Source organism: Arachis ipaensis, chromosome B8 (genome assembly GCF_059453495.1).
Source record: "Arachis ipaensis isolate K30076 ecotype BB chromosome B8, ASM5945349v1, whole genome shotgun sequence".
Classification (NCBI taxonomy): Eukaryota; Viridiplantae; Streptophyta; class Magnoliopsida; order Fabales; family Fabaceae; genus Arachis; species Arachis ipaensis.
Genome location: NC_142443.1, coordinates 126,227,730 through 126,299,818, shown reverse-complemented (window position 1 = coordinate 126,299,818; position 72,089 = coordinate 126,227,730). Strand labels below are relative to the sequence as shown.

The following is a 72,089-nucleotide window of genomic DNA, read 5'->3' as shown; positions in this document are numbered from 1 at the left end:
TATTGTATATTCCAAAAAAAAATATTTTTTTTCTGAAAAGAAACATTAAATACTTCAAGTTATTATGGAACATTTTAGATGCAACTTATTATTTATAATTAAATTATTAATTTTTTACAATGAATAAACTATGTTATTGAATAAATATTTAATATTTGTTATTTTATTAAACAAAAAAGGTATGTCTGAAACGAATTTAACAAAATTGTATGATTAATTTTTTTTGAAATGATGAAGATGTGTTGAAGAAGGATGATAATTTTTTTAATATATATCATACATTCATTAATTTAAAATAAAATAAATATTAATAAATTTTTGTGTGTAAAAATTAATTTTTCAGATGATATTTATTATATAAATAAACATAATTAATTAAATTTTCTTTTTTAAGTGACATGAATTAGAAGAAACTTTATTAGCTTAGATTTCTTTTTGTATTAACTTTAGTTTAGATTTATTAGTTTAAAAAAAAAAAATTTTAATTGTTACTGTGATATGGAAAGAGAGAGAGAGTATGCATCCAAAAAAGTTCAATGATTAAAAAAAATTATACCATGCTCAATATTATCTTCAATAATTAATTAGCATAAATACAATTAACTTACTTAATCAATACATTATTTATATGTGGCATAAGACAAAGTACACTGTATTTTACCTGTAATATATAAATTTTGTCTCTTTAATTATTCTCTTTCTAAATACTTATCACACTACTCTTTTAACAACACAAATAATTTTTTTTATAATATAAAATTCACGTACAAGCAAATGCTTTTCTTTTGAAAAAAAAAAAAGATCTTTTAAAATAAAAAAATAATGACTAAATCAGGCTAAAAATTTTACTTACAAAATTTTTATTCTTGGAATAATATCCCAAAATAGAGTTTAGTGGTGATGATATAATTGGTTATGGGATTTCAGCTTTTTTTATTTTTTATTTTTTTAAAAAATCAACTCGCCAACTACGACAAGCTTCAAGAGATAACAAAAAAAAAAATATTAAGTGGTAAGAACTTAATTTTGTGGACAAAGATGTATTATTTTGCAAAAAAAAATTGTTCTTTTTTATGTGGCCATAACATGAAGAATCTAGGAAAGAAAAAATAAAGAAAAGAATTTTTTCTTTTTTAACCTAAGAAAAACTTCAAAGTCCACATTCTATGAACAAAGTATAAGCATAAATTTTAAAAAAATATAATTCAGATCTAACAGAAAAAGAAGAAATCATTACAACCCAAACTTATTAAAAAAAAACAATTTTGTTACGTTACCAACAAGAATTCTCTATCAATTTCTATCAATTCTTGTTTATGATTATGTTTAATAGAAGTGTCTTTATGGATGTGTCTAATAAAAATATTTTTTTATGGCTGTATTTAATAGAAATATTTTTATAGATGTATTTTTGGATGTGTCTCCTTATACATATATTTAAAATATAATAATTAATTATTATTGATAATAAGTTGGCAAATAATATATTAGTACCGTATACTTTTTCTATTCATAATAAATCTTTTTTTAACTGTAGTTGCTGCATGTAAAATTAAAACTAATTTCAACATAAAGATATTAGTGGATAAATATTTTCTTTTTAATTTTAAACAATTTGTAAAAGAAATACAAATTTCATAGAGAAACCATCGCTCTGGCACTCAAGTGAGTGTTAGGTATTATCATCCTCATTGAAACCGTACTCATCAACATCTATCAACGAGATAGAAACTACCATCCTCAACGTGGATTGGGGGATGAAACCATCACCATGCCTATTACATAATATTAATGATTAAACAGAATTTGATAATTGGTGTTAGAGAGAGCTATGTGATAGGTAAGGCTATCATGGGATATAGTAAGCTATAACTTGACTGATCAATGATTAAACAGAATTTGATAATTGGTGTTAGAGAGAGAACATGAAAACACAATAGACTGAAAAGGAAGTGGACGAGAAGATGGCGTTAGGGGAGAAAGCTTTCTAGCGTTAATTATCTTCATCTAAATATCTTCACATCAGGTACTATTATCTAAACCCTCAAACAATCGAATAGTACCATTCTGATCAGTTCACCAAAAGAATTTTAAAATCCACTTAAACTTTTAACTTCACACCTAAACCCTTCATCAAAGCATCCAAACCTATAAGAATTCTTAACCTTTATCAATACATCAATTTAGTTATTAAACCGATGATTTAATTAACTTGAAACCAAAGAGGTCCCAAATACTATTCCATTTAGAAACCTACTCTCAGCTTTGGACCACCCTAACATCCAACACCACCATCGCAATGATTCCAAACAACCATCACCAAGGTTCATAACAATCCCAATATATTCATCAATTTTGTCAGATCACATTCCATTCATAGATTGATCGACGTCCATGCATCACTAACATAACAATCACACCATTCATTTATCCACTAAACAATAGAATCTACTTTAAGTTAGTTAGGAATCAAGGAGTTAGAACTTAATTTCCCTAAGGATCTTAGAAAATCCTTGGCATAGTCACTCCTAAAACTTAGACATATCCACCAACCTTGGCATTTATTATTAAAAAAAAAAGAATTTGTCAAACATTGGTCACTAGCCTTTGTTAGAGGTATGCATTGTGTAATCATTCCAAAATCAACCATGTTCTTCTTCTTTCTTGGTTCATAAAGATCAAAGTACTTCTGCCCAAGCAGAAGATAAAGTAGAAATTGTAGAATACTAAAGTATCTCAAAGAATCAGTTCAAACATCTTAACCTTGACAAGTGGAGGAAAGCACTTGCTCTTCAAATACATTATAAGGTTGATCGATAAATTCATATTTTATGATGATTTTTAGATTGAAAAGAGTAGAATTTATCAACTTAATTTGTACTTATTCCTTAAAAATGTATGTTTTTATGATTTTTTTTCTAATTGTGCTTAATTGATTTAAACATACTTTTTATACTTCAAAAATTATCAAATTAATTATACCTTTATTCCATTCTATACCTTGATATATTTATTCAAGTTGTTTAAGATTTAAGAGGCAATGATGGCTTGGAAAGATAGGTGAAAACCATGTAGAAGTAAAGATTTTGCGAAAAAAACGAAGGAAGAAGGAATTTAGACTGGTACACGCGTACCACTTAACTTATGCGAACACACAAGTCTGATCGCGTGCCTCATTTAAAATGGCACGTGACTCGCGATTTAGGGGCCATTTTAGCCCATTTCAAACTACTTGGAGGCTATATTTGAAGCCATTCATGAAGGAAACACATACACTTTCATACACACTCATTTTTTTTTTATGATTTTAGGATCTTAAATTCTAGATAAAGAAATTTCAACTTTTCTTTAGAATGTAAAGATTTCTTATGAATTTTCTTTTTAGTTATAGGTTTTAGTTTTGTTAATTGTAGTTCTTAGTTTATAATTTCTTATTTTGCTATTCTACTTTGTTTAGAATCTGTTGTTAATTTCTCTAGGTTATTATTTTAGTTTATGAATATATTTAATTCTCATTTTTTTCAATGAAATTAATATTTTATATTTTATTTATGCTTATCTGAGTTGTTATCATTGATTTTTTTTATATTAGGTAATTCTAGTTTTTACTATTTTTTGTAATTTTTTATATTTTATGTTTATGTCTTCTAAGTGTTTGATAAAATATTTCACTTAATTATAAAGTAGATTTTGCATTCTTAACTTAGGTTGAAAATTGGGTGAACTTAAATCATTAATGTCTAAATTGATTGATAATTTAGAGATATTAATTAATGTTTTCACTAACATTAATCTTTTACTAATTCAATGAGTAAGTTAGTTAGAACTTATAGATTAGGATTACTTAAGTCTAATTAACTTTTCTTAATTTGTACAGATTGACAAATTGAGTTTGTTCATTGTAATTATCATGTTGTGGTTAGTAACGAAGATAGTGATTTTCAACTGTCAATCCTTGTCAAAATCTTTTAACATTTAAATTTACTTTCAATTCTTAGTTAATTGCTTTAATTGTTCTTAGTTTAATTTCTCTTGTTATTTAGATATTGTTTATTCTTTAATTTCTTGTTATTTAAATTTTCGTTAACTACGAATAAATTTCGGATTTTTTCATAGCCAATGATAATACATTCGATTGTAATTCTAAAAGAGAACAATCAGAAATTAAATTTTTTATTATTGATTTAAAATTATGATATTTTTTACTAAATTTTAGAGAGTGTTAAATTTCAATTTAAAACTACAACAAATCTTAAACTTTAAACTTGTAAATTTTTTAAACCGATTTTTAGCACTCGTAACGATCATCATCATAATTCCTGTCTTTAAAATCTTTGCAGCAAAGTAAATTATCATTTCAAATGTTCCAACAGAGTATAAACACCTTATCCTCTTTATATCACCTTTATATGGACTTTCATGACCTTGAAGGTTGCAATCTCCACCATTTTTAATTTATTTGAAAATGATATCCTCCAGAACAACAATAACCTCTTGTTTCGAGTAAGAAAGACAACAAGGAACAAAGTACCATTGTAGATAAAAAGTCCTTCTCATTTAACTCATAGTTCGGTCTATCAAGATCTTAACTCTATTCACCTCAATCATAATCCATCCAATCATAAGCCTAAACTATATATCCTCTGAATCATGAACTTGAATGTACTAACTATCATAAGAACTTCGATTGTCTAACTGATAACTCACCAATACTATGCATATAAAAATAATTAACTTAACAATGAAAAATAAAAAATAACACTACAAGGAAAACGGGAAATAGCGGCGGTTCCTGGAGTTATTTGCGGCGGTTTCAGACCGCCGCGAAACGGGATTCCAGCGGTTTGTTAAGCGTCGCCTATTAGGGGGTGGTTATATGATTTTGCGGCGGTTCTCAGGAACCGCTGGCACAACCGCCGCAAAACCCAAGATTAGCGTCGCAATGTTTAGCGGCGGTTTAAAACCGCCGCGATCTGAAAATCTGTGATCGACACGAAATGTTCGGCGGTTTGAAACCGCCGCTGTTTAATGGCCACAGTTTAAAGACTAATGCATTTACCGGCGGTTTGAAAACGTCGCGGTTTAACGGCCAATGTTTTTTGAAATGTAACTGGCGGCGCCGCTATCTTCTAACCTGAATTTTCATATTTCTAACGGCTAGTACGCAACCGCCACTATTTTCCGGTTAAATGGCCGCAAAAATACTATTTTGTACACTGGCAATCCACGCTGTTTTTTATTTCAATGTACATTTTTTTCGTTTTTTTTTAAATCGTTCTTAATATTAATAAGTTAAATTATTTAAAATCCCGAAAAATAAATTGCAGGGTAAACGACAATAGAAAAACCATTAATTTAATTAATATAATTATCCAAATATCAACAAAGTGTACTCCTTACTAAGAGTTGCATAATCAACAAAATAAAAGTGTATATCTGAAAGAAGAAAAGGTTTCACAATCCTAAGATCTACTTTCTATTCTGTCCCTCCAACGCACACATCCATGTGGCGATGTCTGATGGCAGCTTCCTACCTTGCCCTTGAAGTAGACATAACAAAGCACTCTCCATTGCCTGCATCCTGACCTTCCCAGCTGCTACTTCATCCTCCACTGCCTGTCTTTTGGTCTTCTCAGATGCTACTTCATCCTCCACTGCCTGTCTTTTGGTCTTCTCGGCTGCTACTTCATTCTCCACTGCCTTCCTTTTCAATTTCTCTGCTGCCAACTCTGCTTGTAGTTCAAGCAACACCCTTTGGGTCTCCTCCCTTTCAAAGACATTACTCGGCTGATGGGAATTCATACCGAAGACTTGACTAGAAGTCGGCCCCAACCCCATGCCACGCACCCTACCCGGGCGCTCTTTTCCGAGAGCTTGAGCAAGCAAATCATTTTGGGATAACAGTCTAGAAGATTCATCGCCTTGCTCAATAGCCTCAATTCTTTCCTACACACATAGATAAGCAATTAAGAGCATTTATTAGCTAGTCGCTAACCGCACAGACTTCCAATAAAATTTTAAAAACTAAAACATAGGATTGAACACATTACTTACTCCAATAGCGCGAGCTGCATCATGGATATAGGAGCCATTAGTTCTTTTGTGCGTTATGAGATACAACTCTCCTCTACTAACTATCCTCCCTTGTCGTTCCGACTGTACCAATAATGACGACAAAGTGAATAAGGTAGAGGAACAGATAGTTCTAAAACATTCCCAAAATTAGATTACCTCTTCTTCTCCGAGCCTTGCCAAGCTTTTCGATCCGCCGGTGTGGGTGTAAAGCTGCTTTGATCGATTCTCGGCATTTTTCTTACACTTCTCCTGTCATGCCATCAAATTAAGAATTACTAGACACTAGTTCAGACAAACTAAATGAAGCATAAATGGACTTTGTCTGTTATGAAACAAAAGTATATTACCTGTGTCTCTTCGCTATTGCGATAATCGAGAAACTTTCTCCAATGGTCCGCAGTAATTCCATCTGGGCATTTTTCAATATTTGCTGCAAGTGAAAGTTTGGGGTCATAAAAGTGATGGTATAATCTGTTCCTCGTTTCCTTCCAGGCCCTTCCTAGCATTTTGAATATTATAGACTTTATAATTCCTCTACTATCTTCTTCAAAATGGAACATTTCCTGCAACATTAAAATTAAGCTGTGAGTAGTGTTCAAAGTATGAGTTTGGAATGGTACGAAGAAATAAAAATAACATTTTACCTTTACTATTTCATTATAAGGTTAATTAACTTGAATAAAACTCAATCTGTTATAGAGGAGTACGGTTTTTGGGATGGGTTTGAGTGGATTTAGAACTTTCAATAGAGGCGAGAGCTCTTTCAATGGGAGTTGGAACTCCTGAGTGAATTGCATGAGGCGTTGAGACATGTGAAATTAATATATAACAGAGAGGACAGAGTGGTGTGGAAATATGATAGACGAGGTGTTTTTACTATTAACTCATTTGTGCAGGTGATGCATGATGAACTGATCCCAGAGGAGGTAACTAACTACAGCTTCACCAAGACTATTTAGAAGGGGCTAGTTCCGCCTAGAGTGGAGCTGTTTGTCTAGTTTGTTCTGATAGGAAGAGTGAATACAAAGGACAGGCTGAGCCGGCTTGGAATCATCAGTCAGGAAGATCTTATTTGTGTTCTTTGTAATAATGATGTGGAACATGTACATCACTTGTTTTTAGGGTGTGTATTTGCTTGGCAGGTGTGGAGTGTTTGGATTTCAGCCTTTGGCCGACGATGGTCTTATTCGAGATCGATGAAAGAGCATTTCCTTAGTTGGACAGAAGAACCGAGGAGCATGGAAGAGCGTAATCACCGGTTAAGGTGCTTCTGCGCGATTGTATGGAACCTGTTGTTGGAAAGGAATAGGCGGATTTTTTAGCACACAAGCAAAGGAGTTGAAGAAATTATCAACATGTCTTCGAATAGAGTGGTGGGATCCCTTTAGTTGTTGATGACTATGCCGGAGATGACATGGAGATCGTTTTTGTGTTGTTGTGGTTCTTGTTAAGTTTGTGTGTTTTTTATTTAGTTAATGACTCTTGGTTGCTCCATTACAATTGTGTTGAGCTGTTTGCTTTAAAAAATATCTTGAATAAAACTCTATTGGAGTTCAAACATAAATTTTGGTATTTGTAATCTCGAATGAATAAAAAAATTACTCAAACATAAAGAAAATAATTATAACCATGAAATAGAAATATAAAATAAAAATTTATATTAAGAATAAATTTGAGAAGTTGGAGAAAAACTCCATTTTAAAATCTAAATTCCTAGGTGTAAAAAATTTTAAAATCCAAGATAAGAAAAAAAGAGGAAATCATCATTTGCTAAAATCTAATTTCTTAGGATCGAAAAGCCCTTGGGTGATTCACCTAAAGAAATAAAATAGAATTTAATATTATCTGAATGTCCTAAATCAAATAAAGTTACATAGATGTCCTTATTTTGTATAAATTGAAGTTATTAAACTCAATTTAAATTATTTCATGTAAATCAAATTGAGTACATTTAATTTATGTAAATCTCTAGTAAATCAGTAAATTGAATGAATAGGCATCGAATTAGGGCAAAACCTAGTAAATTGAAGTGACTAGATTAGATTTATTAGTGGAGCCACGTTGGGGAGTTTCAATCCATGGTAAGTAAAATTTATTATTTTTTATCATTAATTAATTAGAAATATTTAAGAGCGTGGATTTAAAATGTATTATTAGATTATTAGATTAAAAAAATTAGACTAATAAATAAAAATATTAATTAAAAATAATAAAAAATTGAATTGTAAAATTACTTTTTGATCTTCTAATTTTGGAAATTGAGTTTAGAATTTAAATTAATTAAAATTCAAAATTTAAGGTTTAATATTTAAACTTTATAATAAGAATATAATTAAAAAATTGATTGGTATTTACTAAAAATTACTAATTTTTTAATTGAACTCAAAAGAATAAAAAAGTAAAAATATAACATTAATATCCCAAACTGCAATATTATATACCTTAAATTTCATACCCTAAATTGAATTAAGAGAATTCGATTTACATTAGTTCATCCTATTTAGTAAATCGAATCTATTAGACTCGTTTTATTTTGTCTTAATAATTTGAAGTAAATCGAAACAACTTCATTCGATTTATCTTGGACTAAAATTTTTCAACGTGATTTGACTAATAAATCGAATCTAATCATTTTAATTTATTAAATTTTGTTTTAATTTGATGTTTATTCATTCGATTTACTAGAAATGTATATAAATGTAATATATTTAATTTGATTTACATAAAATAACTTAAATTTAGCTTAATTGCTTCAATTTATATAAAATAAAAATATGCACATAACTTTATTTGATTTAGGATATTCAGATAATATTAAATTTTATTTCATCTTTTAGGTGAATTACCCAAAAACCTTTGTAAGTGTCTTCGATCCTTAGTCATTTGGAGCGGGATTAGGAGGCTTTTCAGTGTCAAATTGGGGCTGAAAGCAAAAAAATACTAGCCCAAACTATCAAACTCACGAAATTTAATCTAACAATAGTTTTAACCAAGTTGGGTTGGTCTAGTGGTTAGCTCACTAGTCCGCTTAAGCAAGTGTCGGGGGTTCGAATCCCGCCTTGTGCATGCAGCAACCCATTGGCCAGCGGCAAACCCTTAAATGGAGCTCAGTACCGCGACGGATTAGTCCTTGACCTGCCGGGTTAGGGGATACCGTGAAAAACCAAAAAAAAAAAAAAATCTAACAATAGTTTGATCGAGTCAATAAACTTAGTGTGTGTTTAGTTTAACTTTTGTAAATTAAAGTTGAGTTTGTTTTAACGTGATTTATATTTAGATACTTTAATTTAAAAATAATTAATAAAATATTATTTGAATAATAATGATTAAAATTATTTTTAGATGTGAAATTATCAAAAAAATAAATATTAAATTAAATTTTAAAAATAATTTTATATTACAAAATTTTAAATTATAATATATTACATAAAATATTATCTTAAATATTATATGCATATTATAATAAATTATACATAATTGATAATGTCTAATAATTATGAACTATAGCCAATGAATTATAACTCAAATGGCATAGTCTCTTCATATTTATCTAAGAGGTTACGGGTTCGAGTCTCCTATCTTTGATAAAAAAAAATAATAATTATGAACTATAATAATAAAAGACAAATAAATTTATAAAATTAAACAAAAATAAAATAAAAGAAGGTAAAATAATAATGAAGATAAAAGTTGAAAAAAAATTAGTTGAGAAATAAGATAAAGATGATTTTAAATGTAGAAAAAATGAGAAAAGTGAAGAAAGATAGGTGAAAAATAAAATAAAGATGAATCTATATGTTAAAAAGGAAGAAAGTAAAAAAGAAGAATTAAAAAAAATAAATTTTACAATCAATTCTCAACGATAAATATTAAAAATAAAAGATACAAAATATTACTTCAAACAAACACATACATTTAAAAATAAAAATCATGTTAAAAAAATCATCCAAACAAATTTAATCTAACTTCAAGCAAATGAATTTCATCCATATGCAGGTTTACACGTAAAACTTATTGAAATAAGATTTGCTCTTTTTTTTATCTCTATCCAAATAAATGATAACAAAAAAAAATCCTACTCGAATGTTAAAATAGTAAAAACAAAATTGAAAATTAATTTTGTTAAGAAAATAATCCGTTAGGATTATCTTTTTCTTTAAATGTCTATTTATATATGTATAATAATAATTTATAATCTTAATTTTATTTATCTATTGTATTTATTTTTAAAAAATTATTTCTCCATCAAAATTATAGTTATTAATTCTAAATTAGATTGACTGGTTTAATAAAAAAACTGATCAAAAACGCGGATCAAAAAGTCGTGCGGTTCGCTATAAATCGCACAGCGATTCACTATAAACATGCACAGTAACTGACGCGGAGGAGGGTTTCTGCTCCAAGATAGACATCAAAGACTTGTACATTATTTGGATCAAAAAAGTTTGAAAGAAAAGAAAATGTAGGGAAAGAAAATAAATGAAAGAATATTTTTTTGTTTAAATAAAAAAAATTGAGTGAAAAAGAAAAAATAATGTGGAATCTGCATAAAAGTCAAAGATGAAAAGAAAGTTGACGAAAAATGTGCAAAGAAAAATAAAATTATAAATTTACCCTTTATAATTATATTAATCCATTATAATTTATATAATATATAAATAAAAGTATTAATGTAATTTTATTCTATTATAATTTTTTCTTTTATTTTTTTTTCCATCCAAACAAAAAAATATTCTTCTTTTATTTTTTTTCATCTATTTTCTCTTTATCTAGATAATAATTTTTTTTACTTTTTTTTTTCTCTCATTTTTTTTTTCATTTTTCATCTTATATCCAAACATTGCATTAATCTTTGCCACCAAGCCACGTTATTTTAATTCATATATATATATATATATATATATATATATATATATATATATATATATATATATATATATTCGATTAATAGTTATTTAATATTAATTTTGGTTTTGTATTGTTTTTTTTTCAAATTATTCAATTTTTTATTATGCATAATTACTAAATAAATATTAATTTTTGTTAAATATTTACAAACTAATAAAAAGATAAAAAATACCTTTATTCGTAAATCGTAATATATTTTCTCTTTTTATGATTATATAATATTTTTTAATAAACATTTAAAATATATAATAGGTATATTTCGAGAGTTACCTGAAACTGAGTTGTTTTTGGGCCTGAACGTGAGGTTCAAGCTCTTTGAGGGGCAATGTCTGACTTGTACCGGAGTCGAGATGTCGCTGTCCGAGTTCCTCGTGAGGAAGTGGGAGGTGGTACCTGTAACACCCTCACTACTAGAATGTCACGCTTCCAGTTGCGCCACTCTGATTGCAAGAAGTATACGACTACTTTATATACTTAATATTAAAATAGGAGTCTGTGACTCGACACCGTATCGCTGATTTCTTTGAAAACCGAAAATAAATACTTTATCTTAAAAAAAAACATAAGCAGGCATAGATTCATATACAAGACTTCTTACATAATATCTTATAATATAATATACATATAAAATATACAACTCCTATCCCTCTTACAAAATTGTAATTACAAAGACGAGGGAAGAAAATAATCTAATTAATACAACAACATATAAACCAAACGCAGTATAACTCTTCATAATGTTTCTTCATCCGGTTCCTGAAAAGGTAAAGTTGTAGGGGTGAGAACCTAACCACACGGTCTTACCACGGAGTTTCAGAGTTGTCATAAGAAGATATTTAATAAGAAAACTGTTTTCAAGTTCAGTGATTATCACTGCTTATGAATCTTTTAAAAACCAATAGTTAATCATTTCAAACCTTTTCAAAGAGACAATATTCAATCTTTCAGAAATCCAAAACCTTTCTTTTTTATAAGAAAATCTTAATCAAAGACCAACCACGAAATCAATCAACACAATCATCAATTCAGCACCAAAGCTCATTCTTAAAAGTAGCACACCAGAACAAACACAGGCAAAACATATAAAGAAAGCACAGGTTTAGGTAACAGTTACAGCAAATAGTTCAGGTAGCAGTTAAGAACAGTTTAACAATTAGGCAAACCAAAACAAGTTCAAACCCAAGCAAACCATACAAATGCATATGATGCATGCCTGTCCTATGGCTAATGAGCTCATCTGTCGGTTATCCAGCCAACCCGACAAGTCCGAAAACCTTAGACTGTCCCCCGACGCAAATTCCCCATGAGTCTATGCATAGCTTTTATATATATATATATATATATATATATATATATATATATATATATATATATATATATATATATATATATATATCAAATCGCTCAATGGGGGTACCATTCCCGAAAATTTATAAGTGCCTGGTCACCCTTACGTCGTAGGGTCAACAGAGTATCGAATTTCAACCTAGTACACATGGTGACAAGCCACGGTACTTTACCTAGGGAACTCGTGTCTCAGATAATTCAAATTTATAAGCCATATGGATAATTCATTCAACATTCATCGACATCTAAGTCATTCTCAATATCATCATCATTCGTCAATCCATATCTCATTTCCAAATTCATTCGAAAATCATATTTCAAAGTCAATCATCATCATCCTTCTTCCCATTCTGTTCATCAATAATCCCAATTCAAAACACAATTCTTTCTTTGTTAAATAAATCAATCTTAAAATTCCAAATCTTTTTAGATAATACTTTAAGCGAAACTTCCAATTTTATAAAATTTTGGCAGCATCTCCTCTAAAACTCAGACACTGCCACCCTTTTTCGAGTCCCATCCAAACATTTCTCAAACCTTTTTTCAACCATTTCCAAATCTCAATCATTTTTCAAAATTCAACTATTTCCAATATCAAATTATTTTCAAATCGAACCAATTCTAATAATAAAACTCTTTTTAAAATCAAACCAACTCAAATATTAAATCATTTATAAAATCAGACTAACTCAAAAATCAAACAGCTTCGAGAATCAATTTATTTTCATATCTCAAATCATTTCCAAAATATCGACTCGTTTAAATTACCAAATAAATTCCAAAACCAAAAAAATTCACTTTTCATAATAATAAAGTAAATAACATTTCAAACCAATTTCTTATCAGCAACCATATACCACTCACACAATCAAGCAACCAATAATTCAGTCTAACAAATCATCACATCCACAAGACAAATATAATCATAGAAACATATCTTTTTGCATCAATATCTATTTATAACAACTCTGTAATATAAAATAGATTTTAAGAAAAACCCATACCATGTTCGCGATTCAACTACGCGACAAACTGCATTTCTATTCCTATCGCACAGCAACAGCATCAGTACTGACCGTCCCCGCAGTAGCCACAACCTCTAAACACAGCCTTAGCTCAATCCTAAAATATTAATGTCATGTAAAACTCAATAATCTATAACAGAACAGCAACTAAAAGAGTTTGGAACAAGGAACGACTTACTGGGCTTACGAATAATCGAGAAAACGGAGCAACAGCAGCTCCGGTGATGACGCAGCACCTTGATGCTATATGCAACAGCCATAGAACTCAGCAATCAAGACCCGTAACTCGATCCTATGACACCAAGACCTCAGATCCTCAAACAACTTAAAACAGAAATACTAATTTAAAGGTTTCGGAATGCATCGCTTACCCAAACAAGGATGAACGGCTGAATGAAATAACGGTAACTCCGATGGTGGTTCCGATGATCACCGCCACGTTCCTAGTGACCCGAACAGCGGTGGAGGAGCTCAACGGCAATGGCGCCCGCAAATCAGTGTTGGCAGTAGGGTTTCGGGTGGCAGAGGTAATGTGGAGCTTCGGCAGCGGCGGATCTGGCGGCGGCAGCTTCTCCATGACGGCAGAGACAACTGGAAGATGCGACGGCAGCAACCTACGCGACGGCGTCTTCTCCTCACCAGCGGTAAACCCTCGGTGGTGACGAGCACGGACGACAGCAAGCCAAGCTTCACAGACGGTGTGGTTCCCTCCTCCTTCGCGGCTTTCTCTCTCGCCTCAGATCTGACCCGCGACGGTGACGGTGAAGACCTCGACGGAGAGGACGGTACGGGCTGGACGCAGGCTGGGCAGCAACGGATCTTCGAAGCCTCCTCGGCGCTGCTCGCTCTCTCCTCTTCGTCGGCAACGTAGCGGTGGTGCGCGACGGTGGCGTATGCGGATAGCTCCTCCTCCCCGGCGCTCTCTTCCTCCCTTTCCTTCCTCCCCTTTCCTTCTTTCTTTTCTTCATTCTTTTGCTTCTTTCTTTCTTTCTTTTTCTTTTTCTGATGGGTTTTATTTGGAATAAAGGAAAAATGTGTGTTAATTAGGGTTAGGGTTTGTATATGGAATTGGTGATTTTGAGTTTAATTTGAGTAAAATAATTTTAATAAAATTGAAGCATAAAGTATTAATATTTGAAAAACTAATTTAATCTCTAAAGTTACTTTAAAATATTATTTGTGGTATAAAAATACTAATTGATTCTCAATAAATTACTCTAATTGAAAATTCATGGTAATATAATTAATTTTCTTTATCTTTAACTTAAAGTATTAAATGATATAAATTAAATTATCTAAAATAAAATCATATAAAATTCTTATTATTTCATAACTACCAATTTTATAATTTAAATATAGAAAATAATTCAATAATTATAAAATTAGACAAAATTCTAATTTAAATAGTCAAACCTCATTATTTCTCGAATTTCTAGAACTTTAATCATGAATAGAAAAATAATCCATAAGTATAGAGTTTGGATAAAAATCTTAATTTATTTCAAATCCAATTAATTGCCTTTAATTATTTTCACTAAAAATAATTTCTGAAATTAAAACTATAAATAAATATATAATTTGAGATTAGTTTAAAATAGGACTTTTCAAAAGTCTTAGGTCTTATAGTACCTATAAGAGACTTCGGTGCTTAAGTTAGCAAGGGTTTTGAGCAGGTTTTAGCATATTGAGATTTGAATATATTGAGGAGTGTCAATGTACTTGTAGTAGAATAGATAACTAGCTTTTTAAGTAGTTCCACCATTATTGGTGGATAACCGTTCCTTTTATCTTGGGAATTTGTTAAGGTTTTCCTTTTAGATAGAGTAGAGAAATAGTAGGAGATATTTTAGGATTTGGTTGCTTATTCAAATGAGTAGACCCAGTCTTATGTCATCGTACCTGACTTCTTATGAGGTCAGGTAGGTAGAAAGGGGACACCTTATTTAGTGGGCCTTTATTTTTATTGGACCTAACTTTATGTTTTTGAGACAGGGTATGAACAGTGTCTCTGCTTGAGTCCGAGTTTTTTCACAAAGCCGAACTCAAGTATTTGTGGTTCTAGTTTTCTTAATCGGGTACACCACCTTCAAGAGGTCGAGTACTCGACGTGTTTCAAAATTTTGAAACGCTGCCTCCCTTAATGATGTGGCATATGTTACACAACAGTTTTCTAGGGATCCATGCGTGGCCTTTAAAGAGGGATACAAAATGTCTTTTTTGTCCCTTATCTCTTATAAATGCTTCACTTTTTTTCCTCCTCTTTCTTTGGTCATCTGATCTTTTGGCTAAGTACCTGTCTAGCCGATCTTCTCTGGCCAACTTCTCTATGATCCATAAAGTTTATGGTGCTCGCAGTATTCTGTTCGACTTTCTACCTTTTTATGTTTGATAGGGCGATGAGGTGGAAGTTTCTTAGTGTGGCATATCTCCCTATATACATCTACAAGAGAAACTTGGAGTGGGATGTAGTTACGATACCTTTGAGATTTTTCCGAGTTGTACTCTTCCTTTTTCTTAGCTTCTTTCTCCTTGTCCCGAGTTGGGTAAGACAGGTTGGGCCTCAAGGGAGGCTCTCTAAGTCGGGATTTTTCTCCATGTTGATGTATTTTTCCACCTACTCTTGTACTTCGTTCAAAGAAAGTCAGGTGTCGCTTGGATATGAATTGGGAGAAGAGCCCTTCTTTAAGGCCATTAACCAACTTCATTATCATTGCTTCAGTAAGTAGGTTTTTTATTTTCAAACAGGCTTTGTTGAATCTCTTCATATAGTCTCGGAGTGTCTCTCCGACCTCTTGTTTGACCTCTAGCAGGCTTGGAGCGTGTTTCACTTTGTCTTTTCATATTGAAAATCTGGTAAGGAACTTCCTTGCTAGGTTGTCAAAGAAGCTACCAACTTGGGAGGTAAGTTATCGAACCACTTCATTGCAGCTTTGGTCAAAGTTGTCGGGAAGGCTTTACAACGAGTCGCATCAGAGGCATCGGCTAGGTACATCTGACTTTTGAAATTGTTGAGGTGATGCGTCGGATCGGTTGTTTCGTCATAGAGATCCATGTCGGAAGTTTTGAAATTTCTGGGAACCCTGACTTGCATGATCTCTTCAACAAACTGATCTTCTCCTCCCAGAGGACTTTCTTCCTGATCTGTGCGATTACTTCATCTTCGGAGTTCGGCTTCCAGTCTCAAAAGCTTTTCTTCCAACTCTTTTCACCGTTGTATTTCTTTTCGTAATTTTTGTTTTGCTTTCTGTTGGCATTTAGCTTCCAGCTTGAGTTGTTCTAATCGTCCACGGTGGCCGTGAACTAATCTTAGTATTTCTGTCGGATGGGGAGGTTCTTCCTCTTCGGGCGAGTGGATTTGTGAATGAATCCGCCACAGTTGAGAGTTTTCCAATGTTCCTTCTTCGTGGGTGGAGTTTGTTCTTTCCCTAGGCAGAGGTAATGCTAGCATCAGGTCGTCATGGTGGGGCTCTGGTTCCGATTCAGACACTGTGTGACCATTTTCGTAATGGTTGTCTGCCATACGGGGACGTAGACTTCTAGGTCTCCGGCAACAGCGTCAATGTTCCGAGTGTTACCTGAAATTGAATTACTTTTGGGTTTGGACGTGAGGTCCAAGCTCTTTGAGGAGCAGCGTCCGACTTGTACTGGAGCCAAGATGCCACTATTCGAGTTCCTCGTGAGAAGGTGGGGGTGGTACTTGCAAGAGATTTTGGTACTTAAGTTAGCAAAGGCTTTGAGCATGTTTTAGTAGATTGGGACTTGGATATACCTGAGGAGTGTCAGTGTACTTATAATAGAATAGATAACCACCTTTTTTAGTAGTTTCACCTTTATTGGTGGATAACTATTTCTTTTATCTCAGAAATTTGTTAAGATTTGCCTTCTAAATAGAGTAGAGAGATAGTAGAAAATATTGTAGGATACAATTGTTTTTTCAAATGAGTAGAACCAGTTCTATGTTGTCGTATCTGACCTCTTATGAAGTCGGACAGGTAGAAAGAGGTTACCTTAGTTGATGGGCTTTTATTTTTATTAGGTTTAACTTTATGTTTTTGAGACAGGGCATGAACAAGATATAAATTAATTAATAAATTATTAAAATTTAAAAATAATAATAAATTTAATAAAAATAAAATAAAATATTAATTATAAAAAATATAAATTTATATAATTGTTTAATTAAATTTAAATTAACTAATTTAATTAATAACTCAACAATTAAATTAATAATTCAATATTTTGATGGGATGAATTATTGGTTCGATTCAATAACTATGGTCAAAACCCGTATCAAAATACAGGGAAATAGATTCTTTTCAGTGGAAAAAAAAATTTGAGAGAATAAAGTATGATCTTTTACTTTTAATTCTCTAAATGGAACTAAAATTAAATAAAAAAATAACAATAAAAAATTATATTAAATACTGGACAGCATCTAATTTTTTTTTCATTAAAAAAGATCTACTCTCAAAATACTATCCTTTAACCCCTAATACCCCACTTGGTCAGTTCATAGCTACAAATACTGCAGTACGTACACCACCTAATCATCACACATTTTTTTAGTCAAAATATATTATCACCATCCCTATCCTCTCTCTAATTGCCTAAATCCCCGCATCAATCCCTGTCTCACTCTTGCTCTTGCCTTCCAATTTCCAAATTTATACTTTTCAGATTGAAATTGTGGTAGTTGGACAATAAGCCACTGAATATATACTAGTCGTCGAATTCATTGAGGAAAACTCAATCTCGAATCTCATCTTCAAAGTCAGATACAAGACTATTATGCGATACTTTTATAGACTAGTACGTAAAATGAAAAATTTGTCCATAACTAATTAGATCGACCTGTATAACTTATTTGCTTAAAAGATTTTTAGTATTTTTTAACATGATATTAAATTAAGTTTGTATCTCGAACTAAATATAATTTTTTTTACTTTAGTAATAATGTCAAAATAATTTACATCAAAATTATTAGTGGTAAATTTATAATAAATAAAATAAAAGAATAAATTAATCAAATAAAAAAATCTCAACAAATGAAAGAGTAAAAATTCAATAAAAACAGAATAATAACAAAAATGTAAAGAAATGAAATAAAATAAATCAAATAAACAAAAAAAATAAATTAAAAATTGACTTCTAACACTCATATACATTTATATTTCATGTTCTGTTACGTCATTGGGACTGAAAATTTTACGAATTATGTGATAATATAGTGTTCTTAATTGAAGTCCTAGAACTCTTTCGAATTCGACTCTCTTTGTACCATCTTTCTTCGACTTCATCTTACCTGTCTCTGCTTCTATAGTCGAAACTATTAGCAGTCAAAATGCTCCCTTGTCGAGAAAAATATATTTTTTGTACCAACAAATTATTACATCTTTAAAATTTGTTATTTTGTTCAAAAATACAAATTTTAATATTTCTCGTGTTGGGCACATGCAATTTTTTCAAATTTCTAAAGACAAATAAAAATTATAATTTTTAAATTTACAAAAATTAAAGTCATTAAAATTATGAATATGTAATAAACATAATCATAAACCAAATTTTTTGAAACAAAATAATAAAATTAACATTGTCTAAAACAAAATAAACATTGTCCAAAATATATAATTAAACATCTTCAAATTTATAGTCAGCCCAACTTGTGCATACGGCTAAAGTCCCTAAACAATCAAATGGGTGAGTTGCATCGAAACATACCAATATCTGCATTTGTAGTTCACCCTCCTGATAAAATCCATCTTCTCTATTTATGTAGTTGTGATCGTGGCATCTATGCCATAAAATTCATAAAAAAATGGACTGAAGATGGTCAACTAGATAAATGGGACAATGTGAACTTATCAATCCTACTAGAATTATCTTATGTTCTGTGCAATATACATTTGTTTGATGCTTCTAACCTCTTACTTGTAACCAAATTTATCATACAGGATATTTTAAAGCCATTTAGATTGGAATTGATGCTAGACATCGTTTTAGGTCCACAAAATTCATTGGTTGATTAAGTACGAAAGATGTTGGAAGATTAAGTTGAACCTCTATACCACAATTATTCAAGAAACAAGTGTAAAGAGGTGAGAACACCATTTACAGTACCAAACATGAGGACCAGCGTGATACAACAGGCTGAAGGATTACCCATGAAAAAGACTGTCAAGAGAAAAAAATAACAGTCGAAGTTGAATAGTACAATCCTCTTTAATATGTTTTAATTGTTGAATATTTGAGTTTCTTTATAAGACACAATGTGGTATTTTTCAGGCACAAACATATAGATATTTCGTTCTTTTTTGAACTCGGGTGATTCTATTGTTATAAAATTAGGCAAAATTAAGTTAAATTCAATTCAAATCAAATAAACATCCACTTTAGAATGAAAAGAATCATCCGTATATCTAGTAAAATGAACATCCAACATATTTCAGATTGACTACAAATTCTAACATACCCATTAATTTTCTCATTTGTTAGACACTTAATTTAATAGTAACATATATTTTGGAGAAAAAATCCTAAACGGCCCTTGACAATTATCTCGAAAGGCAACGACGTACTTAACAAAAAATACCCTTTTCGGCTCCTGATATTTACTTCTATAAGACTGATTAGTCCCTCTGTCAATATTTTCTCTCTATATTAACAGAATAAGCTTATATGACATGTTAAACCGTTGATTTATCCATTAAGAACTAACTAGGATTGATGAATTTTTTTTTTGTTGGAAGTCTCATTGTCTTTTAAAGATAATTGTCAAAGTCGTTAGTTTTTTATTTTTTATTACCTTTTCTAAATACAATAGCAAAATTTATTGTGTAAAACTAAAAAATATTAGTTATTTTTAAATTATTTACTTATAAAAGTTAAATGAAAAATATATTAGTAATTAACATGTCACATAAGTATGTTCTGAAGAGAGATCATTAATAGAGGGCTAACCAGTCTTACGAAATTAAATATCAAGAGCCAGAAAGAATATTTTTTATCGGGAGGCCTCGTAATTTTTCAAAAGAATTATCAGAGGCTGAGATGGGTATTTACTCTATATTTTATAATATATTAATTTATATTTCAAGTAAATGACAAACTTAAATAAGATTTAGCCTGTTAGTAAAATTTTTGTGATAATAGGCCCATGTTCACAATATTTTTTGGCAAAGTCTTCTAACTTAATTATTTATATCTAAATGGCATAATTCGAACCCAACTTAAATTCAAGAAACGTTAAACTAAATTCAATCCAAACTACATAACAAGAGAAACATGTGGAGCATGTGCATGCAGCACGAACCAAATCAAGTAAAATACTAATGGTATACCCAAATAAATATCCACATCAGAATGAAAAAAATCCATCCGCAAGCATAAGAAAATGAACATTCGACTTATTTGATAAGAAACAACTAACGAATTGGCCAAAAAACATTCTGTTTAACATAAAAATTTACATTCACCAGCACAAATGTTATGATCCTAATATTACTTACGAAATCGACTTTCTTTGCATAGGTTGCATAAAATTTCTACGCCAGTTGCAAAGAATTAAACTGCAATTCAACCCTTGGTATTTCATCTTCACGAAGACTACTGTGATTTAGAACTGTGTATGAATTCACAACAAACATTGCTCAATGCCGCAGATGATTAATATTGGATTCTAAAATCTCGTTATTGTTAAATCAACAATAAATTACAATTTGAATCTCATGGCTCAGTTCTATCTCATCATTTTTTATCTCAGTAACGTCTATATCTTCTACGACCTGCAATTGAACATAAAAAATAAAGCCAAACAAATGAACCAATTGAGATACCGTTTCACGAAGTAAATATCAATCACGAAACAAAAAAAACATGCAACCTACACATGAAATATCACATACAAGAGACATCCAATTGCATTAAATCATTCAACGACAAACATCCTACATAAATTTATATTTTTTAAACTCCGAAATATTAACATAAAATCAAAATTTTTGTTTATTTAACATGGATAATGATTTTTCAAACAAAAAAAAATATTATTTTCATCGGAATTGTTTCGATTCTCAAGTTACAATAATAAATGTAGCTCCAAAAAGTAATAGACATGCACAACAAATTCACATAAAATACAAAAGAATAATACATTTGAATTATGAAAAAACATCTCATTTGCATGAAAAATAAACATCTGCGTCCATATAAAACTTTCACTACATATCTTGTCATCAAGTTGACCCTCGTTAACGCTCAAATTCTCAATGCTGCTCTCTGATTGATTAAAATGATCACTGATGTCGGAAGTTTGAGGCATTAGAACCTTCTTCACCAATTGATGACTCCATTTTCGATAGTTGGAGGCATTAGAACCTTCTTCACCAATTGATGACTCCATTTTCGATCCTATTCACTCGCATTCAACAACAACAACATTAATTGTATCATTACAGCAGCAACGGCAATGTGCTCATTGATCACGAGACAACAGTTGCGGCAGCCATCTTTAATTTGAGTCGTAAACAGCAGTGAAGGCGGCAGTTCTAAGGTCGTAAACAACAGGAAATGTGAAAGAACAAAATCGTGAAACAACTATGACTGCGGCTGTGCAGATTTCGCACGACAGCAACACTTTTGGAAAGACAAACACCACGGATGATGGCTGCCGCGGTGAAATGTGAATGTGGACCAGTAAAGGACTGTGCAGGCTGCGTGATAAAGGTTAAAAAGGGATGGAAAGAACCGTTCGTAATATGAATGTGTTTAAGGGAGTTAATTCTAATTTTTTAAAATTTAAAATATGATAATAATTAATTAATTAAAAATATAAAATTTAAACTTAATTTTATCTTTTTTTTTTTAATTCGTTGTTTGTGTTGTTTATTATATGCCTTCTCAGCTAACCTTTTCTTTTTTGATTTAATTTGATATTTAATTCAGCTGTTGAATTTAGAATTTTCAGTGCATCGGCAAAGCAAATTGGTCCGTCTTTATCAGTACAGTTGCGTTCTTTAAATAGTTTGAGCAATGAATGTCCTAGATTGCACAAAGAGATTGTTTCTTTTTCCCTTTTTTGTCTTGCATTTTCAGAATTTCGCTCCTATTGCATTCTTTGTTCTTTAGATTGAATAATGGCTTTTGGGCTTCTAGGGTCATCATTTCCTACTACTCCCACCACCACCGGTATCTCTTCTTTCATTTTTATTATTATTATTATTATTATTATTATTATTATTTATTTTCTTTTTATTTAATTTCTTGAATTGTTGTGTTTATTTTTCTATTCTTTATCGTTTACAATAAGATAATGGAGTAAAACCTCAAATTAGATTTTAAAAATCTTAATCGACTACTTTAATTGTCAACAAAATTTTAATCACCAACTTAATCTTTAATTTTTTATTCTATTAGTTAAGTTAATCTTCATATAAGATTGTTCATTTATGTGTATGGATGAATGATTAAAATTTTTAACGATTGTTATGTTTTTATTAAATAATAATAGAGATTAATCAGGTTAGATAGTTTTTCACTTTTTTGTTTGAATAAAAAATTAAAATAAAAAGAGTCAAATCGACTCACTTGATCTGAATTCAGCCACTCAACTCATCACAAGACACAAGTTATCTAAATTGAGTAAAAACTATAAGCATCTAAGTGAGTCAACCAATCTAACTCACAATTCCAACTTGTTTTGATGGTCAAACATAAGAGAACCCTAAAGTCCTGCCACTAGTATATAACTATATAATTATATATACAAATTCCGTGGATGTTACAATATTCTTGTATTATTTAGAGTTTTAAAATGTTTTTACATTATTAATATTATAATATATTAGCGCAATATTCTAAGGGATATTATATTAATGAAACTTTTATTATATATTGATAATATCATTAAACAATTAATGTCAAAAAATTATATTTTTGTAAAAAACTTAGTATTTAAAAAATTAACACTAATTTAAAATTATACTTTTAAATAAAAAATATAAAATAATTATAAAAATTAATCTCTTATTTTTATTTATTTATTTATTAAGCAACGTTTTTTTTATTTTAGTATTTTATTAGTGTTAATTTTTTTACTGAAATAAAATAAAAAAAACTATTAAAAAAGGTATAAAAGGGGTCTGTGCCATTTGCAAACCATCCCACTCTCAATCACTAAGCTAACAAATAAGAGTTGGTTATAAAAATAAATACTGTCGATAAATTTGAAAATAATAGATTCGATAGATACTAATTTAAATGAGTTAGTTTCTAAAAGAATAATGTGTTAATTTTAAATGGATAATTTTTTAACTTTTAAATTATGTGATATGTCTAGTTAAATGTGTTAATTTAACTTTTAAATTATCAAAATCGTTTATCTTTTCTATTATTTGATTTCGTCCATCTTTTCTATTATTTAAAGCATTCTATTTTTAATAATTTGGTCTAACTTAAATTATTAATATTTTTATTATTTTTATATTTTTATTATTCTCGTTTTTTTATTTATAAACAAAATGCATTCATAATTATCTCGTTTACATTGTAAATGAGATAAATCAATGTGATGTAAATTAGTAAATATGCTACAAATTACATATTTTGGTAATTAAAATAATTAAATTATTTATTTTAAAAAAATTCCCTTGGATAACTAGTATTTTTGTAATTTTAAAATTATTTAAAAGTGTATCGTAATCTATGAAGTACGGACACTTTGTTGAGTTATCGTGTCCGTGTGTCGGACACATTTCGGACACTACACTCACCGATACTCGTCCGACATGCATGTCTGCTGTGTCCAATCGTGTCTTAATAAAAAATAAAAAATTCTTTTCCGGACACTCCTGGACACACCTAAATACAATCACGTGTCCGCGTGTCCAGTCTTATTCTTAACATATATTCTTAAAATAAATTTAGATATAGTATATGTTATTATTTATTAAAACAAAAAATATTTTAAATACTTGATATAATTAAAATAAAATATTAAAAATAATTAAAAATTTTAATTTATATTTTAATATCAATAAAATATCAAAATATCATTACAATTTATCTAAAAAATACTTTATATTTTATATATATGTGTGTCCCTATGTCATGTAAGATTTTAAAATTCGCGTATCAGCGTGTCCTGTGTCTGTGTCAGTGCATCATAGATCATAATCTTTTTAAAATTAAATTTGAATTTTAAAATTATAATTTAATTAAACAACAATACTCTTAAAAAGATATTTTTGTCTTTTCAAAATTAATCTTAAATAGTATATTTTTATTTTTTTAATATTCAGGACAAATTTTTTATTTTTAAAGCATTTAAAGACCATTAATACTAAATAGATATTTTAGACTTTTAAATTTTAATGTTACTCTTCAAATTTCAAAAAGAGTACTTTTATCTTTTTAAATTTAATATAAATTTTTTATTTTTAAAATAATTGAATAACTCTAATCTTAAAAAGAGTATTTTTGTCTTTTTAAAATTTATTACAAACTTATTTTATTCTTTTTAAAATTAAATTAAATTTTTAGTTACTTTTAAAAGATATTTTAATCTTTTAATATTAATTCTAAAACAATATTCTTGTCTTTTCATTTTTTAACTTTTTTTTTTATAATTTTATGTAATCTAATATCAATTCAAAATAAAGTAATGTAATTTAATTTGAGAATGATCCAGATTTTTTTACCGGACAAAAATATAAAAAAGTCTTGGCCCAAGTTCATTTAGTTTTAGTATACTAGTCCAATACAAAAAATAAATAATGATAATAATAATAATAAAAACAAATAAAATACAACTTGTTTTACTATTTTTTTTTTGTGTGGAATTTTGATGCTCCAAAAGTTACAAGGAGCATTTAATCGGTCCCTACAAACTCAGAGAAACATAAGTCCACCTTGTTTTGACGGTCAAATGTTTTGATATGATACAAAATGACACCTTCAGCAGCTATTATTTTATTTAATTTAGTATTTATAATTTTATATATGTAATATTTATAATAACATATTTATTATATTTAATATTATTTATTTATTTATTTTAATAATAATTAATAAATAAAAATCAAATTATTTTAGACTGTTTTATGTTATTTATTTTTATTATCTTTTAAATATTTTTGTACAAGCAAAACAAGCCAAATCAATGCATACTTACAATAAATATAATGTTTTACTATATAATTTTTTTAAATATATCTTTCAAACATTTGATTTATTATTTCATGATACTTTTAGATATTATATTTTCATAAATAATAGTACAAACCCTATTTCTTTTTATATATTTTTATACACACAAAAAATAGTAGACATTGAATAATTTATTAAATAAAGGATAAGTCACCTACAAAATGGAAACCACAAAATTAGCACCTTACATAATTATTATATAATCATATTATATGTAGATAAAAAATAGTCACTAAATTAATTATTTGTATAAAATATATTTTAAAATACAATAAAAGACAAATATTAAAAATTATTATTAATAGAAGTTTATAAATTTTTTATTTTTAATAAATAAAGAATAAATAGATTAAAAATTATAACTTTATATTATTCTATATATAAATTGTCTTAATTGGTAACATTAATATATACTCCTAGAGCACATCTGCACATGTATGTTAGGCAAACCAATAAATAATTATACTTGTCTCAATTTTTAACACCAGTCCTAATGTGAAATTTAATTTGGATTTTTTTTATTTTTTTAGGTTCTTATGCAAAGAGAGGTTTGTGGTGCAATAATAGGAATCTCACAAAAGAATACAGTATTAGGAGATCCTTGCAGTATAATTCAAAGCTCCATTACAAAGGCATTGAAGGAGGATCATCTAGAAGTGATAAATTTGAGAAAAAATACTTAATGAATGCATCTTCTGGAGAATCATATGAATCTGAACTAAAATCTCATGATGAATCAAAAAGCACTTTGGAATCTATCAGAAATGCGCTGAATAGTTTTGTCAAGTTTACAAGATTGTATGCATTTGTTGGCGTGGTTAGTTTCATAAATAAATAATTAATCATTACCATGATTTTATTTCCATAAAAAATTTTAACTGATAATAGAAAATACATGAATAATTAAATTTTTAACGGTTATTAATTACTAATTTTGTTTTCTTATTTTTGGACAAAGACTTCAGGTGCACTGTCTTCATCGCTTCTTGCAGTGGACACTTTCTCAGATATATCTCCAGTGTTATTTTTAAAAGGATTTTTGCAGGTGATAAACTCGAGTAAAAAGCGCACAATTTATTTAATACTATGTTTTGTAGTTAAATATAATAATAATAGCTTCATAAAAAAATTTGATACTTATCTAAGGAGAGATGAGTATTCTATGGTATATATAACATAAACTTGAATTCATAGAGTAATTATAAATTTAATACAAGTTCGTAATTCTTGGTTTTAATTATTAGAACTTCCAAATTAATTGTTTATTTTGAATTTATATTATTTATGTTTAGTTAATATATGAATTGATTAATTTCAAATTACTTATTTTTTGAATAATTTAAAAACCCCAATAATTTCTAGTCATTTATATATCTATTATTTCCCAGAAAAGTATTACTTGATAAGTAAGTATATCTAACCGGGATGGACAACAAAGGGATAGCGTATCCTTTATCTTGTCCCAACATTATAAGTTATGACTGGTTCCAGAAATGTTAGATAACGGCCGAGTTAATGTTAGTCAACATTAATTAATTTTTTATTTTTCTACTAAAAAATGTTTTATTTATAACATTTTTAATAAATTTATTCTTAAGATTTTATTTTTATTTAATATTTTTAATATTATTCTTGTATCAGATTCTGTCTAATTATTAACATTTTTTAGGTCTGTCCACTTATATTTTAGAATGATCTATTTATTTTTTGATAATACAATTGTTGTCCACTTATAAATTTTGTCAAAAAATACAACAATTGTATTATCAAAAAATAACACTTTTTAGGTCTGTCCACTTATAAATTTTGTCACTTAATATTTTTCATTTAATTATATTATTCATATAATATACAAAATATGTTATAAAGTAACATGGAAAAACAAAAGAGCTGGTTAAAACAATTGTAGTTAAAAAATAAAAAGAAAGAATGAAATATATAGAAAGAGTATCTTCTCTACTCTGTAAGGTACTATTTTACCTTCAGAAGTGGTTTATTAATTTTAAAATTTTTGGCTATGTTTCAGTATATGATACCTGTCCTGTGCATGCATCAATATGTTATGGGAGCGAATCAATTAGCCGATGTTGAAATAGATAAGGTATGCACTTACTACTAAAAATAAGTTACGGATTTTCATTACCTCAATAGACTAGGTTTACTTATACATATATATTGAGCTACTTATGCTACTAAATATTATTTCATTGTAGATCAATAAGCCATATCTTCCTTTGGCATCTGGAGATTATTCCTACACACGTGGAGTTATAATTGTGGGATTCTGTCTACTTTCGGTACGATGTTTAGAGTGATTATTTTTAGCATCCAACTTCAATTATGACACGTTTCCTTCAATAAATGTCTTATTTAAAAATTTGTTTAAACTTTGAATCATTCTTTTTGTTTTATTTTTTTTTTCTTCTTTCAAAAGATGACAAAACATAATTTTATACAATTTTCGATTATAAAAATTTTAATACTATATTATAAAATTATTTTTTAACAAAAATTTAAAATAATAAAAAGAGATACATATATAATCATATCACTAATAATTATTATTTCTCCTGAATAAATTTTCAAAATGCATGAGAAAGTGACTATTTAATTTCCACTTTCTTCCCTTTTTTTTAAATTTCTTTCGTTAATACAATGTATTTCGCCTTAACTCTCTCTCTCTCTCTCTCTCCTAATTTGTTATGGTTTTTGTACAGAGTATTGGGCTTACATGGATGGTAGGATCAAAGCCATTGCTTTGGACCAATCTTATCACTGCTGTTCTAACGAGTGCTTATGCATTTAATGTAAGTAGCTTTCTTTGAAAATTGGAAAAAACTTGTTCATCTAAATTGCTTGCCTTGTTTGTCTTATTTGTGTTACAATCTAAATCATCTTATCCAATAAATTTTTATTTTCAACAAGTCATCGAGAAGACGAGAACTACTACTAATGTAAAATAAATTAATTCCTTTATTGTTTTAAAAATAGACTAATTAATTCCTTTATTGTTTTAGCATGCATATTAAAAATTTGATTGAAAGTTAGTAAAGACTAATCTATCTAATGAAAATAATTGTCAAAAATTTTTGAGAAAAAAATATTTAAAATATGTTAAAAATATAACAATTCATGTTATTTTCTCTTATTAGTTTAAACTTTTGGGAAGAATGGTATTAAGACATAATATTAAAACTTTATGTTTGAAAGGTCTAGAATTTAATCTTTGATAAATCTCAAAAGTAAAAAAAATATCATAAAATAAATAAAAGAAAAGAAGATAACTAATGTAAAAATTAAACAATCCAAAAGACACTCTTTCTTGAGAAGAAGTATTAGAGGTATAACTGTTCGTATCGTTTTTTCATATCAATTTAAACTTTTGGGATGAATGATATTATAACAAAATCAAAATATCTAATCTAAAATTTTTTAGAATTCCTTAGAGGTTAATTTGGGTGTTTAGTCAATAATTGTTTTGTAAAATTGACCCTAAAAAGTGCATGCAAGTTAAGACACGGAAATGACTCAAATGAGGAGATGTTCGTTAGAACTTCAACCCGAAGAAGGGATTTAAGAAATTGGGATCTGTTTTTTAGGTTTTGAACATATGGGCACTCTGTTTATCTTGTTTTGAACCTATACGCACTTTGCTTCTTAGATTAACTTATTAGGTAACTACATCATCAATTTGTTTGTTAATTTGAGTTCCTCCTATCTACTTGAAATTTTTTACTTGTTACTTTCAATGAGTTTCACTTAACCTTGTATATAGTATGAGATTATGTTTAAGAGATTAAAAACATGGGCTCATGCTTTTGATGTTCTCAAATATGAAATATTTATTTAATGGTGACTTGACAATTATTTTCATTTCTAAACTCTCTCTAGTTACCTTTGTTGAGATGGAAGAGATCTACAATTCTTACAATAATATCAAGTACAATTACACTGCTGACAACATTTAATTTAGGAGCTTTTCTCCACATGAAGGTACTTTTCCACTGACCTGTAATCTTTACAGACATATTCTTCATATTTCATATAAATTAGCTTTTATATACATAAAGAATAATTTAATATTTCATTGAAAAGAATCCCAATAAAAAGTGATCATAGGAAATTAATATTATAATATATAATCAATTTCAACCAGGTTGTTAAATAAGTTATAAGTATCAAAATCTACTAAAAAATTAATTAGTTTTTGTTGAGTTTGTATTTTAGATATTTTTAATTAAATTTTGAATATTTTTGTTTTTAAAAATATCAGATTTTTTTTTTCTAATGTAAATGTTAGTTACTGAAGTTGACTGTACAATATTGACTCTCAAGACCTTTTTTTTTTTTTTTTCTAATAACTATATTATTTAATTTAGTTTCCTATATATGATGCAATTTTGATGGAAGTCTAATACATTTTTTGGAACAAATACATGAATGTATGTTGTCCAGACCTTTGTACTAAAACAGGCAGCTGTTTATCCAAGATCTCTACTTCTTGGCTGTTTGGTCATGGGTTGTTTCTATTCAGTTATATCAGTATCAAAGGTAAATTTTTAAGCAATTAAATATAATATTTTATATTAGAACACTAATCTTTTTATTGGATGTTTTCAATCAAATGATATAACAATATGTGATGATAATAAATAGGACTTAGCAGACGTTGAAGGAGACAAAGCATTGGGCCTCAAAACTTTGGCAATACGTTTGGGTGTTAAGAAGGTACCTTGTTGTAAAGCCTCAGATTAAAATTTTGGTCTTTTACTTTTCGAAAATAATTTATGAAAACTAATTTTTTAAAAAATAATTTTTTTAAAAATTATAGTATCTATTTGTTTTGATAAATGAAATAAAAAATAAATTTTAATAAACACAAACAACAACAATTATATTTAGTAAATAATTTTTAAAATTTAAAAATATTATAATAAAAACAAATATAATAATAAATTTAAAAATTTATTTATGTATGAAATTATATTAAAATTTTTTATTTTAATAAATATAAAATTAATTTTAAAAAATTACACTTTAAGTATTTTCAAAAATACTCATTTTTTAAAAAGCAAACATAAATACATGTATTTTTTTATTTATCAAATACAAAATAAAAAACTTGTATTTTTCAAAAAGTATACAACACCTCTTCAAAACAGTGCTCACCAGATTTTGCTATTACATATACCTTCATTTATTTGTTTTATTAATCTTTTGCAAGGTATTTTGGTTATGCATTTCACTTATTCAAATGGCTTATGGAGTTGCTATTACATTGGGAGCATTATCTCCTTCTCTATGGAGCAAAATTTTCACGGTAAATACTATTTATTTATATTGGTTAAAGTTATTTATGTGTTGCATTCATTTTAATCCAAAGAAAAACCAAGCCTTTTCTTATCCAAGAACATGGCTTATATATACATGGCTCCAAACCTATGAAACATTGACTCTTCTTTGATTTATCGTATTTGTGTGTTGAACACATTTCGAACATAATATTCATTGATATTCGTTTAATATGTATATTTTCTATATCCAATAGTGTCTTAATAAAACATAAAAAAAATTATTTTTTAGATAGGCTTAAACATACTTAAATACTATCACGTATCAGTGTGTCTATTTTTATTCTTAACATGCATTCTTGGAATAAGTTTAAAAATAGTATATATTATTAATTATTAAAACAAAAAATATTTTAAATATTTTATATACATAAAAAATATATTAAAAATAATTAAAAATTAATTTATATTTTAATATCAACAAAATAGCAAAATATCATTATAATTTATTTAAAAATTACTTTATATTTTATATATATGCCTTGTCTCCTGTTTTATAAGACTTTTAAATTCGCGTATCCCGTGTCGTGTCGTATCCTATATCCATACAACATAACTCCAAACAAAATAAAGGTGGTTTTCAATAAAGTACACGCTAATGTTTGATTTTTTTTTTTAACCAAAGATAGGAGGCTCAAACCGGTAACCTCTTAATTGAGTATGGAGAGACTATGCCATTTGAGCTATAACTCATTGGCACTAATGTTTGATTTTAAAAGTTATAAGGATTGTAATAAATATAAATTTAATAAAGACTAAGAATATATATATATATATATGATTTTATAAATACTTTTATAAATATTGCTAACTCTTGAAGGAAAAATATAAATATATGATTTTTTAAATTTATTAAATACAAAATAAGATATTTATGTTTTTGACAAGCACAACTATCTTTTTAATAAATTTTACCAAACCGACTATAATAATTAGGATTTCCAAAGTGAAAGTATTTCTTGAAATTTCCTATTTCTACTATTACGTGATTGATTTATATCAAACGAAAAAAGTGAAATTATTGATCATTGTAGTAATGCCTTAAAATTACTGTAATTTTCAATTTTTAGGTTTTGGCACATGCCATCATGGTTTTGGTCGTTTGGAATCATGCCAGTTCTGTAGATTTATCAAATAAAGATTCGTTGCAGGCATTTCATATGTTTGTGTTTAAGGTAAGCATTAAATTTACTTAATGAATTGATACGGAGGTATTGATCTTCAAGATAAATAATGCACTTTGCTTCATAATTAACTTTGTACCATAAGTTGATTACGTAATGGAAAAGGCTTTTTTTTTTTTCTTTCTTTTTTTCTATGACAAAAATTATTAAAAAATTATTTTACTTTATTCCAATACAAAATTATTAGAGTTAGTAATTTTGAGAAAATATATATAGAACTGTAAAAATATAATATAACTCCTAATGTATGTTATGTATCTTATAATAAGCATATATTTTTGTAGTTTCTATTCATTGTGTTATAGTTGAAAATGTTACAGGGTAACTATATTTTTTATCTTTGAAACTTTTCAAAATTTTAAAGTTAGTCTAATGTTTAATTAGTTCAAATTTTGTACTTAATATTTTAAATATGTTTTGGTTATATCTTAAGATTATTAATTAACACCGTTAATAGAAACGTAAACATGACAATCTTACTTTGATGTGTTATATGATACGCTTATGATTGAAATATATATATATATATATATATATATATATATATATATATATATATATTGAAACTAAGAAATTGGATTGAAAACAAAAAAAAAATAAACTTATAATCTGACAGATATTTTTGTAAGTAAAAATCATATTAAGAATATTTTTAAAATGTATTATTTTAATTGAAATTCATTTATAATACAGTAATATTTTTATTAAAGAAAAATTACTACAGGATTATGTTAAGTACGTAAGTATCGTATATTCTTGTGTTATTAAAATTACATGAAAATGTTTTCAAACGTATTCAAGATACTTTTATATAATAAAAGTGATACATTTATATATATATAATCGAAACAAATTACTAAAACTAATTGTATGATTGAGATTAGTGATTAAAATGATTGAATGTTTCTATTATATACTCTATAGATGGACAAATTAAATTAAAGTTATTGTACTTGTGAAGACTAAAGTTCTGACTTCAGAATACACATTGAGATATATTATTACTAATTTATCATTTCTATAATCTTTTCTGTCACAGCTTGTGTATGTGGAAAACATCCTCGTACTATTTGTACGATGAAGAATTGAGGAGATTAGGGGTGTATATGGTTCAACTCGGTCCTGAACACTTTAGGAACTAATTTGGTGTGATTTTATCGGATTTAGGGTCGGGTAAGAGTCTCAAAAATAGACCCGATCATTATTTCGAGTCGGGTTCGGACCATAGCTCGGATCACCCGAACTCGGCCCGGTCATCATACACAATTAATATTTTGTGTTATTAGTGATAGATCATGACTATTCTTATATGGAATTTAAGTATTGTAAACCTTAATATTTTGTATTATTTGTCATTATAAGACTATAAGTTAATGTTTTATGTTTAAAATGCATAAGACTTTAGACTAATGCATAATATTGTGTTATTTGTATTGATTTAAGGAAAAGTCTAGGGGGCCAGCAATTTTATTGCATTTTGGCCAGCATGTAACCAGCAGAGAAAGGTGAGCCATTGGATGAAATCTCACACCAATCTCACACCATCAAATCATCATTGATGGCTAGTTGATGGCTACCAATCACAAATGTTGCTGGCCCCCTAGCATTGCTCTTGATTTAAATATTTGGTGTTACTAGACAATATTAGTATTAATTGTGGTTATGCTTTAATTTTGAAGAAGGGTTGATTGTTGTTATATTTTTCTAAGTGAATTTTACTATGTCAAATAATGGTTAGAGTCTTGGAAATTTGGATATTTTTACACCTTAGCTTACAAGAAGGTATCAACGTAATACAAGGTAGCCGCGTATTGGCGGCGGTTTTTTTATTGATTAGCGGCGGTTTTAAACCGCCGCAAAATCAAATACCGGCGGTTTATAAAAGGCCATGGATATGGGCGCCGGGATTGGGTTTGGCGGCGGTTTTCATAAACCGCTGGTATAGCCACCGCTAAATCAAACTTTTTGCGGCACAAAATTGAAAACCGCCACCAAATGAGTCTTTCACGGTTTCCTTCATATTTACCAGCGGTTTTAAAACCGCCGCAATTTGGCATGACGAGTCCAAGTTTCCACAAGTTTAGCGGCGGTTTTAAACCACCGTCAAATGGGACATCAGTTTATGTTAAAAGTTAGCGGCGGTTGATCTGAACCCAAACAGCGGCGGTTTAAAACCGCCGCTAATTTAATAAAAAAAAGAAATTTTCGTTTTTCAAATAAAACACGCGTAATTTATTTATAATATTATTGAATTATTCTTTTTAACTATTTTTTATTTTCCATTATTATAAGAGTGAAAATTTGAAACTCAAAAATAGAATATAAAATTGAAGCAAAAACAAAATTTAAATATAAGCAAAACAAATTAATATATCCATCAAAATACGAAGTAAATAAATCTCTTTCATAGAGTTGCTCAGTCTAATTCAATAAAATGTTTACTTCAATGCAAAATAACTCCAATCCTAATATTCTATTTTCACTCTATCATTCTATGAAACTCATCCCTGCAGCGATGTCTGGTGGTAGCTCCACACCCTGCCTTTGAAACAGATAAATCAGAGCACTCTCCATCGCCTTCATCTTTTTCTTCTCTGCTGCTGCCTCGTCCTCTATTACTTTCATCTTTTTCTTCTCTGCTGCTGCCTCGTCCTCCATCGCCTTCCTCTTCAACTTCTCGCCTTCCAGCTCTGCCTGCAATTCAAGCAGCCTCCTCTGGGTCTCCTCTAGTTGGACTCCGTTGCCAGGCGCATGTGAATTCGGACCGAAGAGTTGACTAGGAGTCGGTCCAAAACCCACACCACGTACTCTACCCGGTTTTTCTTTTTCGAAAACCTGAGCAATGGAGTCATTTTGAGACAACATTCTGGCAGACTCATCCTGTTGCTCAATATCCTCAATTCTTTCCTACATACACAAATTAGTAACATGGAAAGATATGCACTATCAACCAAAATCACAAAAAAAAAATAGGGGTAATTCTCCTAAATTGACTTGTGTTAACCTTTATCAATTAACAAGTACTACTTACACCAATTGCTCTTGCTTCATCATTCATATATGAGCCATCCTTCTTTTTGTGCATCTTAATCCATAACTCTCCTCTACCGATTATTCTTCCTTGTTCTTCTGACTGTAACAACAAAGTTTTTGCATTAAAATTTTCCACAAAATCAATGAAAATTTAGTCACAAAGATACTAGCATAACTAAACAAAACAAGTAAATTACCTCATCTTCCATCCGCCGTGTGAAGCTTTTCAAACCTCCACTGTGGGTATATTGTTTTTTTGATCGATTCTCCGTATTTTTCCTACACTTCTCCTATTGGTCCATCAGAGACAAAGGGCGATTAGAATCTAATAGAAAAGGACTCAATGCAGCATAATTGGTATTCTTGTGTAACAACGATACAGTATATTACCTTCGTCTCAGGTTCGGCGCGATAGTCAAGGAACCATCTCCAATGCTCTCGATCAATTCCCGGCGGTCGATTCTCAAGATTTTGATCAATAGTGAATGTTGGCTCATAAAAACGGTCATACAACCTCAGCCTTGTTTCCTTCCAAGCCTTCCCCATACTTTTCAACATATTTTTTTTAATAATTCCTTCGCTGTCTTCATCAAAGTGAAAAATTTGCTACACAGATAATACAAGTTGTCAATAAAATTGTAAAAATAAGCAAATTTAATTTACCCGGGATATAAACTTTTACCTTGACACATTCGTTATAAACCTTGTCTTTAGTTTTAATCTGATGCCAACTTTTCCTACAGATGGAAAATTTTCCATAATCAGATCCCAACAGACCAAGCACGCCACTCAATAGTCCAGCTTCATCTCCAATTGCTTGCTTTGCGTTGTTGAACCTGAGCACGATCTTCCTACCGTTAGGCCGTGCCATAGCATCCCTCACACTTAGTTTTGCCGGCTTGATTGTGCCGTCAGAATCTATAAGCCAAATATAACATTTGCGTTGTGGACAGCATGCGAAAAAATTTACATATAACATAATAATATTAAAATACTACCTTAGTATACACCTAACAAAAGAATTATGATGGATCAATTCAACATATAACATGCATAAATTGGTGTAGATTTGCAACACTTGAAACAAATTTAAAAAAAATTACCGACTTTTAATTTAGAAAACTAATAATAAGAACAAATTTATCGCTTTATTTGAAATGTAGGCAAAAATAAAATTAATATAATAAATCAAAATCTTTTATAATTATTTTGACAGGCCACAGAATACATTTTATCCAATTAAAGATTATGATACAAGAAATTAAAAAATTACTCTGCAAACAAATGGAGAAGGTCAAATGTCATTGACCTGTTTTGCAACTGAAAGCATTTGGGATGAACGAATTTCAGTATTGTGTAAATTAATAATGGGTGGAGCTTAAATGATGTTGATGGAAGAAAAATAATTTGGAAAGATACCTATGATCTTAACAGTCCAAAACTCTGTAGTCTTGCGTCCTCTGCGACTCTGAACCACAGGAGCATCATGGAGCTCGTCAACTTCTTCTTCGACAAGAGGTTCCTCAATAGCATTAGCCTCCAAGTTGAGATGGCCTGTCAGCGAGTTTTGGGTACTATTTGTGCTCGTCTGGAGCAGGCCTTGGTTCACTTCGCGACGGAAAGGGCGTGAAGTAGCGGGGACACTATCACCACTAGCGGGGACACTTTCACCATTGGTCGGAAGAATTTGAGAGCCATCATGGTGGGAGTCCAAAATCGCATTCGCTCCAGTGGTTGCTGAGATCCTGGTTCCAATTTTGATTTTTTCGTGAATCGACCTTTCCGAGCCATTGTAAACTCCTGACGACAACAAGATATATACTCACGTTAATAATTGAGGAATTAATGCTGTTGAACTAATTTTGATTAGTGTCCAATCTTAAGAGACAACATCAAAACTAATACAATAACTTATAAAGAGTGAGCTGGATATACATCTATGTTTAAGGTCCTTATATACTACAAGTAGTAGTGATTTGGATTTAAAAGTTGGACATTCAAATTATACATAACATTCATTCACAGCAGTCCAATTACTACCTTTGGATTTAAAAGTTGGACATTCAAATTATACATAACATTCATTCACAGCAGTCCAATTACTACCTAAATCCTGCTCCTAAACTACAGTCCTGGGAGCTGCACAGTAAAAAAAATTAATTAGCCCTATTTTATTCCACACTAATTGGTGTACTAACCATATTTACTGGTTTCTATACAGTAGTGTGATGATTATTAATTGATTCTTAGAGAACCAACCCACAGCACGAACCTCTAGTTCCATACTTCATTGATCATAGAAGAACTTTCTTTTCAAATCTAAACTAGCAATACACTCAAATCTCTAACCATATAAGTAAATACCACCTATTGGGCTATAATCACTGACCTAGATTCAAATAATGAAGTGGGATTTCATCAAAAGATGAGACATGCGTAATTAGGAAAACCAGAATCAGCCCATTATCGAAACATGCACAATCTTCATATGCAGTAAGAACGTCCAATCAAAGAAACATTATACCATCATAAATTGATAGAGAACTGGTGATTACCACAACAGTGAGAGGACGATGTAACAGCTGGCCCGATTGGACGACCTAACAGCAGTTGAGAGCTCCTCTTTGGGGGTGGGGAGGTGCCAGAACGCGACAGTTGAGAGCTCCTCTTTGGGGGTGGGGCTTCGTTCACTGTATTCAGGGCTAAGTGCTATGAGGTATGGCTCGGGTGTATTAGGATTGAGAAGAAGGGGTGGGTTACGGACGAGGGGTATTTCATATAAGGAGTAATCAAGTTTGGCGGGTGTTTGAAATATTTGATATTAAACGAAATCCCTAATTTTGATTGTTAGAGGGAACTAATAATATTAATTCTAATAATAATAATTTGAACCATGAAAATATTTTGCCAAAAAAACAGAACATAACCGAGAAGAATATAATTTGAGAAATCTTAAAACCAAAAAATATTGCACAACGTAAATTTGCTGTTGATATTTTAAATTTTAACATAATAACAATTATAGTAATAATAATACGGTACGTGGGTTAAACATAATAATAATTATAATATTAAATTCTACATTTTATCAACAGCTTTTTTCATTTTTGTTTTTCAATTAACTTTAAATTTAACATTTAAATTTAGCCCTCACTAGCTATTAATTCCTTTAAGATTAGCAATCTATGTTTTCATTTTAACATTTTATAACAATAATAATAATAATAATAATAATAATAATAGGGTAAAATGAACAATAATAACCGTAAGCATATTAAGTGGTGATAAGAATAGGCTTGAATTGGTAAAGTTTTACCTTTTTTTAAGTAGCTTATGAAAAATAATATAAATAGATAGAAAGTCATACCTAATATGTGATAGAGATGTATTTGTGTTAAAAATTGTGAACATTAAGTTGAAAAATGAAAAATATATGAGGCCAAAAAAAGTATAATAATAATAATAATAATAATAATAATAATAATAATAATAATAATAATAATAGACAGTAATAAATACCAATATTAAATAATAATAATAATTAATAAAATAAGAAGGACGTGAATACAATAATAATAAGGTGAGTAATTATTAAAATAATAATAACTATCAATAATAATAATATTAATAATATTATTAATGACAATAATAATAATAATTACTAGCATATTTCTAGGTACTTTTTTTAGACGTCAAAAGAAAGTAAAAAAAAATAGATAGATTTTTATTTGTTAGTTTGTTTGGAAAATATCATAGCAAAACATTTCGCTCATCATTGTGCCAAAAATTTTTTGATAATCAGAATCTTGCGATAGTCTTTTAATAAAGTGCAGAAATACGTAAAGCAGTAGACCAAGGACCTTCAATGCAGCATACTAACGATCCCTAATAACAATCTGAAGAATTATAAAGTCACGACAACTTCAAAAAACAATTCTTGGGCATCCTATAAATCTGAATCCTAATTCTTCAATTAAACTATTGCAATATCCTCAAGGGTTCAAGTATCTAGTCGCCCACATAGCTAGGTGCCAGGCATTTTTCTTATCAGGAGACATTCCACTATAAGGATAATCATTCTCTTCCGGCGTTTTATTGAGGTCATACGACAGCATCGAGGCATTTTGTCCAGCAGAATCAGCTTTTTCAGAGCCACCGGAGGGGATGTCGTCCTCTTTCTCCAATGAATCCGGAACCACCTCTCCAGTAGCTTCGGATACCTCCTGAATCTGGGATCGAGATAACCCTGAGAGGTACATCGTAGCACAAAATAGGCGCAGAATTTCAAGAATTAGTGTATGAACATAATCATATTACATCAACAACAAGTAAAGTTGTCTTTCTTACGTTCCCATAGACGTTCAAGTCCGTGTTCTATGAGTTTGAATTCCTCTTGTGCTGCAATATCCAGTTCAACAACAAGAGTATTTTCATATCGTGCCTGTACAACACATCACAAAAATAATGTAGAAATACTGTTTGTAAAAACCTGGGACAATGTAAAATCATTCAAATGATTCCGAACCTAAAACATAAAAAATCAGGTGACTCAGCAGTAGAATCATTACATTTTATTTCTTGAGATAGCAAACAGATTAGATAGCAAGAAGACTATGGCATCAAAGAAAGAGAACACCAGTAACACCAGAAACAGAATGAATCTTTTGGAGTGCTCTTTCTGCTCAAGTCAGATCAAAGAATATGCCTCATGCACACAGATTAAGGTCTCAAATTGATACAAGATATAAGCGACTCCTGCATTATTGCGGGCTACATTTATTCTCAACTGGTTTGGTTTGATTTTTGAACCTAACAAGAATGGAGTGAGATTATTGCCACCTGTATTTCGGTTCCAACCAACAGAAGAGAAGCTTCTATTTCAGTATTTGAAATGTAAGGTTTTCTCTTTTCAGTTGCCAGCTTCAATCAATCCTGAGATCAATGTTTGCAACTACGATCCATGGGATTTGCCAGGTAATCAATATAAAAATCTTTACCTCCTTTTTTTTCTTAGTTTTAGTTTCACTCTTAAAGTTACCAAATTATAGTGAAGTATAATTCCGTTTAGTCTTTGCTTCTTAAAATGTTTAATTTAAAAATTTCTTCAAAAAAGGAAAAAGTTAAAGATAGACTAAATTAATTAAATTAAATTGAAACTAAATTGACATTATCTAAGGTTAGAATGAAACTAAGTTAAATTAAAATATTATTTAACTTTACTCATTTTTTTACATATAGCTCTAGGAATAATTAACTCATATATATATGCTCTTATAACTATGATCTTATTATTATTATTTTTTAATATTAGGGAATAATAATAATTATGGGGAGCAAGAAGAGAGATACTTGTTCAGCTCAAAGGAAGTTAAGTATAAAAATGGTAACCGAATGAACAAAATAACGAGGGTGAGTAAAATTGTGATACGTTAAATAAATAGCAAGGTAATAAGTGAATATTTACCTTCACCTCGTCAAGTATCTTCTGTGAGAACCACGTCTCCATACTTGTTACAAACTCAAACCCAAATTTAGCCCGGTACTTTCGGTCCCAATGAAGCATTTCCTAAAGTTTTAGAATTATCACATGAATATGGTTGCTTTCCATGAATAAGAAAATGGAGTACAAAAATAAATTGGGCAGCAACAAACAAACCCTCATCATTGATCTCGGCGCATGAGATATGGCTCGATAGAGGTGACTTTGTCCAGAGAAGGCATCCAACCATGATTGTATGCGGGACTCTTTAAACCACACCTGTCTTGCAAAGGATGTTGCGTGGTCCAAGGAAGAGAATGGAGACTCAGCTATCATCTTCTCTGCGAACCAACGGCTTCTAGTAATGGGAAAGAAGTCTCTGCTCTCCAATTTCCCTGATAGTCCACCAAAAATAGAAAGAATGTACAAGGACAATATAAAAATGTGATTATAAGAAGTCTAGTTGGAGAGGTAATAGCATTGTGAAGACATAGTTGAATAAAAGAGCTTTATATGAGGGGATAAGTTTTAAAAAATCTCAAATAAGTCACTATAATCAACCTATTATCTAATGATATGACAAAAATAAAATCCAATATCTATCGTAGGTGAATCAGGACAGTAGTATATATCCAGAACTGCCATGTATATGAGCTACATGCATGGTGGAGAACAGTTTTTTAGGAATCGGCAGCCTCATCACAATCTTCAACCCTTTCACTAGTGGACTCCTCTAAATCGCCGTCTCTTGTCAACCGCAGCCGTTCGACATCAAATTCAGGCAAGCTAGTCATACAGGCCTGTGGATTAAGGTCGACCTCACAATATTCATAATCTTCGCCCATGTCAAACAAATCTCTTGGCTTCACATGGACTATTACACTCCATCCGCTCTCCACCTCATCCTCTACGTAGAAAACAAGACGAGCCTCAGATGCCAATATATACGGCTCATCGTCTTCTCGATCACTGGTGTGAATCGGATTGGCAAAATTGACACAGGTGTGGCCCAGAACGTCTTGTCGGATGCCTCTGCCCGACGTGGTGTCTGCCCAAATACACTTGAATAAGACTACATTGAATTGACCACTGTAATTTAGCTCGATGATGTCTACTAATTTCCCGTAATACGAGATGCCGCCGACAGCAACATTGGCATCCCATTTACTTGCATAACTTCTAGTATCCGAAGTGACATAAACCCCGCTATTCTGTGTTTTCATCCCTTCCTCCCTCGACATGGTCCTAAATTTAAATCCATTGACATTGTAAGCTGGATAGCGTTTGGCCTGAGCGAGGGGACCGCAAGCGAGCCACTGCAACTCGTTCGAATGATTGGTGCTTCCAAATGGGACCTGGAATTGAACCATTAGAGGCAATAGGGCGTCAAAGGGTAGTAGGATCCTGAGATATGAAAGATTACCTTATGCCTGAACCAGTTGGCAAATTCCCTGTGCACAACGCTATCTATATGAGACTGGGACCTTGTTCTACTTCGCAGTTTTCTCTTTGTGATGGCTCTGTACTCACTGTGCATACGAAAGGTTTGTTCAAGTTTAGTACTATCAGTACCAAATTGGCTCATTGTATAATTTTATAGCTCAGGCTTTGTACTTACTCCAAGAATTTCTCTACAGCAATGCAATTGACCAGTACATGACGATGTGCTTGAAGCTTTTCGGTTGCTGTTAGAGTAAAAAATGAACTTGCCCCGACCGCCTTTCCAACCACTGGGAACATGTTAGCAATCTCGCTCGGTGGAGCATCGATCGGCCAGTCGTCAACGCGCGTTGGTCGGTTGATCCTAGTCTCGACATTATCTAGATATCTAGAACAGAATGTGAGAATCTTTTTGGATAAGTAGCCCTCTGCAATCGGTCCTTCCGGTTGTGCCCTGTTACGTACGTACTGCTTGAGACGACATAGGTACCTTTAAGAACATAACGTACGAATTACTAGATGACAGCTATCCATTTATAAACAGGTCGAGAAAGCTTAAGTGGATCAATACCTCTCAATTGGGTACATCCACCGGTAATGCACTGGGCCACCGAGACGGACCTCCTCGACCAAATGCACCGTTAGATGAACCATAACTGTGAAGAAGGAAGGTGGAAATATCATCTCCATGTGGCACAAGGTATGGACTACACGATCCTGAAGGAGAGGTAGTTGTTGAGGATCTATGGATTTACTGCATATTATTCGGAAAAAGGCTGATAACTCAGCTAAGACGGCGGACACTGGGGTGGGCAACACATGTTTTGATGCAATTGGCAGTAGATGTTCCATTAGAATATGGCAGTCATGACTCTTCAAGCCGAATAACTTGCGCTGTTTTAAATCAACACAGCGAGAAATGTTGCTAGAGTACCCATCTGGAAAGACCACATTCTTGATTGTCCTAAGAAAGACATCCTTCTCTGGATTCCGCATGGTGAAGACTGCAGCGGGATACTTTCCACCTTCAACTGGCCACATATCCTGCCGGATGCCCATCAACTGGAGATCTTTTCGAGCTTTTAGGTGGTCTTTGGACTTACCGCTCTCGTTCAACATGGTGAAAATAATGTTGTCGCATACATTCTTCTCTATGTGCATTACATCAAGGTTGTGACGTAACTCGTTGTTCTCCCAGTACGGCAAATCAAAGAATACACTCCTCTTTTTCCAGGGAGACTCGTCTTGCACCACGGTCTGCTGTCCGTGCCTTCTTTTACCGCCCACCGCTTGCACCTTGCCTTGTGAGACAGGAACACCCTCCAATTGTCTCAGGACATCCCTACCAGTCAATTTGGTAGGTGGGGATCTATCATCTACCTTGCCATCAAATCTACTCCGGTCCTGTCTATATTTGTGATCGCGATTCAAGAAGCGACGATGACCCATATAACACCATTTCTGACTGAAGGTGAGTCGCATAGTCTCGGCATCCAAATTGCACGTGGGACAAGCTCTCCCGCCGTAAGTATTCCAGCCAGATAAATTGCCTAAGCCAGGAAAATCACTGATAGTCCACATCAGTGCAGCTCGCATCTTGAACATTTTCTTCTCACTGGCGTCGTAGGTATCAACACCAGCCCACAACTCCTTCAGCTCATCGATCAGGGGCTGTAGGTAGACATCTATGTCATTGCCAGGCATTTTAGGACCAGAAATAATCATAGAGAGAATAAAGTTGGTTTGTTTCATGCAAATCCATGGGGGTAGGTTGTACGGAATAAGAATCACTGGCCATATTGAGTACTTTGAACTGAGGTTTCCATAAGAATTGAAGCCATCACTAGCTAGGGCTAAGCGAACATTGCGCGGATCGCCAGAAAAGTCAGTATATCTCCTGTCAAATACTTTCCAACCCTCGCCATCCCTGGGATGCCTCAAGGAACCGTCAGAGTTGGTTCCTCTATTGTGCCACAACATGTCAACGGATGTCTTGCTGGACATGAATAATCGCTGCAACCGTGGAATCAGAGGAAAGTAACGGAGAATCTTCACCGGTAGAGGTTTTCCATTCTTCTTGACAACGGCGTTGATTCTGACTAAAGAATTCTTCCTGGTCTTTTGCTTCCACCTGGATGCCCCACACCGTTTGCATCTAGACAAGTCTTGGTCTGTACCCTGGTATAGCATGCAGTCATTTGGACATGCATCTATCTTCTTGTACCCAATGCCGAGCTTCCTTATGATCCTCTTGGCATCGTGCAAGGTCTTCGAAATCCTTGCATGCTCAAAGGCATCCCCCAGTAGCTCTAGAATCAATCCGAAAGCCTTGTCGCTCACTCCGCACATGCACTTTATATGGTACAGCCTAACTAAGAAAGACAGCTTCGAAAATCTTGAGCATCCCGGATATAATCCCTGCTCGCCGTCCTCAAGCAAGTCGTGAAAGGCACAAGCCTCGCAGCTAGGTTCATCAGATAAGTACGGCAACCCCTCCGCAACGTCTCCGACATGCCCATTCCTCGAGTCTTCGTCGTCACTCTGTAATCCCGGGAAGTTGAATGCGTCGTGGACCATGTCCCGCATTTGATCTCCTAAATTTACATTAGGTTCTAGTTCTTCCCTAGCGCTGGATCTCTCATCTACGATCCTCTCGCTGTGATGTAACCAAAAGGTATAGTTAGGGGGAAAGGGTTTCATCAGAAGGTGATCGTACGCGTCCTCTCTAGTTTGGTAACACCGAAACCCACACAAAGGGCATGGACAATGTATCATCCCATCGGATGATGCATTGGCAAATGCGAAGTCAAGGAATCTATTTAGACCATCCCTATATTCTGCATTCCCTCTAGGCTTTGTAATCCAACTCTTATCAATGTCTAAATGAATGAAATAGCAGAAACAAATAAAAAAATAGTAAAAAAATACATAAAACTTGTAATAAAATAAAGCAAAAAAATGGGGAGTGTGTCAAGAGAATCAATAACAGTTTATCACAATAATGAGATGGGAGAGCACCATACGTAATAAATTTGACAATATATTACAAGCAAAAACATGTAGAGAGTAACGGAATAACTCAAAACGGAAACAGAAATAAAAGTTACTTGCATCCCAGGTAACATGTAGCACACGAAAGGAATTAGGGAGGAGGCTTACTCATTACAAAATTCTGTGCTTTTTAAATAATTATTGGGTGAAAGAATTGCTGGTTCCAAGTCCAAAAAGTGAAAAGAAAATAAAAGCTTCCTTAAAAAATGAAAAAAGAAAATAGGAATGAAAGTTAGATTTAAAAGATAATGAAAAAAAGGTATAACTAAACAGTCATGAAAAAAGAAAATAGCACTGAATTTTTTGAATTAGTATAAGCATAGCAAATTGTCAACAGGCATCATGTATAGTGGAAAAAGAAATTCAAAACTAATGTAATATACAAAGATTATATGCTGGAGGCCTGGAGTAGTGTTTGGAATTTGAAAGTCAAAAGTGGAGGTCAAATTGGATTTATCATGAAAAAAGAAACAGATTAGTTTATGATATGCTCTTGGTATTAACTATTAATGCGAGAGACAGAAAGAGTAGGATTTTTGTTCTTTACTTGTTGAAAAGCTAAGCAATTGGTTTGGTTATGCCTATAAAATTATATATTAACTGAAACTACATGTGATCTAGTACTTGATTGATCATTGATCTTAATCATAAAGCAATGAAAATTATTGATTAAAATTGGTCATGGAAAATTAACTTATTATAAGATCTAAATCGTAACCTTAAATTATTGGCATAAAGTTATAATATTTGTTTAATTAACAAAACATAATAGAATCTTTTTTACTAGCTAACAAAGAGTATTTAAAGATGGGTTCTTAATTAACTACTTATTTAAGAAAAGCCCCATTTTATGACTAACTTAAAAACAATAGTACAAGAATTAAAAAATGGTAAATGATGAGAGGAAAGAAAGGCACAAGCTGTGTGTGAAGCCCATGCATCATGTAGATGAGCATTTCAAACATGTGTTGTGACACAGATGTTAATTACTCTAACACTATCTTCTATTCGCCAATTGAAAAGAAGGAAAAAGACACTCAGCTTGTTATATATAAGAATTGGGACACTATCACTTTAGCCCTTTGGCCCTTTACCATCTGTTATTATATGCTTAGAGTTAACAGAGTAGCACTGTATAAGCATGGCACAAGTGCTTTACTCTAAATTTGTCCTAAGCTATTTTAACCAATATGCAGCAAAATCCTATGTACCAATACATAATTAATAAAATAACAAATTCAGCTTCACAAAGTTTAATTTCACCTCTTCTAATGATATCAGCCAGCTTCTTAATAATATATTTTTACATCACAGACCACTAATGTTCAACACTTCTCATGCAGAAAACATTCATATCATATAGCACCACCCAAAAAAATCATGTACACGATGTTGAAAATTTAGTGTGTGCACAAGGGAAAAACACCTTGAAATAGTTGTTATAAGATTACATTTAGTATTACATATAAAATAAATAGACATAGCACAATAAATACCAAAAAAAGTCAATATTAGATAACTTTTCATGCTAGTAAAAAATCAGCCAAGTTGAAGGTAAAAAACGAAGGCAGTTTTAAGAAACACAAGAATAAAAAGAAAGGTTTTATCATAGTACTGATTTATAAGTGTTAACCAAATAGATTTTTATTGTAAGGTTTGGAAAAAAACCACTTTGTTAATGCAACAGAATAAAATTAGTTGAGGCTAGAATCCAATCCGGGTAAAACTATATCAAATGCATTTTTGTCGAAATGCACTAGTAGTAGTAGATTTGGAAAACACATCTCAAGGTTCAAAATAAATTTAAATGTTCTCACTTGAACTGAGATCAAACTGCAGAAGTAATATCACAGTTCATAAAAAAAACTAACACCAATTAATTAAACGTTATAATCAAATAATCAAAACTAAGTAACCAATTATTACTAAGTACTGAATTTACAAATACAAAAAAAAAAAAAAATCAAACTGCAGAAGAATCACATTATCACATTTGAGAAAACAAAAATAAGTAATTCTTTGGTAAACATAAACATTGCTAATTTTATTTGGCAATCCACCAACCCTCCATCGAATATATTAGCCCTGTTTTTTTTTTTTTGTATTCCATGACTTAAAGAATTTTGCTATAAAATTCCACAAATAGAAATTCAGTATTTGTGAGAAACACACTAACTACTTAGTTAATACTTTGACCAACAAATCTAACTGAAAATCCTAATTTTCTGCAGGGAACAAGCATAATAGAATAGAGATAATGGGCCTGACAGCTGATTATTGGGATACCATTATGAGGATTTGAGCCATGGAAGGAAGATGCTATAACAATGATAATTATAGTAACAATAATGAAGCATATAACTGAGTTCAATTGAAATTTTGTCTTCATTTGCAATGAAACGGTAAACTGTATTAACCAAAAATGAAAAAGAAAGAGAAAACTTTCGTGAAGGCAAAGAAATTGAGGTCAATTAAATAAATGATAAATTAAATTAAACAAGCAAGGTCTATACTAAGTCCATAGTAAAAAGTAAGTTATTAGGGGTAGACAACCATAGTAATATTAACAGATCAATTCATTCAGGCTGATCATACACAGATGTGCAGCTGTATGTATACTCTAATTAGATTAATCTTTTAACATAGCTAATTAATCATACATAGAGTAATATAATAATTAACCATACTCAATTCTTGTTGATCATAGACAAAGTAATATGCTAACTCATCATACTCAATTCTTGCTAATCATACATAGAGTAATACACTAATTAATCATACTGAATTATCTATCTAGATAATCAACTCTCTATTGTTCAAATAGTTAAAGTAATGACAACAACAGATAAATGATTAGGCAGCTGAGCTTGCTCATAGTGGATCAAGTCACATGAATCAAATTCCTAACTCTAAACAGCAGCAATTAACCCCAACACATAGAAGATATAGACAAATTATTGTTCAAAAGTCTGAACCAAGAATGAAAACACGAAAAAGAGGTCAATATGGATGAACGAACCAGTGAAGGGGGAGATGCTCAACTTCAACCCCGGTGAGAGAAGCACTGATGGCAGCTGTGCGGCTCGACGACCAACACGAAAGCGCAAGGTGGAGCAAAGGTCAGGAATTTTGCACACAATGGCTGAGAGAGTATGGTTTCAGGACTTGTGGATGACATGCAATAGCTCGAAAATTTTAGGGGTTTCTGCAAAATTGGGGGACTCAATTAAAGGGTATAAGATGACAGGGGGGAATGGGCACATTGAATTATGATAAGATCCTCACCTGGGTGGGTTCCTGCGCTGAAGTTCACGGCTCTGTTCTTGCTCTTGGTTGGCGCGCTGCTAAAAGAAACTCGCGGGTTTCTGCACAATTGGGGGGAAGAGATTATTGGTTGTGATATAAAAGGGGGAATTGGAAGACTGAATTAAAACTCACCTAGCGGCGTTTATGGAAGTAGTCGCCGGGTATATTGTGGCACAGGGGGTGGGTGTGTTTCGCGCCTCTGCTCTGCTTTGGTGCGCGCCAAGAATATAGGGTCAGACGAGGAATGTTGACGATATATATCCTGATTTAGCTGCGGTCTTCGCTGCCCAGCCGCTATCTAGGAGCGTTTTGCGTCGTTTATCCAGACCGCCGGTCATCTCTGCAGTTATCCGTCCAATATGCGGCGATTTTGGCCACAGCTGCTATTTCTTCGCCACTACTCTCCGCTTCTGTGGTAGTGATATAATGTTAATGGCCTGATTTTCACCCGGTTTTCACCCGGTATAATTGTGGCCCGAAAGTGTGTTGGTTTCATTGGGTCTAGGGTCAGATTCGAGTCTAATAAATAGACTCGGTATATATTTCGAGCTGGGTCTAAGTCACATCAAACCCAACTTCACCCGGTCCGTGTACACCTCTAGAGGAGATTTTTGATTTAATAATCAGCTTTTATCATGCGGAGTCTACCCATCATTTCAAATGGGGAATATGTTCATGTATGTTCATTACACATATACAAATAACACAGCAATGAATGACCATCATAAGTTTTATTATTATGACTATTATTGTTCTATGTCATTAATATTCATATTTTGGTTTCAAATAAATTATTGTTTTGACCGGATAAATGATATTTCAATTTGTTATAAAGTCAATTTTTGCTTTTAATTAAAGTAGTTCAAGAATCTTCCTTAAATAATTCACATGGAGACAATTATCTAATGTGGTGAATGCTTGCACTCACTCAAAATGTAACGGTATTAACTTGATGACTAACTAATATTACGCTAAAGATGTGACTCTCAATTCAGTGTTTTAAAAAATTTAACTTATTCTTTTGGTATACTAAATTTTACATATAGATAAAGATATGGAGATAATAAGATAATAACTTAAATTATTTTATTTAACTTAACATTTATAATTTTATATTTATAATATTTATTTATTCTATTTTTTTAATTGTTCATTACAACTTGATTCATTAACAAAAGCAAAATAAAGATATACTCAATGACACTATTTATCCATTTTCTTTGAAATTGCTATCAAAAATAGATTCATAATCATGGACTATAACAAGATTAAAACACAAACCTCATGATTAATAACCACAACATTCCTTTTATATGTTCTAACTCTTAATACATGCCACAAACATGCTACTAAAATATAAAGCACTACACAATTTTTCTTAGTAATCTAATTGCTCTATATGCCTATCGTATTCGTTTGCTCGCCTTGATTGATACACTACAACAAAATAGCATTTTGTCGACGGTCTTTTTAATGCTTGGGGACAGTTTTAACCGTCACTAAATGTTTTCACAACGGTTAAAATAAGCGCCACAAATTTGAGTGTCGCCAATTGATATAGTGACAGTTTTGCACCACCGTTGGTAAGAAGTGTCACTAAATTATTTGTGACGATTTTTGAAGTATAAAACTGTCACTAATTTGTAACACTTGTCAATGTGTTTTTTGTGCTATATTTCACGACGTTTTCAAACTGTCGTTAAATTACTAAATCTAGTAATAGTTTTTTTCTTATATTTCTTGACTGTTTTAAACCGTTACAAATTTTTTAGCAACGATTTGAAATCATAACTAAGTTACTAGTTTTTACGACAAATTTTAAGTATATTTAATGACTGTTTAAATCGTTACATTATTTTTAGTAACGATTTTTCGATTTGAAACCGTCACTAAATTACTAATTTCTGTGACAGTTTTTTCCTGTATTTAGTGACTTTTTAAACTGTCATAATCTTTCCAACATCAAAACTTTTTTTTATTATAAATAATAATTTATGTGTCTACTAATAAAATAATAATTTATTTCTATTATCAAAAGTTGGATTCTCCAAAAATAGCATTGTATTTCAACAAATTCAAACTCAATTCCATAAGTTTTACAAAAATAGCAACAATGTATTTCAAAAGTTAAATTCTACAAAGTTTTCCATAATCATAATCCATAAGATGTAAATTCAAAAACTTCCAACTTAATCCAATCATGTAAAGCTAACAATTCAATTGTAAAACTCTTTTAAATGTTGGATGGTCTATGTTGTTGAGGTTCATTACTTGCAAAAGAAGATGGTCGTATTAGAGAATATAAAGAAAATATTTTAGAGAATATGTTAGGATAGCTAACAAATCAACAAGTTTTAAAGAGACTATGATTATAAACTACAATCATTTTAGAAGTTGCTGATGATGAAAATTAAGTATGCAAGTCCATAAACTTAAATATAATGTATATCCTTATCTTACCTCAATAAGAAAATCAGGTCACAAGAAAATTTACTTGCTCCTCATATATGCAAGTTTTATAATGAAGTAAAAAAGAATTCTGCAAAAAAAAAAAAAAAAAAAACACAAGAAGACTTCTGGAGTTTAAATGAAAAGTGAAATTATTATTATTAACATTAAAAAAGAATAATACCAACCATGAACCTGTCACATTCTTCATTGTATAACTTCCCTTTGTTTTGTCCAACTTCCCAATAGCTTTCATGATTTCATCTTTCCGTGAAATTCTAGCCTCCCCTCTCAATGTTTTTAATAATTCTATCATAATCTAAAGAATGATTCAAAATGTGTAAATTAGGAATAACATATATTAATCAGAAACAAATTTCAAAGAACAAGTATAAACCAAACACAGAAATGACAGACAAAAGAATGCTTAATTGTCACAATGCGTACCATTTAATTCCTTGTATCTGTCTTTGAAGAACTTTGCATATCTTTCAACTTCCTCCTCAGTTTTCCCTTCCATCTCAAAAGCAATACCTTTTATATCATTTCGGCCACACTTCTCATTGGCCCCCTCCGGCTCCATGAAGAAAATCCCTGTAGTAACCAAATACAAAATAAGACAATGCTCAAGTGAAAACTAAGTTAAAAACAAGAGTATAGCCTTAATTCTATCTGTAATGCAATAAATACTATACTATGAAAAGTACAATGCAATAAAAATATAGAAAAACTACATAGTAAAAATAAATATGAAGAAAAAAACTAATTGAATGTGGCGATGTCGCAAGGAAGCTCCACCTTTTAACTCTCTCACTTCCAACAATACTTGTCTGAATCTTCTCCCTACTTTCACAAAAGATATTACAAAAAGCACAAATTACTTCTCATATTATATGTACATATTACTAATCTGCAGCATTGGAGTATTAAGCAAGGTTGAAATTAAAGATATTATATATCTCTTGATGAGTAAGCTTCTAGAATATGATTCTTTTAAGAATTATAATTACCAAAGTTAATTAATCATATCAGATTTTAATTCTAGATGTGGCTTCATTTTGCAGGGTATTAGGAAGAGTTAATTATCTTAAAATAGGCTCAGTATATGGTAATGAATCGTTGAACCATTTGAAGCATAAATAGTGTTTGAAAAGTTAATGCAAGCTCTCACTGTTACAGACCTCAATCCAACTATTCTAAATGATAAATGCATACCCTGTGATCAAATCCAACTCCACAAGACATGCATATTTGAAAAGATAAAGTCATAGACTCGTAGTGCTTTAACATTACAACATAAGAAAGACTCTACATGGACTAATATCAAATTTTTGTTCAGCTTGTAAAAGGGAAAAACTTCACATTGACAATGTCCCATGAATTTCAGTCTAACCTAAAAATTACACTCCTAAGTGGTGGAACCTTTCAATTTTTCACACAAATTACACTTACAATGTCAATGAACTCTATGCCACAAGGCAGCAACATCCTTCTTGGGCCAAGGCTAACCCCTTTTCACACACAAAAAACTAGGATAAATTATTTTTTCTACAACTCAACCTAACATTGCAGACTATAAAATCAGGAACAAGGTATTAAGACATGTTTGTTAATGACAAGCAAGACACACCAATAATGCATAAAATTTACTAATGAGCGAGTATACTAGTAAGAAATTGAATATGCATAAAATGTTAGCATAATTATGTAACCAGTACCACAGTATGATTATGCATAAAATTGTTAAATGAACAAGAAAGAGAAAACAGAGAATTGGAAACCCAGTAGTAACCCCATCCCTCATCTGCCTTAGTGCCTTTAATCAAAGCTGCAAGAAATGGTGGTAGTGCCATTCATTTCATTGGGATATGTAAGATTTGATTTGATATTTTTACCACGTGTCTTTTTCTTTCTTCGTAAATATGTATTTATATGCCATACATACCAAATTAAAGAGTTGCACTACTTATATACATATCACTATATGAATGAATCTTATCTAAAATCTCGTCTAAGCCTCTAATAACAATAAGAAATAGGTTAACTGTTAAAAGAGTAGCCAAAAGAAAAACAAAAAGAGTCACACACTATTCAACCTTTTTCACCCTTCCTTTGTAAAATGTACTAACTCGGCACCGGATTCGATGGTCCCAGAATGTTTGGACCATTAAATGGTATCATAACAAAATATATTTTTTAAATTTTTTTAATAATTATTAAATAGTCCTTATTTAATTTTAATTACAAATTAGTCCTTTATATATTATTTAATTATAAAATCTATTTTTTATTTTATAAATTATTATTTTATCATTCATCTATCATGTTTATTGAGAATAAAAACTAAAACAATAACAAATTAGATATTCCATTAATTGTAATAAATATTTTTCAATCTTAATCGATCATAATTTTATCATTAATCTAGTTACATATTTATTGGGTTGAAAAAATATATCGTGTTTTTTAGAAATTCAATCGATTGGATGCACAAATCAATCGATTGAAAGTCAGGCTTTTCAAACTTCAATCGATTGAATTTTGCAAGGCATGTGAGGCTTTTCTTATTCAATCGATTGGTCATATTACCCAATTGATTGAAATCATCAAAGCAGGGTTTAGTTAATTCAATCGATTGGTTCTGTTATTCCGTTATTAAATTCATCTCCAAAATCTTGTTCAGATTCATATTGTTTATCCATCATATCTTGGTCACATACTAGCTCTTTTTGTTGGTTAATGTCATCGTCCTCATAGTATTACTCATCCATCCCAATGTCTGTAAATATACCTAACATCTTCAAAATTTACCAATGAAAAAAATTCCAGTACACTTCCTATAACACTAAAATCATTTTTACTTATCATTTAAAAAAAAAAATCATTTTCCAAAATTCCATTTTTCAACTTTAATTTTTCAAATACGATTTTTTTTATTTAGGGCGAGTTAGCCGCACTCTATATTTTTTATAGAGTTCACATTATAGAGTTTGCTTAACCCCGGCAAATTTCACTCGAATTTATTTCAAAACCAACGAAACTCAAATTTTTAAGCCATTATCATCGTCTACAAGAGTACATAGGAATACACAAAAATACACCGATAACAAGTATGGCTTTTTCAACATTAATGGCAACCATTATCATCGTCTCCAAAAATACACGGAATAAGACATATTTAACCAGGATTTTTTCTCATTATAAATTAAAAAAAACTATTATTTCTCCAATATTCTTGTGTACTCTGGAAACGATGATAATGGTTGTCATTATCTATTGTGAAGTTTAAGAACTTGAGTTAGCCATTTTTTTTAGAATTTAAAGTGAAGTTCGTCCGGGTTAGACAAACTCTATGAAAATTATAGTGCGGCGAACTTGTTTTGCATAAAAAAATTCGTATTTGGGGAATTAAAGTTGAAAAATGGAGTTTTCGAAAATAATAATTTACTGATGGGGTAACAGAACCAATCGATTGAATTAACTAAACCCAGATTACTTGGATGATTTCAATCGATTGGGTAATATGACCAATCAATTGAATAAGAAAAATCCCACATACCTTGCAAAATTCAATCGATTGTATATCAATTCCAATCGATTGAATTTTTAACAAACACGATTTTCCAACCCAATACGTATGTAATTGGATCAATGATAAAATTATGATCGATTAAGATTGTAAAATATTTATTACGATTAATGGAAGATCTAATTTATTATTGTTTTAGTTTTTGATTCTCAATAAACATGATAGATGAATGATAAAAAAAATTTTATAAAATAAAAAATAGATTTTATAATTAAATAATATATATAAAGGACTAATTTATAATTAAAATTAAATAAGGACTATTTAGCAGTTATTAAAAAACTTAAAAAAACATATTTTGTTATGGGACCATTTAATCGTCTAAACGTTTTGGGACCATCGAATCCTTTGCCTACTAACTCCTTTTTCCATATTCATCACTATTTTTTATTTATTTTTTTTATTTTATGTTTTTCTTTTCACTTCAACGAGAGGCTTCAACACACCCTTAATATATACATAACTATGAACTAACACAACACATGACCTTTAATGGAAATAAATATACATATTATATTATATTCTCATACAAAAACAAGTTAAGATGGTCTTTGCCAATGAATTAGAGCTCAAATGACATAGTCTCCCCATACTCAATTAAGAGGTTGCGGGTTCGAGTCTCCTATCTTTGGTAAAAAAAAGTTAAGATGGTCTTTCAGACTTTAGTGTTCAAGGGCTAAAGCATTCAACAAACATGGAAAAAGAAGCCTCAGAAAACATGAACCTAGGCTTGTTAACATGATACCTACTACTACTATAATTGAAAGACCAGCAGAATAATTAGTAAAAGTGAAAATAGTTAATCATTCGGATAAATAATTGACTCATAGATGACAACTGATCTCATAGCTCTACAAAAAAAGGGGCTTAATGATAAAGGACTAATGATAAAAATCAGTGAAGCATTTGGTTGAAGCATTTCATCGAACATGTTGAGCGCTTGTGAAATTAAACTTTAATTCAGTCTCGTAAAAAAATCCAAACCACTACCAAATCAAATAGCTACTTATTCATAACAAAGAACAAGAAGTTTGAAGCAGAGCATTATGTGGTGGCAGTTCTGAGAAACTCACAGCGGCGACGAAGGAGGGCATTTCCGCCGCAGAGTTTGAAGCAGAGCAAAGTGGCTTCTACACGAACGCAAATGGGAACACGAACGCAAACGGCAAAGAACGCGACGGCGAAAGAAAGTGAACGGCGAAGAACGCGAATGGCGAAGGAAGGTGAACGGCGATGGAAGGTGAACGCTGTTGTTACCGTCTCATCTTTTCTCTTCTCATCTCAATGGCATTAAGGGTTCTGAGAAATTGAAAATAAGAAAAACATTCAAAGGAATAGATTTGAGTGTATATTATTACTTAAAAATTTAAATATTTAGTGACTATCAAAAAATTATATAAATAAGAGTAGTGCTAAGGAGCCAATGGCTTAAGCGTACAATATGTACAATAGGCTAAATCTTTGGTTTATGAATAAAATGAACATCACCTATACTATTCAGAATAATCATCCGGATACCAACCTATACTATTCAGAATAACCATCCGAATACCAGGGATAATAAACATCTCATGTTATAAAAAGCTGATTTTGGGTTCACCAAGATTCGAACTCTTGACCTTCCGGATCTGGAACTTTAATACCATGTCATGAAACCACTCATCCCAAAAGCGTAACCTGATAGGACAATGTAACACTAATAGTCATATCTTTAATACTTTTTAAACTTTCATTGTACACATTGTACGCTTAAGCCATTGGCTCCCTATACTTTCTCTATAAATAAATATCATTATTTTATTTAATCATGACTTCTTAAATAAAAATTATAAAATAAGTGTAGTTATTTATTAAATTTGGTGTAGTGATACTTTTTGTTTTTATTTTTTAATATAGACTCATTTTTAACTCAACTAATGTGGGTCAGTAGTTGAATAGATTACACGAGTTAAATCCTAAAATGGTCCCTGAGATTGACGTCATGCACTAAAATCGTCCCTAAGATTCCAATTGCACCAATTACGTCTCTGAGATTGAAAAAAGTGCACCATATTAGTCCCTGACCTATTTTTCATTACGGTTCCGCTACGTTACCAACAGCATATCTGCCAACTTCTGCCAACTCTTATTTATAATTGTGTTTCATAGAAGTGTGTTCGTAGATGTGTCTAATAAAAATGTCTTTTTTATAGCTGTGTTTAATAGAAGTATCTTTATAGATATATTTTCTGGATGTGTCTCTTTATATATGTATTTAAAATATATTAATTATTAGACACATCCATGAACACACTTTCATGAAACACAATTATAAATAAGAGTTGGCAGAAGTTGGCAGATAATATGTTGGTACCCTATACTTTTCCTTTTCATTAACGACGTGATGACATGGCATGATGACGTGGACTGTAAGTGACACGTGTCACTTCATGATTTGGTCACGTGTAATGGTATGATAATGTGGTGACCAGTGACACGTGACATGCTGATGTGGATGGTCGTGCCACATGTCACAATGTCATTTGGCTACGTGTCCGTTTGTGCCACGTGTCACAACAGTATTCATCCACGTGTCATCCATTATGTCATCGTTGTATATGCACTAAATTAGTCCCCCACTTTGCATTAAGTGACTTATTTTAGTCCCTGAAATTGAATGTCGTGCACCAAACTAGTCCCTTCACCAGTTTTTTCTCATTTTTTTCTATAAATTCAAAATTCTCAATATTTTTGAATGCATTAATTTTAATTCTATTTTTTCACATGTTCTTCAAATAAAAATATTTTTATAAAATATTTTTTCTCTTGCGAATACCCTAACCGCCGACTTAGAGTTGACGTGAAGGCTTTTCAAGCACCTTCACTACCATCTCCGACCTCTTTCGGTACTTTTATAAAAAAAAATTTCCTTGCAGATATCCCTAAAAACCGCCGTCTTGGAGTTGATGTAAAGGCATTTCAAGCTTCCCTCATTACCTTCTCTGACCTCTTTCGTCTAGACTACAGAGGTCAAAGATGGTAGTGAGGGTGCTTGAAGTGCCTTCAATCTAGCTCATTTACACATAACGTGTATTTCATAAGAGAAAAAATGTTTATTTTAATTATTAATTTATTGTTAAAAACACATATTTTTTTATGAAAATAAATGTGTCTAATCAATCATATAATTATTTTTTTATAATAACATACTTATATATTACAAAATTTACCAATGTTAAATTATTAAAAACAATTATATAATTAAAACTAAAAAGTAAAATCTTAAAAATTTTTATGAAAGCACTTGTATTTAAACGATATATGAAAAAATAGAATTGAAATTAGCGTATCCAAGATATTAAAATTTTAAATTTAAAAAAATGAGAAAAAATTGGTGAAGGGACTAGTTTGGTACACGACATTCAATTTCAGGGACTAAAATGAGTCACTTAATGCAAAGTGAGGGACTAATTTGGTGCATATACAACGATGACATAATGGATGACACGTTGGCGAATACTGTTGCGACACGTGGCACAAACGGACACGTGGCCAAATAACATTGTGACATGTGGCACAACCATCCACGTCAGCATACCACGTGTCACTGGTAACCACATCATCATACCATTATACGTGGCCAAATCATGAAGTGACATGTGTCACTTACAGTCCACATCATCATGCCATGTCATCACGTCGTTAATGGAAAATAGGTCAGGGACTAATATGGTGCATTTTTTTCAATCTCAGGGACGTAATTGGTGCAATTGGAATCTTAGGGACCATTTTGGGGTTTAACTCTAGATTACACTTATTGAATTCATAATTTATGGATTAAAAATTATAAAATACATGATCATTGTTTCAGCCTAAGTTACGAAAAGACTTCTCTATATACGACATTTATCGTTGTATTGGGAAGTACAGATGAATGATTTTGAATCAAAATTTTTAGCCCTTTCTTAGATTTTACTCATGACAAAGCAACATACAATTGTGCATGGTTGAAAACTGGCCTATGTAGGTACAATCTAATTGTGCTTAACGTTTGTCCTTGTGATTTATAGTCATAGCAAACGAAACGATAATTGAAAATTGTCTCCATTGAAATCTGAACGGAAGAGTCTAGTTGTTAAGTATCATGTTCATGCACGGAATTAGTAACACCTGCCCAGTTTTGTCTCTGGTCAACGTCATACATTTAATTATATGAGTGCCTAGTCTTCCTACCATTAGTCTTGTTCCGTTACACAACTCACTTGATTGATCAATGTTACGCAAAAAGCATAACAGGCACGCCTTCTTTCAGTGTTAGTTGGTGTGGAGGTAGTCCAGAGCAATTAATGGCATTTAGGACATCTGAGGTTAGCATTTCTAACTCGGATTCCATGTTCCCTTCCTCAATGCACAACGTATCAGAGCTAAGATAAGTTTTTTCTTCGCCACTTAATTGTTGCATTATGTATGCATTGACCTCGTTGACCACTTCCAACGTGGGTGCAAGAATTGATCTTTCCTTGAAGTATCCCATGTCGTTAATGTTGCTCAACAATTTGGGTAGACAAATGTCACCAATTCATGAAATGCATCTGCGCTATCATTTATTAACATGTCTTTTGGAATCTCCACCTTTGATTTGCCATCCGTTGAGTCCCCTACCAACCCATCACCAATTTTCAGTAGCCACTCAGCAAATTCGTTGATCATGCTTACCTCAGATACAATCGTTCCCATTGTTAGTCACATGTCTTTCGTAAGTGTAAGGACCTGGCAAAAGCGCCACAAATAAGAAGAGTTTATTACAAGAGTTCGCGAGAGTAGTTACTAAATGATACACCACTATTTTATGATATATTTTGGACTGAATTGAGTGGGTTTTGTCAACTTCTCTCACACTTATTCATGTAAACTGCATGTTTTTCATTTCCTTCCTAATTTTGTGTTACGATTGAAAACATGCTTTCTAAGCCTTAAAATTGTTAATTTTTAATTCTCCTTTATTACCATTCGATGCCGTGATGTGTTTGTGAAGTGTTTTCAGGTTTACAGGGCATGAATGGCTCAAAGGATAAAGATGAAGCATGTTAAAGTGGAAGGAACACAAGAAACTAAGGAGCTAAGAAGCGAGGAGCGACGCGCACGCATGGCTGACGCGTGCGCGTGATTTGGAGCATCTTACAGCGACGCGTATGCGTAACTGACACGTACACGTGACCAGCGCAGGAGTTCAGCGACGCGTACGCGTGACAAAGCGTCACGTGCTGCACTTAACAGAACTTGCTGAGGGCGATTTCTAGGCTGATTTGAACCCAGTTTTAATCCAAAAAATACAGACTAGAGGCAGGGGGCAAGCTAAGACTAAAGACAACTTCACTTTCACTTTAGTTTTTGTTTAGTTTTGAATTCTAGAGAGAGAAACACTATTTCTCCTAGGGTTCTTAGCATTCTTAGTTCATCTTCGAATTGGATCTTGAGAGAGCTGCTACTACCTTCAAGTGGAGTCATTGTCTTTAGAGTTTTCCTTCCTATTACTTCTACTTATTTTGTTTTTCCATTTAGTTACTTTCAATTCATGTTTGGATTTTGTTATTTTTGAATTTATTAATGCAATGAATTATTTTTATGTTTAATTCTAGTACGTATTTGATTCTAATTAATTATTGTTCGTGCAAAATTTGATTTAATTAATGTTACAGAATTACCATGTCTTTTATTTATTCATATTATATGTTTATGAAAATGGCATTCATGTTAATGACTTAAACTCTCAACTTGGCTTAGGGTTGATTAGTTGGGATCCCTTGAGTTGTGAAGCTCAAGTATCAATCGTAATTGGACATTGCTGGCTAGCTCATTTCTCACCAACTATAGTCCTTCCTCATGAAGTGATTAGGACTGGTGAGCTAGAGTTAGTGAAGCCACTTGACTTTCCTTCAGTTATTAGAGGATAAATAAGTGGGAGTAATGAACCTTTATGATTATACTTGGGGAAGACAACAAGGATAGAAACCCCAATTATCTCCCCTAACCAAGGCTTTCTATTTCAAATACATAACACCTCTTGTTATTATTCATTGCTTTACTTCCTAGCCATTTATTTTTCGTTCTCAATTTCAAAACATTTAGGAAAATTCTACCAATAATTTACATTCTGTGTCAACTCTTTGGGAAACGACTCGGGATTCTACTCCCGGTTATTTATTTTTAACTGACACACTTTTAAATTGATAGTGAAATTTTTGTCGGTTAAGACTGTACTTGTAACGCTACTTTTATCAGAATTTTTTAACCGGCATTTTTTCTCCCATCAATTTTTTGCACCGTTGCCGGAGAGTTGCATATGTGTGCTAAATTATTGGTTGGTGTAAATATTTTTATATTTACATAATTATATTTTTTATTTTTATTGGTGTGTTTTCTGTTTATTAGTAGTAATTATTATTTATTTTTTCTTAGTATATTTTATTACCATGAGTTCTATGTTTCTTTCATTGAATGATGCGTTCATTACCGGATCCGAGATTAGTTGCATTTAATCCTAAAATTGAAAAGACTATTTCACGTATTAGGCGAGCTCGGCATCGGTTAGCCTCTGAGGGTGGTGAAAGGGTTTCACCCAATTCACCAATCTTGTCTGAGGTTGAGTCTGAAGCGTCATTTGAGGAAGAAACTAGTTCCTCTCCTACTAATTCCATTGACGCCTCTTCTGTTGATTTAAGTGCAGATACTATGGCAGCTCCTAGAAGAATTACTCTTAAGGAAGCGGGAGCTCCAGATTTTACACTGCAGCCATATCAAGCACGTCATCCGAATTTGACTGCGGATTTTGAACTGAAGACCACATTGATCAATCTGCTGCGTAAATTCTATGGTTTACCTGCTCAAGAGCCTATCAAGCATCTTAGAGATTTTCAAACAGCCTGCTCAACTACTAGGTGGCATAGTGCGAATGAGACTGCCGTTTGGCTATATGCCTTCCCAGTTTCTCTTGAGGAAAAGGCAAAGGAGTGGTTCTACACTCAACTTGAAGCTGTTGTTACTAACTTGGATTTGCTCAGAAGAGAATTCCTGGACAAGTTCTTTCCAGTGGAGGTTACATATAGATTGAGGAAAGAAATTTCCTGTATCATCCAAGGTGAATCAGAGACTCTCTATGAGTATTGGAAACGCTTTAGGAATCTCCTTGACTCATGTCCCCATCATATGATTGACCAGTTGGTGTTGATTAGCTATTTTTGCCAAGGCATGAAGCCTAGAGACAAGACCCTCTTAGATGATGCGAGTAGTGGCTCTCTGACAAAGTACAAGACGGCGATAGAAGCGTGGCAACTGGAGACCGATCTAGCTGAGTCTACCCAAAATGCAAGGCAAAGGAACAATCATTCCAAGGATGTTGTGGAAGTTTCTTCTAGTAGTGAGACCGCTGCTCTCACCAAGACTCTAGGAGAGATGACCAATATACTCAAGCAGCTCTAGCTCAATCAACAACAACCCCCTGCCTCCTCCACAACAACAATGTCAAAAGATAGTCCCTCAGAGAGTCTGTGAAATTTGTGCGCTACTCTCACTACACTGATGAGTGTCCACAACTCCAAGAAGACTACACCTTGGCAGCTACCAATGCTTATTACAACCGTCCGAATCAAGGGTACTACCAACAAGGCGGTAACTATAACTAAGGTAGTAACTACAATCAAGGTTGGCAAGACAATCCCAATCAAGGATAGAGAGACAACTACAACCAAGGAGGCAGAGACAATGGTGAAAATCAAAGGTGAAACAATAAATATCAACAGAACCGGTATCAACAAAACCCTCCATACCAATAGCAAAACCAAGGCCAAAGATACCTGTAAGACCCAGAATCTTTGAAAAGTCTTTTTATGATCAAGTCTCAAATCATATAGTTATTTATAGCCTTAATTTCAGAAATTATTTTATTAAAGATAATTAAGGCAAGTTTTGATTTATTGAATTTGAGATAAGTTATGGTTATTATCTAATTTCACAATTATTGGATTATTTTCTATATTCAGAGTATAAAGTTGGTAGTTGCAAAATAATAAGGATTTCTATATGATTTGAATTAAATAATTAATATTTTCAATATTAATACTGCTACTTTGGAAAATAAAGGATTTAATTATACTACTCCTAATTATTTGATTTGGATATTTTATTAAAAATAATTTGTGAAATTGGTGAGAAAATAGTATTTTCTATATATAATTAGTGTTGGATTTAATTTGGATTTCAATTATTATATTGTTTCCAATTTTTAATTGAAATTACTAAACTAACCCTATCCCTAATTTTCACCCAACATTTTACCCTTTCTCCCTAACCCTCAGCCGCACCCCCTACCCTGTTTCTCCCCTCTCACCCCAATGATCACACACACAGAGAGAACGGGGGAGGAGCTCAGAAAAGGAAATCAGAGACGCGAGGGGGAAGAAGGTCGCACCGGAGTGCTGGGCTTCGCCGCTACCATCTCGTCACAATCGCCATCCAGCCGCCTCGCCACCACCGACGCGTCCTGCCGTCGCCGCCACCATGAAGTCGCAGATCTAGCCTGAGTAAGAGAGAGATCAAGGCGAGCTTTGAGGAAAGGAGCTGCGCGAAAATGGAGAAGGAGAAGCCACCGTCGTGCCCGCCACGAGCTCGCCATCGCGGTGAAGGCCGAACGCCTTCGAGGTTCCTGCTGCCACCTTGGAGCCGCGTCGTTGTTGCTACCAAGGTCTCCTTCGTCGCCGTCCTTGGCGGCTCACGAACAGAGAGCGCACGCGTGGGGTGGAGGAAGGTGCTGCTGTTGCCGCCGTCGTTCGTGCCTCCTCTCGCCGCCGAATCTGCTCACTGAACCCCAGTGCTCGCTATCGCCTCTGCTGTCTGGGGCCGCGCCGCCGTGCCTGTCCGCCGAAAACCGCCACTGAAGCGGTGTCGTTTGGTAAGCACTAAACCGTCCTCAGCATTCCTTATCCGTTAAAATTCACCTCTGCCATGAGAGTTGTACTGAGGCTGTTTGTGCTAGGAGTTATCGCGAGTTGCCACAGCCGGACCCAAGCCGGAGCTACTGCCATTCACCGCTGCTGGTGTTGTTCGTCGCCGTGCTTGCCATTTGGAGTGGCTGCATTGCTTCTTCCACCATTACGCTCACCGGGAGTGGCGCGGGTGTTGCTGGAACCACCATCGGGGCTGCCGTTACTCGGTGTAGTTCTTCCCTTGTTGCGGGTTGAGTTCTGATTGCTGCCGTTCTGGTCATCGGGTGTAGCGCGATTGTTGCCAGAACCACCGCCGGGACTACTGTTGCTTGATTTGGCCGTTCTTTCTTAGTTTTGGTAAGCGTTTTCGGTATGAAAGCTCTTTCGGTTACTATTCTGTTATCATACGCTGAGGTTTTGCAGCATTAATCGCTATAAGATTGAGTCTCGGTTATTGTATGTTGCAATTAGTGTTTCTATGGATATTGCGAAAGTGGCTGAGAGCTGAGGTTTTGATTACCGTCAGTTCGGGTTGAGGCGGAAAGGACTCTGTGAGACGTTTGGATTATGGAATTGCGTTTTGAGGTAGGGGCGCTTTCCAAAAACTATAGTTTATTATTGGAATTATTACATATGGGTACTGATGTGAGATATTGTGTATTTGGTGATTGTATCTGCCTTATGTATTAATTGATTGACTCGAATGACTATGGATGTTGGTTTGGCTTAATTATTCTGTGGCTTGTGAAATATAATGTTTGAAGTTGATTCTTTAAAGATTCGAAATGAGTTTAATCTGTTGAGGATCGGTTTGAATTGAGTCAATTATTTTGATGATGTGAAAGATAGAATACTCTTGAAATTCAGCCTGGGTTGCTTTAATTGATTTGGTTTTGATAAATGTTTTATTGCTGAACCGATTCTTTAAAGCTTTATAAATGAGTTAAATTGGTTGATATTGAGTTGATTTTTGAAATGGTTTCCTTGAGGTGTGCCAGTGAGGCGACTGTTGGATTTAGCTTGCTTTTGAATTGATTTCTGGTTTTGAGCTGTTGAAAAGGAATGAGAAACGGTTTAGTTGGGACCCGAACCGGGTGGCAAAAGTCCAAGTTTTAGGGGAGGTGCTGCCGAAATTTCTATAAAATCCGAGTCTTTATTGAAATATTGTCTGGAAAATGATGAGTTAAAGACTTCTACTATTTTATTTGAATTAATAAAGAGAAAATTGTGATTTAGTCTTGCTTCTTAAGAAAGGCATTGTATCTCTTTCAGGAGAAAGTTATTTAGATGAAACTTGTGTTTTAAAGCTGTTTGGATGTGAAAAGGGTTTATGCCTTTGAATTTGACTTGGGGGTTTCAATTAAAGAAGTTTCAATGACTTTGAAAGAACCTGAAGGTCTATTGACAAGTTTCATTTTGAAATGTTTTGAGAAAGGTTTTAAGTACTCTTTGAATTCTGAATTCTTGCAAGACTAAAACAATTTTGAACAGTTGAAACGTTCTAGAATTTATCATGGGGGTTGAAGTTGGTTTTGCCTAAGTAAAAGAAATGGCTTTGAAAGAAGTAAATGATTACATGACTCGGTTTGGCCTAGATCCTATTTGCTTACTCAAATCAGAAAGCCAATGTTTTAATGATTTTAAATGAATTTGGCGAAATGAGTTATGTTATTCTCCCCTAAAGACTTGGGACTCTGCCGAGAAACTTTTGTTATGAAATCCCATTGTTGGATGGGTGATTTTGAATATCTCAAAGAGGCTTTTAACTTGCCATGATTATGGAAGTTTTGGAAAGAGGATGTCGAGAGTGGCATTATTTTTAAAAGGGGAATTTACCTTGAGAAAAAGTGGCTTATGAGCCGAAATGATTTGAGAAATGAGATCTTTAAAGCAAATTCTGAAAAGAGTTGAAACTTGATTTCGAAGTGAAATGAATTGAGAAAATGATTTATGGCTTAAATGCCGGTTTCATGAACTTGATGATTTTGAATGTGGAAGTGCTGTTTTGTTGTGAGCCGAAATGGCTGTGTATGATTATACATATTGAATGGTTCTGGATTGAACTGTGAGCCGGAATGGCCTTGAATGATATGAATATTGGCTGGTTCTGGATTGAACCGTGAGCCAAATGGCTGAGATGGATGTTGATCCATGATTGAGAATGAAAGCATTTATGCTGAGATATTGATAAGTTGTGATGTTGCACTTCCACTATTGGAGATGAGGGTTTCCCTGGGTAGTAGCAATGGCTAGCCACCATGTGCTCCAGGTTGAGACTCGAAGCTCTGTTAACCCAATGTCGTAAGTGTGGCCGGGCACTGTGAAAGGCCCGGATGAGCTCGCCCCCATAAATATTCACCAGTGATGGTGATGGATAAATATTCACCAGTGAGGGTGATGGATATGGATCATGATTTTGATCAAGTTTATGATGAGTATAACTCGAGTTGGGGATGCACGACAGAGGGACAGTCCAATGGTTAGCTACCAGGACTTGTCGGGTTGGCTCTATAACCGACAGATGATATCATCAGCCACTAGGGACAGGCATGCATCATATGCATTTGTGTGACATTGGTTGGGGGTGCATATTATACTTGGTTTGCCTATGTGATTAATTGCTAACTGTTCTACTTGTAATAACTGTTTGTTTGTGCTTGAACTTCCTATCTGTGTTTGCATCTGGGACTCTGTTGGATTGTGGTGATTGGTTGTTGGTTGGATTGTTTGGGCCTAGGGCCGTGGTTGAATTGAGATGGATCGATGGTTGGTTTCGCTATTGTGGTTATGGCTTGGAAATATATGAAAGGCTATTGTATTTCAGCATAGATAAACCGTTTTGAAAGGCTTTTGAGTTTTTGAGAATTGAATGATTTCTCTTTCAGAAAAGATTTCCGACTTTACTTTTAATGTAAACCGTTGTTTTTGAAAAGAGGTATAAGACGGTTATTAATCACTGGTATGGTTTATCTTCACGTATCCTATTACAGTAATTCCTAAAAACCCTCTACTGAGAACCCTTTCGAGGATGATGTTCTCACCCCCTACATTTTTCCCCTTTCAGGATATGGGCGCAGAAGTCACGAAGAGTTTATTTAGTTGTGGTTGAAATGCTCTGTATTGCTTTAGACTATTATTTGTACCCTCGCCTTTATCTTGAGATATTCTGTAAGAGGGATAGGAATTGTATTGTCTAATGCTTGTAATATTATTTATACATATATGTGTATATATATATGGATGTACTCTTTATGAGCTTTTGTAAGTTGTATGGTATTTGTGGATGTACGTTATCGAACGAAAGTATTTTTGGGAACGGTATTGCGGTTTAAAGTTTTAAACAGGCTCATATTCTAGTATTAAATAATATAAGTGTCGTCGTAATGTCCGAGCTATCAGAGTCGCGCAGCCGGAAGCGTGAGCTTTGGTAGTTAGGGTGTTACAATACCAACCACCTCACCAAAGGCAAGCCCAAGCACCTCAACACAATCAACCACAAGCCCCCCAAATTACCTACCCTCATTCTTCCTCCAATGATGAGATGACGCTCTCTTATGAAAGGACAAAAAGAGCTTCAAGCCACAGTTACCTCTAGCATCACCGGTCTTACCTCTACCATCCAAGCTCTTCTATCCCGTATGGACCCACCCTCTACCTCCAATAATCAACCTTCAAGCTCTAGTGCACTTCCCTTTCAACTTTTACCTAACCCCAAGGGTGGAATTAATGCCATTACTTTGAGGTCCGGCACTACATTGCAAGAGAGGAGTTCCGAGGAGCCAAGCTCAAAAGAAGATATTCAAAATGAAGATGTTGTTGAGGTAGAAGATGTTGAAGAAGAGGATGAGGTACAAGATGCGGTTGAAGAAGAAGTTGCTCAACTAAGGAATGGAGTATCTAAGGAAGACGATGTTGTGAAAGAGGCCATTCCCATCCCTTTTCCACACCTTGCTAGGAGGACTAAAAAGCAAGTGGAGCTAGATCCCAAAATGGTGGAGATCTTCAAAAAGGTTGAGGTAACTATTCTGCTTTTTGATGCTATTCACCAGGTTCCTAAGTATGCTAAGTTTCTAAAGGATTTGTGCATGAATAAGGAAAAGATCCATGATTTTGGAAACTATTCCTTTGAGTAGCTCAATTTCTGCTCTTATGGGTGCTATACTGGAGAAATGTGGTGATCCCGGTCTGTGTATGGTTACTTGTACTATAGGGGGTGTACAGTTTGTTGACTGCATGTGTGATTTAGGTGCATGTGTTAGTATTATGCCATTGTCTGTATATGATACTCTGAGGCTTCCATCCTTGAAAAGGTCGGTAGCATGTTTTGTTTTGGCAGATAAGAGCATAATTTCAGTGTTTGACATTGCGAAAGATGTCTTGGTGAGCATTAAGGGGTTAACTTTTCCTATTGACTTCTACATTCTAGGGATGCCCCCAAATGACTCAGGAAGACCTTTATCCATCTTGCTTGGAAGACCATTTTTGAAGACTTCGCGGTTTAAATTGGATGCCTTCTCAGGTACATATTCGTTTGAGATTGATGGAAGGGCAGTGAGCTTCAACCTTGATGAAGCTATGAAGCACCCATCGGAAGACCACTTTATCTTCTAGTGTGACATTATTGATGAGACTGTGGCTGAAGTTCACCAAGAAGCAGTTAATGAGAAGAACATGGTTCAAGGTGCAAGTGTGGGGAAGCCTCTGAATATACTGAAGACACCTTGCCACCTCCAGTGGTTCCAGATGATCAAGTGCCAAGCCATGAGCTGAAAATGGAGTTGAAGCCTCTTCCACCTCACCTAAAGTATGCTTATCTTGAAGATAATCAACAACTTCCAGTTATCATTGCAAAGGAACTTACTTCCTAACAAGAGGAGCGTCTGCTTAGTGTGCTGAGAAGAAATAAGGAAGCTATTGTGTGAAGTTTGGCGGACATAGTAGGTATAAGCTCTCAAGTCAGTGAGCACCGCATTTTTCTAGAGGAGGGAGCGAGGCCTATCTGTCAACCTCAAAGGCGGTTGTCATCTATCCAATCTCGGATAGTGAATGGGTTAGCCTAGTACAGGTGGTTCCGAAGAAGTTTGGCGTCACAACAGTGAAGAATGAGAATGGAAAACTCATGGTTACAAGGGTGCAAAATTTCTGGAGGGTGTGCATTGACTACAGGTGCTTGAACCTGGCCACTCGCAAGGATCACTACCCATTACCTTCTCATCGATCAAATGCTTGATCGCCTGTTAGGTAAATTGCACTATTATTTTCTAGATGGTCATACTGGTTATTTTCAAATCCATATTGCTCCAGAAGATCAGGAAAAAACTACTTTTATATGCCTGATACAAAAATTGTTGTCGGTCTAGATTTTCTTCTTAAAGAAAGAAATTACTTCGTTGTAAGCATAGCTCCAAACCAACAAACAACTCTCACATCAAATTAAAATATGGTTTTGTCACAAGTAGAAACCCCAATGAAAATTAATCGAAGTATTTAGACTCCGGGTCATCTCACAAGGAATTGCAATGAAGTGCTCAATTATTGGCTATGATGAACAAGGGGGTTTGATTTTATATTTTTGCAAGAAAATAAATGGCAAGGAAAATTAAATGGCAAGAAAGTAAAATGATAAGAACTACTAAAATAAAGGAAAAGTACTCTTGGCTAGACATAGGTAATTGAAATCACCATCCTTGTCTACAAATCAAATATTGATAATTATGAGGAACCAAGCTTATTAAGTCTACTTCCAAAAGCCTTAAGTACGTAATATCTACTCCTAGACTTGAAGTACGTCAAATGGCTTTGATTACATCAACTCATAAGTCCCAACATATCTACTAATTAGATTAGTAGTGGGTTAGTATCAATGGGTATCAAATTGATCACCAAGGGTTCTCAAATCACCAAATCATTGAGACCCAATGACTCAAGGTCACCGGATTCCCTTAGCCTAGGCCAAGAGTGAAGAAAACTACTCAAAAACTAGTGAAAGCATTTTAAAAAACACCTAGAGTGCAAGAAAAGTAAACATCATCAAATGCAAGAATTAGCAAAACCTATAACTATCACAAGCAAGAAATCAACAATAACAATGAAGATAAACATAGAAGAGCATAGAAACATAAAACTGCATTAAAGAAAAATAAGATCCAACAATTGTTCATAAACATAAAAGAGAGCATAAAAGGGAAATTAACATCATAAACTAAGAGAATGAAAGTGTAGAAGCAAGAAATCATAAAGAAAACAAGATGAAAAGATGAGATTGAACCTAGATCTAGGAGAAATTAACCTAACCTAATTCTAGAGAGAAGAGGGAGCTTCTCTCTCTAGAAACTAACCTACATGATGCTCTTGCTACAAATAATTGCTCCCCCTTTCCCAAGCTTGAATTTTGCATGAAATAGCATTAGAAATGAGTTGTATTGGGCCCAAAGTGTTTCAGAAATCGCTGGCCACGATTTCACTTTAGTGGGCCACGAGCAGCATCAGCGTGCACGCATACATGGCACGTGCGCGCCCCTAAACACGAAGCAAAATATGACAAATTTTATATCATTTCAAAGCTCCGGATGTTAGCTTTCTAACGCAACTAGAACCGCCTCATTTGGACCTCTGTAGCTCAAGTTATGGTCGATTGAGTGCGAAAAGGTCAGGCTTGACAACTTTACGGTTCCTTCATTTCTTCATGAGTTCTCCCACTTTGCATGCTTTTCTCCTCACTTCTTCCATTCAATACTTGCCTTATGAACCTAAAATCACTCAACAAACATATCAAGGCATCGAATGAAATTAAAGTGAATTGAATTTAGCTATTTTAAGGCCTAAAAAACATGTTTTCACATTTAAGCACAAATCAAGGGAGAATTGCTAAACAATAATTTCATTGAATAAATGTGGGAAAAGGTGATAAAATCTCCCAAATTAAGCACAAGATAGACTACGAAATTGGGGTTTATCAATGCCCCTTTGGAACGTATGCGTATAAAAGAATGCCTTTTGGTTTATGTAATGCACCGGCTACGTTTCAAAGGTGCATGCTGAGTATCTTCTCAGATCTTCTCGAGCATTGTATGGAAGTATTTATGGATGACTTTACTGTCTATGGTGATTCCTTTGACCTTTCTTTGGATAGTCTTGCTAGAGTATTAGAAAGATGTACTAGTTTAAACCTTGTGCTTAATTTTGAAAAATGTCATTTTATGGTAAAGCAAGGTATTGTTCTAGGCCATGTTGTTTCTAATAATGGTATATCTGTTGATCCTGCAAAGGTAGATGTTACTTCTGGTTTACCTTACCCCTCCTCTGTGAGGGAAGTCCGTTCTTTTCTTGGTCATGCAGGTTTCTACCGGCATTTTATCAAGGACTTCAGTAAGGTTGCACTGCCCCTGTGCCGTCTACTGCAGAATGACGTAGAGTTTGACTTGAATGAAGACTGCATGGAAGCATTTGACAAGCTGAAGATTGCCTTGACCCAAGCTCGTATTGTGAGAGGGCCTGACTGGAGTAGGTCGTTCGAGATCATGTGCGACGCATCAAACTATGCGGTAGGAGCGGCGTTGGCTCAGCGCGAAGGTAAGGACCCTTATATTATTGCTTATGCTTCTAAGACTTTAGATGGTGCCCAGTCTAATTATACTACCACTGAAAAAAAACTTTAGCTATTATTTTTGCTTTGGATAAATTCCAAGCTTATTTACTTAGAACCAAAGTGGTAGTATATTCAGACCATACGGCTTTGAAATATTTGTTAGCTAAGAAAAAGTCTAAACCAAGGTTAATCCGTTGGATATTGTTATTGCAAGAGTTTGACTTAGAAATCAAAGATAGGAGTGGTTCCCAGAATTTGGTGGCGGACCACTTGAGTCGCCTAAAACATAATAAAAATGACTCTACTCCTATCAATGATGCTTTTCCACTTGATAGCTTGCAAGCAATATCTGAGGTGGTTCCTTGGTATGCACCCATAGCTAATTATTTGGTTAGTCGTACCTTTCCTCCTAATTTTTCTAAGCATCAAAAGGACAAGCTTAAAACCAAGTCCAAGTATTACATATGGGATGACCCATATTTATGGAGTTGTGGTGCTGACCAAATAATTAGAAGGTGTATGCCACAATCCGAAATCTAGTCAATTTTAGAGGCCTGCCACTCTTCTGAGAGTGGTGGACATTTTGGTCCTCAAAGAACTACTAGAAAAATTTTAGACTGCGGATTTTGGTGGCCCACACTTTTTAAGGATGCTAATATTTTCTGTGACTCTTGCCACCAATGCCAAAGGTTTGGAAATGTATCCAAGAGGGATGAGATGCCCCAACAACTAATGTTGTTTTGTGAAATTTTTTATGTTTTGGGTATTGACTTCATGGGTCCATTTCCAAACTCGAATGGTTTCTTATACATTTTGTTAGCTGTTGACTATGTTTCTAAATGGGTGGAAGCAATTCTTACCCGTACTGATGATGCTAACGTTGTTGTTTCTTTTGTTATGAATAATATTATTTGTCGCTTTGGATCACCACGACCAATCGTGAGTGATCAAGGCTCTCATTTTTGTAACAGAAGAATGACAGGTTTGCTGAAGAAACATGGCATCATTTACAAGGTGGCGACGGCTTACCATCCCCAAACCAATGGGCAAGCTGAGGTATCTAATAGAGAGATCAAGCGCATAATGGAGAAGATTGTCAAACCT

At 32.5% G+C, this 72,089-nt stretch overlaps 7 protein-coding genes across 7 annotated transcripts in view; 3 read left to right on the top strand and 4 right to left on the bottom strand.

Annotated features, from left to right (window-relative positions):
- Positions 1-5,469: 5,469 nt before the first annotated feature.
- Positions 5,470-6,581, bottom strand: LOC107612391 (uncharacterized). The gene is made up of 4 exons (XM_088496383.1): positions 6,423-6,581; positions 6,232-6,324; positions 6,055-6,156; positions 5,470-5,946 (listed from the first exon to the last, which is right to left on the bottom strand). The coding sequence occupies exons 1-4, from the start codon at positions 6,579-6,581 to the stop codon at positions 5,470-5,472; spliced, it is 831 nt and encodes a 276-aa protein (XP_088352509.1).
- Positions 6,582-22,388: 15,807 nt separating this feature from the next.
- Positions 22,389-33,791, top strand: LOC107611443 (naringenin 8-dimethylallyltransferase 2, chloroplastic-like). The gene is made up of 12 exons (XM_016313367.3): positions 22,389-22,538; positions 26,087-26,373; positions 26,515-26,601; positions 27,583-27,657; positions 27,770-27,853; positions 28,274-28,363; positions 29,448-29,549; positions 30,012-30,107; positions 30,213-30,284; positions 30,781-30,876; positions 31,978-32,082; positions 33,131-33,791. Exons 1-12 carry the CDS (start codon positions 22,487-22,489, stop codon positions 33,170-33,172), a joined length of 1,188 nt encoding a protein of 395 aa, XP_016168853.2. The 5' UTR covers positions 22,389-22,486; the 3' UTR covers positions 33,173-33,791.
- A 787-nt stretch (positions 33,792-34,578) lies between these two features.
- On the bottom strand, positions 34,579-38,508 carry LOC148549779 (uncharacterized). The gene is made up of 6 exons (XM_088497076.1): positions 38,489-38,508; positions 35,807-36,059; positions 35,515-35,730; positions 35,322-35,414; positions 35,123-35,224; positions 34,579-34,998 (listed from the first exon to the last, which is right to left on the bottom strand). The coding sequence occupies exons 2-6, from the start codon at positions 35,993-35,995 to the stop codon at positions 34,579-34,581; spliced, it is 1,020 nt and encodes a 339-aa protein (XP_088353202.1). The 5' UTR covers positions 35,996-36,059; positions 38,489-38,508.
- Positions 38,509-38,901: 393 nt separating this feature from the next.
- On the bottom strand, positions 38,902-40,939 carry LOC148549778 (uric acid degradation bifunctional protein TTL-like). The gene is made up of 4 exons (XM_088497075.1): positions 40,781-40,939; positions 40,589-40,690; positions 39,472-39,565; positions 38,902-39,370 (listed from the first exon to the last, which is right to left on the bottom strand). The coding sequence occupies exons 1-4, from the start codon at positions 40,937-40,939 to the stop codon at positions 39,117-39,119; spliced, it is 609 nt and encodes a 202-aa protein (XP_088353201.1). The 3' UTR covers positions 38,902-39,116.
- Positions 40,940-41,283: 344 nt separating this feature from the next.
- LOC107611441 (uncharacterized) lies at positions 41,284-44,818 on the bottom strand. The gene is made up of 4 exons (XM_088497073.1): positions 42,615-44,818; positions 42,222-42,533; positions 42,027-42,132; positions 41,284-41,958 (listed from the first exon to the last, which is right to left on the bottom strand). The coding sequence occupies exons 1-4, from the start codon at positions 44,816-44,818 to the stop codon at positions 41,284-41,286; spliced, it is 3,297 nt and encodes a 1,098-aa protein (XP_088353199.1).
- Positions 44,819-67,501: 22,683 nt separating this feature from the next.
- LOC148549777 (uncharacterized) lies at positions 67,502-68,008 on the top strand. The gene has a single exon (XM_088495780.1). The coding sequence runs from the start codon at positions 67,502-67,504 to the stop codon at positions 68,006-68,008; it is 507 nt and encodes a 168-aa protein (XP_088351906.1).
- Positions 68,009-71,960: 3,952 nt separating this feature from the next.
- LOC107611440 (uncharacterized) overlaps positions 71,961-72,089 on the top strand; it is a 693-nt gene continuing 564 nt past the window's right edge. The window contains exon 1 of the mRNA XM_016313364.2: positions 71,961-72,089. This exon is cut by the window's right edge and continues 564 nt beyond it. Within this exon, the coding sequence (XP_016168850.2) occupies positions 71,961-72,089 (129 nt within the window).

Coding starts and splice junctions, on each gene's coding strand:
- LOC107611441 (XM_088497073.1), bottom strand. CDS start 44,818: ATGATACATTGTCCATGCCCTTTGTGTGGGTTTCGGTGTTACCAAACT. Junction 42,133..42,221: donor GCTGTAGAGAAATTCTTGGA/GTAAGTACAAAG, acceptor TCGTATGCACAG/TGAGTACAGAGCCATCACAA. Junction 41,959..42,026: donor CCAACTGGTTCAGGCATAAG/GTAATCTTTCAT, acceptor GTTCAATTCCAG/GTCCCATTTGGAAGCACCAA.
- LOC107612391 (XM_088496383.1), bottom strand. CDS start 6,581: ATGCTAGGAAGGGCCTGGAAGGAAACGAGGAACAGATTATACCATCAC. Junction 6,157..6,231: donor CAAGGCTCGGAGAAGAAGAG/GTAATCTAATTT, acceptor TTATTGGTACAG/TCGGAACGACAAGGGAGGAT. Junction 5,947..6,054: donor ATGCAGCTCGCGCTATTGGA/GTAAGTAATGTG, acceptor CTATGTGTGTAG/GAAAGAATTGAGGCTATTGA.
- LOC148549779 (XM_088497076.1), bottom strand. CDS start 35,995: ATGGCACGGCCTAACGGTAGGAAGATCGTGCTCAGGTTCAACAACGCA. Junction 35,731..35,806: donor TTTATAACGAATGTGTCAAG/GTAAAAGTTTAT, acceptor TTATCTGTGTAG/CAAATTTTTCACTTTGATGA. Junction 35,415..35,514: donor GCGCCGAACCTGAGACGAAG/GTAATATACTGT, acceptor ATGGACCAATAG/GAGAAGTGTAGGAAAAATAC.
- LOC107611443 (XM_016313367.3), top strand. CDS start 22,487: ATGGCTTTTGGGCTTCTAGGGTCATCATTTCCTACTACTCCCACCACC. Junction 29,550..30,011: donor GAGCTTTTCTCCACATGAAG/GTACTTTTCCAC, acceptor TATGTTGTCCAG/ACCTTTGTACTAAAACAGGC. Junction 30,108..30,212: donor CAGTTATATCAGTATCAAAG/GTAAATTTTTAA, acceptor GATAATAAATAG/GACTTAGCAGACGTTGAAGG.
- LOC148549778 (XM_088497075.1), bottom strand. CDS start 40,939: ATGATAGCTGAGTCTCCATTCTCTTCCTTGGACCACGCAACATCCTTT. Junction 40,691..40,780: donor CGCCGAGATCAATGATGAGG/GTTTGTTTGTTG, acceptor CTAAAACTTTAG/GAAATGCTTCATTGGGACCG. Junction 39,371..39,471: donor ACTTGAACGTCTATGGGAAC/GTAAGAAAGACA, acceptor TGTACCTCTCAG/GGTTATCTCGATCCCAGATT.
- LOC148549777 (XM_088495780.1), top strand. CDS start 67,502: ATGATTTTGGAAACTATTCCTTTGAGTAGCTCAATTTCTGCTCTTATG.